Here is a 59,781-nt window from a genome sequence, read left to right as displayed (position 1 = left end):
TTTTTGAGGAGGAGGTGGATGTGCAACCACTGGAGTTTTTCTGAGGAGCGGGTGGCGCATCCTGATCGTTGCTGTTGAAAAATGATCTGGGCAGCAGAATGAAGTATTCATTCATTCATTCATTCATATTTATCAAGCGCTTAAAGTGTGCAGAGCACTGTCCTAAGCGCTTGGAATGTACAATTTGGCAACAGATGGAGAGAATCCCTGACCAGTAAGGGGCTCATAGTCGAAACGGGGAAGACAGGCAGCAAAGCAAAACAGAACAAAAGAAGTAGTCTGGCGTAGATATCATCAAGATAAATAGAATCATCACTATATACATGTCATTAACAAAATAAATAGAGCAATAAATAATAAATACAAATATACACAGGGCTGTGGGGAGGGGAAGAGAGGGCGAGAGAAAGGGGAATGGAGAGGTAGGAGGAGCAGAGCGAAAGGGGAGCTCAGTCTGGAAAGGCCTCCTGGAGGAGGTGAGCTCTCAGTAGGGCTTTGAAGAGGGCAAGAGACTTAGTTTGGCAGATGTGAGGAGGGAGGGCATTCTAGGGCAGCGGTGGGACGTGGGCCAGGTATTGACAGCGAAACAGGGGCGCACGAGGAACCGTGAGGAGGTGAAGGACAGAGGAGCGAAGTGTACTGGATGGGCTGTAGAAAGAGAGAAGGGAGGTGAAGTAGGAGGGGGCAAGGTGATGGAGAGCTTTGAAGCCAAGAGTGGGGAGTTTTTGTTTCATGCAAAGGTTGATTGGAGTTGGGAGAGGCAGGAGGCTGGGAGGTCAGCAAGGAGGCTACTGCAGGAAGGATAGGCTGAATGATTAAATTGAGGTGGTAGCAGTTAGGATGGAGAGGAAAGGGCCGATTTGAGCGACGTTGCGGAGGTGGGACCGACGGGATTTAGTGATGAATTCAATATGTGGGTTGACCGAGAGACAGGAGTCAAGGATAACTCCAAGGTTATGGGCTTGGAAGACAGGAGGGATGATGATGCCATCTACCTTGATGGAAGTCATGGGAAGGACAGGGTACGGGTGGGAAGGTAAGGAGTTCTGGAGCCAAGTGTCAGGTTCTCAGACCTGCAACCCCCTCCCGTGCAGAAATGAAGCCAACACCTGTACTAGCTGTCCAAAGGGATGGTGGCACGGGGTGGAGGTCATGGTGGTGGTATTTGTTAAGCACTTACTATGTGCCGAGCACTGTTCTAAGCACTGGGGTAGATACAGGTCCCACATGAGGCTCACAGTTAATCCCCATTTTACAGATGAGGGAACTGAGGCACAGAGAAGTTAAGTGACTTGCCCACAGTCAAGAGCTGACAAGTGGCAGAGCCAGGATTCGAACTCATGACCTCTGACTCCCAAGCCCATGCTCTTTCCACTGAGCCACACTGCTTGTATCTGTGATGGGGTTAGCTTTTGGGTACAGTTAGAGAGATGGGAGCTTCCAACCTTGGTACAGAGACTGGTTCTGGAAGCTGAGGCTCTGGCAGGGAACCGGTTCTGTAGGACTCGGCTGTGAGACGGAGAAGATCCGGTGCCCATAATTCTAGATATGGGTGAAATCTCCCTGTGTCCATCGTCTTGCCTGCAGGGTCACACTGCACATCCTCAGTCCCCAGAGAAGGGATCCTTCTCTGTCTGTCAGAGATATCTTCTCGGGGCCTAGTGTCCGGGGCACAAGGTGGGGGAACCCGGCCCCTCAGACTCATTCATTCACATTTGTCTTTGAAGGCCAGGTTCTTCAACTCCAGAAGGGTTTCAGGCAGGATCGGTGGAGAAGCTCCGATGACAGCTCACTTCCATCAGACCCAGGATCTACTGCCCCCTACCCAAAGGAGGGCTCTGCAGTGAGTCCTGTGTCTTGGAGGGGGTGGGAGGTGAAGTGGGGGGAGGAATGGGAGTGCGAGTCTGTCCTGTTGGCTCTGATACAGAAAGGAACTCCATAGGACCAACCTCAGCAGTGCATAGCTCAGGGTAGGATGACACAAGGAAGAATCTGACCTCCTATTATGCTCCAAACAGAGACGGCTCAATTCATCACCCTTACCTTAAGGACTATCCCTTTGCAGTGTAGGCACAGTTAAATCAATTCTCATAATGCCCTGTCATTGAGAGATGGAGCTGTGGGTTATGTTCCCGACACAAAGGGAAGGTTTTCCTTTTGTGTTGGTGTTTGTGTATGTATGTCAGTGGGTTTAGCTTTGGGGAAAGGAGAATAAAGATGGGGCTGCCAGTCTTGGTACAGAGGCTGACTCAAATTGAGGCTGAGGTTCGGCGTGGGGAACCTGTCCTGTTCGACCTATCTAGAGAATTAGGGGCCCAGATGGTTCTCAGTCCCGTAGTCAAGTCTGCAGGGTCAACTGAAGGGACCAGTTTGGACCTAGCGTGGCGGCTTCTGGGAGTGTTGTTTCAGGAGCAGGACAGGGTGGCATCCGTGTGTCCACCCCATTCCTCTCTGAGAAGCAGAGTTGCGCCGACTCCCGTCGAAGACCATTTCAACAGGGGTGTAGTGGGGAGGAGCAGCACTGGCGTGACTTGTAATAGAAATTAACTGGGTGTTCTGGACCTCCAGTCCCTGGAGAATGAGCCTTTACTGGGGTTTTGAGAAAGGGGCAGGTAAGTATTGATAGAGCAGAGGGCTGCAGTCAGCTTAGCTGTGGTGGTCAGTGTTTTGGGGCAGGGAGAGGGAAAAGAGTGGCCAAAAGGGGGGAAAAAACCCAACCTAGACTATCATCTCTTACCACTCATTCATTCAGTCTTTTTAATTGAGCATTTACTGTGTGCAGAGCACTGTACTAAGCAGTTGGGAAAGTACAATACAGCAATAAAGAGACAATCCCTGCTCACTAGGAGCTCACAGTCTAGAGCGGGAAGGCAGACATCCATACAAACAGACATCAATATAAAGAAATAAATTTGCAGATAGATACATAAGTGCCAAGGGGAAGGAGGAAGAGCAGAGGGAGCCAGTCAGGGAGATGCAGAAGGGAGTGGGAGATGAGGAAAAGTGGGGCTGGGAAGGCCTCCTGAAGGAGATGTTCCTTCAGTAAGGGTTTGAAGGGTGGGGGGAGAGTAATCGTCTGGCAGATTTGAGGAGGGAGGGCGTTCCAGGTCAGTGGGCCAGTGGTCAGCAGCAAGACAGGAGAGGTGGAGGGCCCAGTGAGAAGGTTAGCACCAGAAGAGTGAAGTTTCGGTCTGGGTTGGAGAAAGAGAAATGTGATGTGAGGCAGGAGGGGACGTGGTGATGGAGAGCTTTGAAGGCAGTGGTGACGAGTTTTGTTTGATATGGAGGTGGATAGGCAATCCCTGGAGATTTTTGAGGGGGTTGGGGGGGGGCTGACATGTCCTGTAGGTTTCTGTAGAAAGATGATCTGGGGAGTGGAGTTAGGTATGGATTGGAGTGGGGAGAGGCAGGAGGTTGGGAGGTCGGAAAGGAGGCTGATGCAGTAACCTAGGTGGGATAGGATGAGTGACTGCATTAATTTGGTAGCAGTTTAGGTGGAGAGGAAAGGGCAGACTTTAGTGATGCTGTGAAGGGGAGAAGTGATGCTCCTGGAGACTGAAGTGTTGGGCAACAGATAAGAACGTCAGAGGGCAGGATGGGGCAACCCGGCCGCTCAGGCTCACGAATCCATGTGTGTTTTCCAAGGCCAGTTTCCTCAACCCCAAATGGGTTTCACCCAAGACTGGTGGAGAATCTCCCGTGACAATTCAATTCTGTGCCAGCGATGCTCCAGGCTTTCTCCACCAGGCACCCGCAGGAGGTTTGGGTGGTGAGCCCAATTTTTGCCCACACCGTTACTAGCTCCATGCCTTCTCAGATCAGAGACAGAAAGAAGCCCCAAAGAGCTCAGCTAGGGATAGGATGTCCAAGGGCGTAATCTGACCTGCTATTTCTCTCCAAATAGATGGAGAAGCAGCATGGTATGGTGGAGAAGGCACGGGCCTGGGAGTCAGAAGGTCATTAGTTCTAATCCGGACTGCGCTGCTTGTCTGCTGTGGGTGGCCTTTGGCAAGTCACTTCACTTCTCTGTGTCTCGGTTTCCTCATAGGTAAAATGGGGACTAAGACTGTGAGCCCCTCATGGGACAGGGACTGTGTCCAACATGATTTGCGTGTACCCACCCCAGCGCTTAGTACAGTGCCTGGCACCCAGAAAGCACTTCACAGATACCAGATGAAATAGTTACCATTCAATTCATGGCCCTGGCTTTGAAGACCATCCCCTTGCAGTGTGGGCACACTCTAGTCAATCCCCAGACTTGGCCCACCAGTGAGAGATTAAACTGTGGACTATGTTGCCACCACGAAAGGAAGGATTTAGGGGGGAGCGGTGGGGGTGGGTGGGTCGTGTCCAGAGTGCCTGTGTGTGTACCCACTTCCTTCTTTTCTGGTCCGGTATGGGCAGGGATTGTCTCTCTTTGTTGCTGAATTGTACTTGCCAAGCACTCAGTACGGGCCTCTGCACAGTCAGTGCTCAATAAATCCGAATGAAAGAATGAATGGTGTTCTTTAGCCTCCACCCTGAGTTTTTGTAGGGAGCATAGAAAGATTTGGTTCTGGGTACTGCAGGTGGTATCACTCTCCTGTTCAGTCTGCCAATGCACTGGAACCTTCTTGCTCTTGAAGTCCAGGCCCCTCCCAAGTTGGGACTGTGGGAATCCAAAGGCACGGGTAGGGAACAGTGGAGAAGCCTGGGCATATGTGGTGGTCCTCTCAGACCTGTTGAGAAGTAACTTGATTGGGGGGGAATGTCTTTGTTTTGGAGAAACTATATTGGTTTGCATCTCCTTCCGTTTCCTTCTCAACTTGAAGGAGCACCGTCAGACTACTCACTCTGCAGAGTGCTGCTGGAGGGAATGTATGTACTAGGATCACCTCGACGATCTCATAGCTGTTGAGAAGGAATTTAACTTTACCTGTCTTCCGCCTAGCTGCAACAATTCCCCTCCCTGAATGACTCCCATGCCTATTGTTTTCACCATCTATCCTAGACTTTTAACTCCTGCCTTAAACCCCCAGTGCCCCAACTCCCTTCTTGTCACCAAGGCAACTGCCAGTGCTTAACAAGCTCTTCATGTAGGAAGTATGAGTCGATACTATCACTACTAAAAAAGGGTCCTCATTTTCCGTCATGTCTTTCTTGTCCTCTCGGCTCCGGGTGACAATGTGGACTCCCCCTCCCCCCCCCCCATTCCCCTGTGAACTATATGTCCTCTCAATTTCCCCTTTACAGCCCCCTCCTGGTTTTCCTTCTTGGGCTTTTCTTTCTTCCTCTTCCTCTGACACTTCCTGTGGGTAACCCCCATGGTTGGATCCTCTTCTATTCTCATGCTCTCCCCACTTCCTTAGTCATCAGATGGTCCCCTAGATACATACTACCTAGCCTCATTCTACTCTCCCTACGACTCAGCCCACACAGTTTACTCTTGAGGTGAGCTCCTAATCGTGCCTCTCTCTCTCTCTTTTTCTCTTATTTCTCACTCTTCTCTCGCTTACTCTTCCTTTGACCCTCTAAGTCCTCCCCAACCTTCTCAGGTGGCAGACCAGTGTCTTCCATCTTTAAGGATCTTCTGAGGTGACATCTTCTCCAGGAGGCAGTGTGTGATTCACTTTTCATCCTTCCACCCTGTTTTTCCCCCCAAACTGCCACTTCAGTGTTCTCAGCACTTCAAGAGCTGGGCATTCACTAATCCTAATCCCCTATGGCACCTTGACACTCAGAGTGCCAGTAGGAAGAAGTCTTAGAATATGATGGGTACCTATTTGCCCTGCGAAAGGCAGGGACCGTGTCTCCTTCTTATACTGTACCCTTCTAAGTACTTAGTAGTTAGCAAATTCTGTGTGTCGTGTGCAGGATGGACTAAAAGATCTGTAAGCAATCCAAGCATCATTTGGGGCTAGGATCCACCATTCCCGATGTACAAGGGTCAGGGTCAGTAGAGAAACATCTGTCTCTCCCCTGGGGTGGACACTTCCCTATCCAAGTGGCCAGAGGAGACCCAGAGAGCAAAGGTGTCCTGAGGCCTATCTGGAAGAAAGAGGAAGCTCCCCCAAGAACTTGTCTTAACTTGGTTGGCTCAGAGTAGCCACGGTAGAGACCCCTCCCCTGTGCCCCCTAAAATCATGCCTGTCATTTGGGTGTTCCTTTTTGACCAACCATTGCTTGTGTTCACAGGGGAGCTGAGATGAGGGATGGCACCCAAAGAACGGACTAGGTCGTGACAGACCACTCGCCCGCCGTTCCACCGGTCACAGCCCACTCGAGTTCTCCACGGCCACGAGGCTGTTGACTGTGCAGCGTGGACACCAACTAGTTGGCTCCCTGGGCTTCTCCAGAGACTGAGTTAAGACCAATCCCTCAACCCCAATCCAATAATGCCAATTCCTTGAGGCAAAATATTGTGTCGCCAGGGCCTTTCTGCTGCCTCCTCCAGAAAGCGATGGGTTTGTTGGAGATGTGTGTTTGCATCGTGGGGTTAACTTTGAGGTGTGAGGGTGGTGTTGATTCATTGCAGTGTATTTATTGAGCACTTACTGTGTTCAGAGCACTATACTAGGGCTTGGGAGAGTAGAGTATCCCAATAAATAGACCCATTTCATGCCCACAGTGAGCTTACAGTCTAGTGGGGGAGACAGACATTGATGTAAGTGGGAATCGGAGGGGGGACAAAGAAAGGGAGCAAGTCAGGGTGACAAGAAGGTGCTAGACCGGGGGGAGCTCCTCTTACGCAGCCTCAAGGCCGGTCCCGGATCTCGGCTCCTTATAGGGAATAGATTCCGCTGACTCGACCGTGGGCCGGAGGAGGCCCGGTGCTCTTAAATCTATAGATGGGTCAAAGCTACCTGAGTCCACAGTCCAGTCTTCAGCATCGGCCAGCACAGAACTCTGGTGCCCAGAAAAAGGAGCGCCTGGGTTTCGATGGTGGTGAAGGCCTGGGGAGAAAGAGGACCCAGCATCAAGAATGGGTCAATTTGCCATGTCAGGTTTTGTGTGTCTGTGCGTGGCCTATGACTTGTGGAGAAGAGCATTATAGGGAATCTAGGCTGAGACCAAAACAGTGTGGGGCTGCTGGAAGAGCAACAGTTGTTCATGGAAACTGCACTGTGAGTGCAACTAGTTTCCTCACCTGAAAGCAATGGAGTGATTGTTTGAGGCTCATGTGGACTACAGGGTCCTTTTGGTGTCAAGAAGAGGTAAAATGAGAACTGCAAGGAGCTTCTAAAGCCTCCACTTGACCCAAGGAGGCAGAAAAGTTTGCTCCAAAACCCTGGTTTCAGGATTTTGTGAAACTCATAATGATGATAATGACATTTGTTAAGCACTTACTATGTGCCAGGCACTATACTAAGCATGAGGGTGGCTGCAAGCAAATGGAGTTGGACACAGTCCCTGTCCCACATGGGTCTCTCAGTCTTAATCCCCATTTTACAGGTGAGGTAACGGGGGCACAGAGAAGTGAAGTGACTTGTCCAAGGTGAAGCAGCCCACAAGTGGCAGGGCCGGGCTTGATACCCAGATCCTTCTGACTCCTAGGCCTGTGCTCTCTCTAGTAGGCCATGTTGCTTCTTGACAGGTCATTAACATGCTCTTTCCCCTTCCTTTCCCCCCTCCCCTCAACCAGGTCTGTGACCCATCAGCTAGGATGCAAACAGGAGTCCGACAGCACCAACCCCCTGAAATACACAGCTCGGCGTAGGATGACTCAAGGGAGAATCTGACCGGCTATTACTCGGCAAGTAGAGGCTACTCAACAGCTCGCCCTGGCCTTGAGAACCATTCCCTTGCAGTATGGGTCCAGTTAAATCAATTCTCAGATTTCCCCCACCCTGGAAAGATGGGGCAATAGGCTCTGCTGCCACCACAAAGGGAAGGTTTGGCTTGTGTGTGTGTGTGTGTGTGTGTGTGTGTGTGTGAGAGAGAGAGAGAGAAAGAGAGAGATGGGCTTAGTTTGGGGGCTAGAATAATGAGACAGGGGCTGCCGATCTTGGTACAGAGCCTGACTCCAGAAGCTGAGGCTCTGGGCAGGAAACCCCACTTCCCCTTCCAGTTATCCCCTTAACTCCCTACTACCCTTCCTTTCCAAGATCCTAGAACGAGTTGTCTACACTCGCTGCTTAGAATTCCTTAACTCCCATTCTCTCCTGAACCCCTTCCAATCTGGCTTCCGTCCCCTTCACTGTACCGAGACTGCTCTCTCTAAGGTCACCCATGACCTCCTTCTTGCCAAATCCAATGGCTCCTACTCCATTCTAATCCTCCTTGACCCCTCAGCTGCCTTTGACACTGTCGACCATCCCCTTCTCCTCCACACCTTATCTCACCTGGGCTTCACGGACTCCGTCCTCTCCTCTAATCTCTCTGGCCGGTCATTCTCGGTCTACCTCACAGGCTCTTCCTCTCCCTCCCATCCTCTAACTGTTGGAGTTCCTCAAGGGTCAGTTCTTGGCCCTCTTCTGTTCTCCATTTACACTCACTCCCTTGGTGAACTCATTCGCTGTCACGGCTTTGACTACCATCTCTACGCAGATGACACACAGATCTACATCTCTGCCCCTGTCCTCTCCCCCTCCCTTCAGGCTCGTATCTCCTCCTGCCTCCAGGACGTCTCCACCTGGATGTCTGCCCGCCACCTAAAACTCAACATGACCAAAACTGAGCTCCTCATCTTCCCTCCCAAGCCCGGTCCTCTCCCAGACTTCCCTATCACCAGGGATGGTACGACCATCCTTCCCGTCTCTCAGGCCCGCAACCTCGGTGTCATCTTTGACTCGGCTCTGTCGTTCAGTCCACACATCCAATCCGTTACCAAGACCTGCCTGTCTCACCTTTATAATATCACCAAGATCCGCCCTTTCCTCTCCCCACAAACGGCTACCTTACTACTACAGGCTCTCATAATATCCCGGCTAGACTACTTTGTCAACCTTCTCTCCGATCTCCCTTCCTCCTCTCTCTCCCCGCTCCAGTCTATTCTTCACTCCGCTGCCTGGCTCATCTTCCTGCAGAAATGCTCTGGGCATGTCACTCCCCTTCTTAAAAACCTTCAGTGGTTGCCTATCAACCTCTGCACAAAACAAAAACTTCTCACTCTAGGCTTCAAGGCTCTCCATCACCTTGTCCCTTCCTACCTCTCCTCCCTTCTCTCTTTCTACTGCCCACCCTGCACGCTCCGCTCCTCTGCCGCCCACCTCCTCACCGTCCCTCGGTCTCGCCTGGCCCACCGTCGACCCCTGGGCCACGCCCTCCCGCGGTCCTGGAACGCTCTCCCTCCTCACCTCCGCCAAACAAATTCTCTTTCCCTCTTCAAATCCCTACTTAAAGCTCACCTCCTCCAAGAAGCCTTCCCAGACTGAGCTCCCCTTTTCCCTCTGCTCCCTCTACCCCCCGCTTCATCTCTCTGCAGCTAAACCCGCTTCTCCCCCCTTTCCCTCTGCTCCTCCCCCTCTCCCGTCCCATCCCCTCAGCACTGTAGTCATCCGCTCAACTGTATATATCTTCATCACCCTATTTATTTTGTTTAATGAGATATGCATCACCCTGATTCTATTTATTTGTTATTGTTTTAATGAGATGTTCTTCCCCTTGACTCTATTTATTGCCATCGTTCTTGTCTGTCTGTCTCCCCCGATTAGATTGTAAGCCTGTCAAAGGGCAGGGACTGTCTCTATCTGTTGCCAATTTGTACATTCCAAGCACTTAGTACAGTGCTCTGCACATAGTAAGCACTCAATAAATGCTATTGAATGAAACCGGTTCTGTTGGACATGACCGTGGGGCCGAGAAGACCGGGGGCCTTACTTCTACAGGTGGGTCAAATCTCTTTGTGCCCATATTCCTGAATGTGGGTCACCCTGCACATCCTTAGACCATGGAGAAGGGAAGAAGAAGAACAGAGACTGAGGCTCTGCACAAGGATTTGATCTTGTTTGAGTTGATTATGGGATTGAGAAAACCCAGGGCCCTTAATTCTAGAGATGGGTCAAACCCTGTTTACCCACAGTCCCGTCTGCAGGGTGAACCGATACAAGATGGGCTCCCGGAGAAGGTACTTGTCTGCGCCTGCCCATGGTGGCTTCTGGAAGTGAAGGGTCAGGGCCTGGACAGATGACATCCATGTGTCCACTCTATTTCTCTTTCAAAAGCAGAGGCATGCGGACTCCCGTCTGGGACCACGTCAACAGCGGTGAGGTGTGGTGGAACGAAGCGGACAGGCTTCACACTAAAAATGGACATGTATAGTTGTTCTGGACCTCCAGGCCCTGAAGAATGAGGCCTTGCTGGGATTCTGGGGAGGGGGCAGCTAATGATTAATAGGGCAGAGTATTATAGTCAGCTTAACTGTGGTGGTCAGTGTTTTGCGGGGGGAAAAGAGAGAGAGAGAGAGAGAGAGAATATATGAATAATGGGACTAGCTTTGGGGGAAGGATAATGAGGAGAAAGCTACCTCTCTCGGGATGGAGGCTGGTTATGGAACTAGGCCTGGGCCTCTTTGCAGGGAAGTAGTTTGTCCGACTTGCCTGTGGGACAGAGAAGATCTTGGGCCCTTAATTCTATAGTTGGGTCAAATTTCTCTGCACCCACTGTCCTGTCTTCAGGGTCGACCTGCACACCCCGAGGCCTTGGAGATGGCACCCATCTAGGCTGTCGAGAAGTGCGGGGAAGACTATCAGTGTATCTACCCCATTCTTCTCTGAAAAGCAGTTAGGAGACTGAGTCGTCACAGGTGCAGAGAGGGTACATGGAGTGCCAGCATGGTACTCAAAACTGAATTTTATCCAGTTTGGGTTGGACCTGAAGTCCCTGGAGTACAAACTCCTCGTGGACTAACAGATGAGTATTAGTAGGTTGGAGTTTTTCATTCGGCCTAGATGTGATGATTGTGTCTGTAGATCTCACCTTTTCTGGTGTAGGGGTCACTGGGAGGAGGGAGAGTGGAATATTTGCCCACAGAACCAGCTGTCTGACATTCCTACCCTTCTCTTTCCAGCTTTGAGACCGTCGATTCTCCAAGAGAAGTGAGCATGCGGCGATGTGTGGTTTTCAGCTCTGGACGGAGGGCAAGGTCAGAAAAACAAACCTTCAACATCACTAGCGCGGCTGTCCTCCGCCAAGGTAACGTAACAACGTCAGCCGGGCCCGGCGGACGAGCTGCATTGATAACTCAGTTCCCTCGGACAGACGCTCCCGGGTCACGTACCGTTTTGCCCGATGTGACCTCGGCAGGGAGTCCCCCCAAGTTGCGTGTCCGGGTGGTTCTGGAACCCGGCAGGATGTCCCACAGCCTCAAGGCCTGGCAGTGCACAGGTTGGGGTGGGAAAACTTGGACTAGCTATTACATTCTCTCCAGAGGCTGCCAGTGCATTTCCCCAGGCTTGAGGACCATTCCTCCAAAATTTGGACTGTCAGGTGTATTCTTAGCCTTGCCCTGCAATTGAGATGGAGCCACGGGCTGTACCGCTACCACATAGGGAAGTTATTGGCTGTGTGCGTGCATGAATGACGGTGGAGCGGGTTAGCCGGGTGGGGGAATAGAAGAGTGAAGAAGCAGATGCCATTGTGGAAACGGAAGCTGGTTCCGGAAATGGGGTGTGGGGCTCCATGCGGGGCACTGGTTCCGTCAGATTTGGTTGTAGGACTGAAGATCTGGGGCTTTGAACTCTATAGAGGGATCCAAGTCCCACCTTCAGAGTCACCCTACACCTACTCAGACCTCAAAGAAGGGACTCCTCTGCTACCTGTTGAACACTAGGCTGATTTGAGCAGGTGGGGAGAGAAGGAATGTCTGTTTTGGAGAAACTACATTGATTGAATCTCCTCCCATTTCCTTCTCAACTCGCAGGAGCACTCTCAAACCCCTCATGCCACAGAGGGCTGTTGTGGAGAATCCAGGCACTCGGACCCCCGCAACCATCTTTTAGCCAGTGAGAATGCATTTAAATTGGCTCTCTCTTCTGCTCAGCAACAACGCCTCCCCTCCCTCACTGATTCCCATGCCTAATTCCCCCACTCCTCATCCTCCTGAGCTACCTCACATCTGCCCGATTTCAAAATCAGTCCCTTCAAATTTTGCCTTTAATTTCCCTTCCTTTGCACTGTCTGAACACTCTCATCCACTTTTTTCCCTTTCTGATGACTATCTCCAACCAGACCTTCTGTGCCAAATTCCTTATCCAGTGTTTTTAAACATGCCCACTCTTTCCCTAGTTTTAGAGGGAAAAAAAAACAACTGTCCTCGTCCTCACGGTTGCTCACCCCCCGCCCCTCTGCCACTGTTCACAGGATAGATGAGAGCGGCATCCAAAGAATCCACTAGGTCATGACCGACCCACCGATCGATGGTTCGACCGGATGCAGACATGAGGAGGATCTTCACTGTGCAGCATGGATCCCGACTGGGTGGCTCCCTGGGCCACTCAGGAGACAGAGTTAAGAACTATCCCTTGCCCTTCAACCCAACAGTGCCATTTTGGGGGGCTAAGCTCCCTGTGTTGAAATGTCCTTGTGTTGACATTCTTGTATGTTCACCCAGCATGTTCTCAGTGCCTGGAGGAAGGGACCTTCCCGTATCTGAAAGAGATAGCTTCTGGGAGTCTATTATCCAGAACAGGACTGGGTGACATCATTGCGCCCGCTCTGTTCATCTCTGAGATGCAGAGCCTTGATGATGACTGAGTCCCATTTGGCAGGGGCTGGGAGGGGAAGAGCAGTGAGGCCTGGGACTCAAAGTTGACTTGTGCAGTCATCAGATTAGCTGTAGTGGTGACTGGTTTGGGGGGCTGAGGGAGGGGGGAACAATGTTTGCCCCGCCTCCACCCCCTCAAAAAAAAATAAACAAAAACCTAGGTTTTTTGCAGTCTCCTTCCCCTCCTCCTTTTGGTTCCAGTTAGGGCCCCGCAGCCTCTGCTTTGCAGGTTTGCCCCTACCCAGCCTTTCCCTTGCAGGTTTGGCCCCAAACCCTTCTCATTCCAGTTTGGGCCGGTCAGCCTTTGCCTTGCAGATTGGGCCCCGAACCTTTTTCGTTTCGGATTGGGCCCCACAGCCTTTGCCGTGCAGCTTCGACTCCAAACCTTTTTGGTTCCAGTTTGGGCCCCCTAGAGTTTGCCTTGTGGGTTTGGCCTGTAACCCCTTTCATTCAAGTTTTGGTCCTGCAGTCTTTGAGTGCGGCTTTATCCCCGAATCCTTTTGATTTGAGTTTGGTCCCCACAGTCTTTACCTTACAGGTTTGGTCCCCAATCCTTAAAGTTCCAGTTTAGAACCCTCAGAGTTTGCCTTGCAGTTTCCCCTGAACCCTTTTTGTTCCTGTTTGAGCCAGGGAGCTTTTGCCTTGCAGTTTAGGCTCAGAACCCTTTTCATTCCAGGTTGGGTCCCGCAGCCTTTCACTTGCAGGTTGGGCCCGGAATGCTTTTGGTAACAGTTTGGGTCCCGTAGCCTTTCCCTTGCAGGTTGGGCCCAGAATGCTTTCAGTAACAGTTTGGGTCCCGCAGACTTTGCCTTGTAAGGTTGGCCCCGAACACTTTTGGTTCCAGTTTATGCCCCATGGCCTTGGCCTTGCAGGTTTGCTCCTCCAATCTTTGCCTTGCAGCTTTGGCCCCGATCCCTTTTGGTTCCAGTTTGGGCCCCACAGCCTTTGCCTTGCAGGTTTGGCGCTGAACCTTTTTGGTTCCAGTTTGGGCCCCCTAGAGTTGACCTTGCATGTTTTGGCCCCGAAACCTTTTGGTTCCAGTTTGGGCCCCGTGGCCTTTGCCATGCAGGTTCCCCCCTCAATCTTTGCCTTGCAGGTTTGACCCCGAACCTTTATCATTCCAGTTTGGGTCCCCCACAAGTGACTTTACAGACTGGGCCCCGAACCCTTTTCGTTCCTGTTTGGGTCCCCTAGAGTTTGCTTTGCAGGTTTGGCCCTGAACCCTTTTCTTTCCAGTTGGGGCCCCACAGTCTTTTCCTTGCAGTGTTTGTCCCGAACCCTTCTCGTTCCTGTTTGGGCCAGGCAGCCTTTTCCTTGGAGGTTTGACCCTGAATCTTTTTCCTTCCAGTTTGGGCCCCACAGCCTTTGCCTTTCTGCTAAGACCCGGAACGCTTCTGGTTCCACTTTGGGCCCTGCAGCTTTTGCCTTGCAGGTTTGGCCCCGAACCGTTATGGTTACGGTTGGGCCCCATAAAGTTTTCCTTGCAGGTTTGGCCCGAACCCTTTTCTTTCATGTTTGGGCCCCACAGCTTTGTCTTGCATGTTTGACCCCCAACCCTTTCTGTTCCAGTTTGGCCCCCTCAGAGTTTGGCTTACAGGTTTGGCCCCAAACCGTTTCGCTTCAGATGGGGTCCCACAGCCTTTGCCTTACAGGTTTGGCCCTGAACCCTTTTGGTTCCAGTTTGGGCCTCCTCGAGTTTGCCTTGCAGGTTTGTCCCCGAACCCTTCTCATTCAGGTTTGGGGCCTGCAGCCTTTGCCTTGCAAGTTTGGCCCTGAACCCTTTTTGTACCAGTTTGACCCCCTAGAGATTGTCTTGCAGGTTTGGCCCTGAACCCTTTGGGTACCAGTTTGGACACCCTAGAGTTTGCCTGGCAGGTTTGGCCCCGAACACTTATCGTTCAGTTTTGGGCCCCACAGCCTTTGCCTTGCAGGTTTGGCCCCGAACCCTTTTTGTTCCAGTTTGGGCCATGCAGCCTTTGCCTTGCAGGGTTGTGCCCCCCACCTCCACCCCCTCAGCCTTTGCCTTGGAACTTTGGCCCCCAAAGTTGGGCATTCCGGGCCCAACCTGCAAGGGAAAGGCTGCGGGACCCAACCTGGAATGAAAAGGGTTCTGAGCCTAAACTGCAAGGCAAAAGCTCCCCGGCTCAAACAAAAAGGAACAAAAAGGGTTCAGGGGAAACCTGCAAGGCAAACTCTGAGAGTTCTAAACTGGAACTTGTTTGTACTTTAAATAAGGTACAGGTAGGGGAAGCCACTGAGTTTAAAGTTGTTTATGCACGTGGCTGCCCAGGGAGATTCATGAAGCGTGAAGGGAACTGGGACCAGCCCGGGACCTCCAGGATCCCAGGTGGTTCTGGATCCAACCCCCTATCCCAGGTTGCTTAGGTGCAGAGCACAGGCTGGGTCAGCGGGCATCACAGGCTGGGGTCAGTAGCCATCGCAGGTTGGTGAGCCTCACATGCTATGGTTGGTGGGTATCTCAATGGGCAGAGCAGACTGGGGTTGGCAGGCATCAAATGCTGGGGTCGGGGGGCATCACAGGATGGTCACACACAACTTTTAACCCGACTAACTTTTGAGTTGCTTTAGGACAAGAAAGAAGAGTGACCCACCATTGCCCTGGGCTTGACGTTAAATGGAATCCACGGGGGAAGCTCTCTCCTGTGGCCCACCATCAGTCACTTTTCCTCTTCTCCGACTCTCACCACAGAAAGTCCACTCCCCTCCCCAAGATGAGGGGGCGTTCTTACCCTTGCCCCTGCCCAATGTTACCCACCCAGCCCTCCTGGTTGCCCGCCTCAGGCCTCAGTGCTCCTGGCTCGTGGTGTCCCCCAGAGAAGCAGCGTGACTCAGTGGAAAGAGCCTGGGCTTGGGAGTCAGAGGTCATGGGTTCGAATCCCGGCTCTGCCACTTGTCAGCTGGGTGACTTTGGGCGAGTCACTTAACTTCTCTGTGCCTCAGTTATCTCATCTGTAAAATGGGGATTAAAACTGTGAGCCCCAAGTGGGACAACCTGATCATCCTGTATCTCCCCCAGCGCTTAGAACAGTGCTCTGCACATAGTAAGCGCTTAACAAATACCAACATTATTATTATTATTATTATTTCTGACCCTGCTGAGCTCTCCCCCATTTGCTCTGTTTCAGGAGGTGGGGCATGTTCAACAGCTGGTTTGTGACTTCCCCTGGTCCCACATGGAGAAGCTGGCTTTCCTGGTGAGTTCTGGAACTGAGGGCTGAGGGCCAGCAGCCCAGGCTACAACAGTAGCTGGGGGGCTCGCTGAGTCCATGGACCCTCTGAGCGTCCACTGGCCCACCTAGCCATCAGTCAGTGGTTTTTGTGGTGCCCTCACTCTGGGCAGAGCACTGTACCCCACCTATGGGAGAAGACAGGGGAGTAGTTAGATACAATCCCTACCCTTAACAATAATGATAATGGTATTTGTTAAGCACTTAAAATGTGCCAGGCACTCTACTAAGCGCTGGGATGGGTACCAGAAAATTGAGTTGGACACAGTCCCTGTTTCATATGGGGCTTACGGTCTCAATACCTATTTTAAAGATGAAGTAAGTGAGGCACAAAGAAGAGAAGCAACCTGCCCAAGGTGACACAGAAGACAAGTGGCAGAACCAAGATTAGAACTGCTGACCGATTCTGATTCCCAAATTTGTGCTCTATCCATTATGCCATATTTCTATATACTAGGAGTCTATAGGCTAGTGGAAGAGTTGGACATTAATAATAATGATGGTATTTGTTAAGCACTTATTACGTGCCAAGCACTGTTCTAAGTGCCAGGGTATCTACAAGGTAATCAGGTTGTCCCACATGGGGCTCACAGTCTTAATCCCCATTTTCCAGATGAGGTAACTGAGGCCCGGAGAAGTTAAGTGGCTTGCCCAAGGTCACACAGCAGACAAATGGCGGAGCTGGGATTAGAACCCACGTCCTCCGACTCCCAAGCCCGTGCTCTTTCCACTAAGCCATGCTGCTTCTCCTAAAAGTGAATGACTGTCAGGGTAAGCAAGAGAAACTAAAGCTACAGAGAGGAGTGTGGTGGGGATGGGGTGAGCCCCTGGACTCTCCCCAGGTGCTTAATACAGCGCTCTGCCTCGAGATGAAGTGCAGGGTCCCCACCCATCGGTGGATTCCAACCCCTAAAGTCGAAGTGATATTGTCACAGAGGGGTTCAGTAAGTTGCTGTTTTTGACTCTTCAAGGTGAGAAAAGGTCAGACCCAAACAAACTTCCCTAAGCTCCCGAGCTACAGCAAGAGACATGCTCACACCCACACACACTCATGTGCACACGTGAAGTCAGTTGGTTGTATTTATTGAGCACCTACTGTCTGCAGAGCACTGTACTAAGCACTTGAGAGAGCACACTACAACAATAAACAGAAACATTCCCTTCCCACAATGAGTTTATAATCTACACGGGCATGTGCATGTTCATTTTGCATGTTCATTTAATCGTATTTATTGAGCTCTTACTGTGTGCAGAGCACTGTACTAAGCATGTATGTACACCCTGTCTCTGGTCTGTCTCTCTTCCCCCTCCTTCATTCTCATGAGTGTCTACACAGCTTGTCAATGTAGGCTGCGGGGAGATGAGACCGTGAGCCCCACGTGGAACAAGGAGAGTGTCCAATCCGATTTGCTTGTATCCACCCCGGTGCTTAGTACAGTGTCTGGCCCATAGTAAGTGCTTAACAAAATACCATGATTATGATGATGATGATGATGATGAGGTCCAGGACTTGTCCTCATGGCCCCGCTGTTAAAAGTAAAGAACTCTGCAAGCCGGTCTGGGGTCCCGTGTCTCCGCTGCCTTCCATGGCCTGGCCTGGGTCTTCCCTGCATCCAGAATTGGCGTCCCACAGCAGAGACAATTTACTCATCATCTTCCTGGTAGGGCTCTCCAGGCCTTCCTGTCTGGGTCTTCATAGAATCCTGACAGTCTCTCTGGGTCCCACTCCTTGCCAGACCCCCGGTAGTCTAATGCCCCCACAGCCGTCCTAATAATCATGATATTTGTTAAGCACTTATTAGGTGCCAGGCACTGTACTAAGCGCTGAGGTGGATACAAGGAAATTGGGTTGGACCCAGTCTCTGTCCTGCATGTGGCTCAATCTTAAACCCCATTTTGCAGATGAGGGAACTGAGGCACAGAGAAGTAAAGTGACTTGCTCTAGGCCACACAGCAGATGAGTGGCAGAGCTGGAGTTAGAAGCCATGACCTTCTGACCCCCAGGCCCTTGCTCTATCCACTACACCATGCTGCTTCCCATTCTTCCTGGGGGCAGACCACCTTCATTTCCTGGGTGTCTTCCCTGACGCCGTCCGGTCCAGTCCGAATGGGGCGTGCCCACCCCTGTAGTCGACACAGGTTCCCCATTGTGGCGTCGGCCCCGGGCACGGGTTTTGGGGTGGGGGCGCCTCAGGCGGGTGGTTCCTCCCCAGCGAACCCCCCGATAGATCAAGGTCCCGACCCTCTGGCAGGGGAAGAAGTTTGAGATCAATCCAGATGGGCTGCCTTCTGCCTGCAAGCTGGTCTTCTATAGGGCTGCCCTATCCGCTCCCGTCACTTGCTCCAGCTGCTCAGTAGCAGCCACCAGCTCTTCCTACACCTCCAGCCCCTGCCAAGGAAACTGCGTTAAATTGAGGAGGCCGAAAGTAAGAGTGCAGGGGTGGGATGGGATTGATGGGGTGAGACGGGGTTGGGGGGAGGCAGGACAGTGGGGGTGGGCTCGACATGACACGAGATTCCCAGCTCCAACATTTGTCTGCTGGGAGACCCTGGGTAAGTCGCTTCCCTTCTCTGGGCCTTAGTTCCCTCATCTGGGATGAATACTGTTATTAATCCTCATTAGGATTAAGACAAACTCTGTTCCCCAACCTGATTAGTTTGTATCTACCCCTGTGCTTAGTACAGTGCCTGGCACTTAAGTCTTCTAGACTGTGAGCCTGTTGTTGGGTAGGGATTGTCTCTGTCTGTTGCTAAGTGCTTGGAAGAGCACAATAGAGATGGAAGACATGATACCTATGCTCAAGGAGGCTACAGTCTAGAAGGGGAGACAGGCAATAAAATCAGTTTACAGATATCAGTGGAAGTCGTCTGAGGGGAAGGGGATGGGATGAGTATCTAGCTGCTCAAGGGATGTGGACTTAAGTCCCTAGAGTCCCAGAAGGTGGGAAATAGGATGGGAAGAAGAAAGATTAGTCAGGGAAAGCTTACTGGAGGAGATGGGATTGTGTGGCTGAAGGTGGGGAGAGCAGCGGTCTGCCAGATGTGTAATGGAAGGAAATTCCATGCAGACGGGAGGGTGTGGAGCAAGGGGTTTGCGTCAAAAGAGATGAGAGTGAGGCAGAGTGTGTTGTCCTGAGAGGAAAAAAGTGTGCGAGTTGGGATATATAGGGTGGGGAGCCAGGCTAAGTCGAGGGGAGAGAGTTGATTGAGTGCCTTAAAACCCCAGGGTCACGAGTCTCTGCTGGACAATAACAGGGACAGGCAACCATTGATGGGTTTTGAAGAGCAGGAAGATATCATCATCATTAATGGTAGAAAACCAGCAAGGCCTAGTGGATAGAGTGCAGGCCTGGGAGTCAGAAGGACCTGGGTTCTAATTCCAGCTCCACTGTTTATCTGCTGGGTGACCTCAGGCAAGTCTCTGGGCCTCTGTTCCCTCATCTGTAAAATGGGGAGTTAGGACTATGAGCCCCCGGTAGGACTGGGACTGTGTCCAACCTGATTATCTTGTATCTACCCCAGCACTTAGTACAGTACCTGACAACATAAAAAATGGTATTTATTGAGCACTTACTCTGTGTAGAACACTATATGAAGCACTTGAGAGAGTACAAGTCTTCTCCATCCTCACCGCCAGCTCTCTCATCTCCCTTCCTACTGTAGAAGCAGCACGGCGAGGTGGATGGAGCTTGGGTCTGGGAGTCTGGAGGATCAGGGTTCTAATCACAACTCTGCCACTTGTCTACTGTGTGACCTTGCACAAGTCACTTTGCTTCTCTGGACCTCAGTTCCCTCATCTGGAAGTGGGGAATAAGACTGTGAGCTCCATGTGGGACCATGTCCAAACCGATAAGCTGCATGTACCCCCAAATTTAGTGCAGTGCCTGGTGTATAGTGTTTAACAAATACCTTTAAAAAACAAACAGGGGTCTCTGTAAGAACGGGGGAGAAGACATGAGGCAGAAGAGAAGGAGCCAACCGAGAGAGATAAGGGTTGAAAATAGCAGCAAAAGCAGTAGGGGAGAAAAGGAGCATGTTATTAAGAGGGGAGAGTGTTCGCTTTAGCAGCACAGGAAGCGGAGATGGGTTGAGAGAAGAGGGGAGAGGCTTCTCGAGGGACATCGCTGCGCAACAAGAGGATGAGGAAGCAGAGCGTTGACAGGAGCGGCGGAGGGATGTGGAGATTTGGCCAAGTTCATGCCTGATGTTTTCTATTTCGCCAAAAATATTTTGGAGAGAGTGGGTGGGGGGCTTCAGAAGAGGGTAAAAGGTTTGAAAGGGTTGGCAGTCATGTCCATGAGGATCAGCGAGGGAGTTTCTGAAGAGAATTCAGCACTGAGGTCCAGCCCGGCGGAGTGAGTGTGTGGTGGGCGAGGTCAGCCCTGGAGCTGGGTGTCGGCCAGCTGTGTCCCGCCACGTGGACGCCAGAGCTGAGGAAGCTGATGCTGGGAAGGAGGAGAGGATGTGGGGAGAGGCCAGCAGCGTTCTCCCCGGGCAGCTGGCCTCTTTTTGTAGCATGCTCCAATTTGCAAAGGATTCTGGATCCTCCATCCCCTTCTGGGAGAGGAGGGGTGAGCAGCGTGGCTGGTCCGTGGTCCCTCTCTCCATCTCGGCCCACCTCCTCACTATGCTTCCTCTGCTCTCATCCTGGGGCCTCAGGTGGAAATCCCGTCCTCAGGCTCACCTTGTCCAGCTCATACTTCCTCACCTGCTCCAAATCTGCCCTCTCTTCTGCTCAGCATCATGGCTTCTGTGCTCTCCCTTGCTCACTGCCACATCTGTTCTCACTGCCACAGCCAGTTACCCCAGAACTTTAACTCGGTCGTGAAAGCCCCAAAGTCCTGACCTCCTCCTCCCGGTGACCTCGCCAGCTACTCTCTTGACAAAATGGACTTTGTTGGCGTGAGCTCCCCAGAGCGTCTCCCTCATCTCCCCTCCCTGCCCGCCGCGTCCCCTCTCTCTCAACCTTCTCAGTCACCCCTTGACATGTCTCCCACCTGGTTGTGACATCTTCCCCCTGCACTGGTGCTGCTGACCCTCTCCCTTCTCACCATCTAAGCCTGGGGTCAGGGGACACATAACACAACTCACAACTCAGGTGCATCCCCCTCTGGCAGAGTTCAGGGAGAGAGTGGCCACCAGTTAGCCAAGTCATCTCTGGAGCCTCTATATACACATATATGTGTGTCTGTATACCTATCCATTTATCTATATATACATATATATATGTATATATATAATGGTACTTGTTAAGCACTTAGAAGCACAAATGCCAAGCACTGATCTAAGTGCCGGGGTAGATAAAAGTTAATCAGGTTGGACATAGTACCTGTCCTACCTGGATCTCACAGTCTCGGAAGGAGGGAGTAGGATTTAGTCCCCATTTTACGGATGAGCTCACTGAGGTACAGAAAAGTCAGTCAATTGTGTTTAGTGAGCGCTTACTCTGTGCAGAGCAATGAGAGTGAAATAGAACAGTATAACAGACACATTCCCTACCCACCAGAGTTTACAGTCTAGTGGGGGAGACGAACATTAATAGAAATGAAAGATATGTACATAAGTGCTGTAGGGCCTGGAGGGGGGATGAATAAAGGGAGCGAGTCAGGGTGACTCAGAAGGGAGTGGAAGAAAAGGAAAAGAGGTCTTGGGGAAGGCCTCTTGGAGGCTGTGTGCTGTACATTAGGCTTTGAAGGTTGGGGAGAGTCACATTGTTTTTTGGACATGAGAGAGGGTGTTCCAGGCCATAAGCAGGACATGGGTGAAGGTTGGCGGCAAGATAGATGAGATGGAAGTACAGTGAGAAGGCTGGCATTAGAAGAGCGAAGTGTGTGGTTTGAGTCATAGAGAGTAGCGAGGTGAGGTAGGAGGGGTAGAGAAGTGAAGTGATTTACCCAAGGTGTGGCAGGTTCAGGTCAAAGGCGGGACAAGAACCCAGGTCATTCTGACTCCCGGGCCCGTGCTTTTTCCATTAGGCCACACCGCTTCTCTGGCCTGAGTGGGGTGGGCGGCCGCACTGCCGATGGAAATATTGTTGGTGGTCTGAAGTGGGGCGAGGCTGAAGGCAGGGAAGTCAGTGAGGAGGCTGATGCAGTACTCGAGACAGGATATGATTAGTGCTTGGACCAGTGTGGTAGCAGTTGGGAAAGGAAGAGACAGAGTCTAAAGAGATGCCGTGAAGGTAAAACTGACGGGATTTGTGGCAGACTGAACCCATGAGTTGAGGATAATGCCAAGTTTGCAGGCTTGAGACAGAGGGTGAGGGTGTTGTCTACAGTGATGGGAAAGTCAGTGAGGAGGAGAGGGCTGGGGATGGGAACGTGAGTTCAGTTTGGACATGTCAGCTTTGAGGTGTCAGCAGGACATCCAGGTAGAGATGCCTGAAAGCTGGAGGAAATGCGGGTCTGCAGAGGAGGGGAGAGGGCCGGGCTGGAGAAGTGGATTTGGGAATAATCTGCGTAGAGATGACAGCTGCAGCCGTGTGAGCAAATGACTTCTCCAAGGGTTCTAGTCCAGGCTGCCACTTACCCGCTGGGTGGTCTTGGGCAAGTTACTTGAATTGTCTGTGCCTCATTTTGCTCATTTGTAAAATGGGGATTAAATATCCGTTCTCTCTCCATCTGAGGCTGTGAGCCCCGAGCGGGACAGGGACTGTGTCTGATGGGATTGTACTGTAACTACCCCCGGTGCTTAGCATACAGGAATTACTTAAAACAATGCCACAGCCATTAGTACTGACTAGTCGTGCAGGGTGAGGGTGTTTGTCGGCAGTCCTGCACAGCCTCCGCTCTGTCTCCAAACCTGCAGTTCCCTTGGAGCCTCCTCCGACCCGAATCTCCCCACAGAGAAGAAACACTACCAGGAGTGGTACATCAGCGACACGCCGGACAGGGACCGGTCCTCCCCGGGCAGCGTCGACAGCGGAGGGGCCGAGGGCGGTGGGCGGACGAGGAGGAGGAGAAGCAGGAGCCCCCCGCAGCTGGACTCGTGTAGAGGCTCTGCGGGCAGTCGCCGGTCCTCCGGGAGCAAGGTGGGCTCAGGGCAGCGGGCGTCCGGCGAGATGAGCGTGGACGGGCCCAGCTCCAGCAGCAACGGTGACGCCCTGGGGAGAGACGACAGGGTCCCCGACGGCCACAGTGAGTGGGTCGGGGCACCGTTGGGAAGGGGCTGCCGGCGGTGGCAAACCCCCCAGCCTGCCTCCCCACCTGACCCTTTCCTCTCCGCTGCAGAGTTGGGGCCGGTGTCGGATAAGCCTGGGGACACCGTCTGGGGATACCCCTGGGACTGGGGCCAGCGGGACGGGTCAGCTGATGGGCTATCTGTGGACAGCCCTGCCTTTGGCTATCTGAACAACTGTGGTGGTGAGGAGGGTCCGGGCCCAGGGGGTGGAGTCGGGCATCGGGGATCTGGGGTGGGGAGAGAGACGGGCAAGCAGACTTCCCGCCCAGATCTAATGTGAAAGGCTTCAGGGGAGGGTGGATTCGTTGTGCAGCATGATAGAGTGAAAAGAGCACAGACCTGGGAGTTAGAAGGTCATGGGTTCTAATCCCCACCCTGCCACTCGTCTGCTCCGTGACCTAGGGCAAGTCACTTCACTTCTCTGGGACTCAGTTACCTCATCTGGAAAATGGGGATTGAGACTGTGAGCCTAATGTGAGACAGGGACTTTGTCCAACCTCATTTGATAACAATAATAATAATAATAATAATGATAATAACGTTGGTATTTGTTATTTGGTATTTGCCAAGCACTGTTCTAAGCTCTGGGGTAGATATAGGGTAATCAGGTTGTCCCACATGAGGCTCACAGTCTTAATCCCCATTTTACAGATGTGGTAACTGAGGCACCGCGAAATTAAGTGACTTGCCCAAAGTCACACAGCTGAGAGGTGGTGGAACCGGGATTAGAACCCATGACCTCTGAATCCTAAGCCCGTACTTTTTCCACTGAGCCATGCTGCTTCTCTGCGTTTGCTTGTACCCACCACAGCGCTTAGTACAGTGCCTGGCACATAGTAAGTGCTTAACAAATACCAAATACCTGCCCCCTCTGCTTTCATTCATCCCACTAGCTGCACAGGGACAGCTTCAGGGGAAAGTGGCCCAGTTGGTGAACTAGGCAGGGGCCAGTTGTACTCGGCTAGACTACTGTGTCAGCCTTCTCTCTGACCTCCCTTCCTCCTCTCTCGCCCCGCTCCGGTCTATTCTTCACTCCGCTGCCCGGCTCATCTTCCTGCAGAAACGATCTGGGCATGTCACTCCCCTTCTTAAACAACTCCAGTGGTTGCCTATCGACCTCCGCTCCGAACAAAAACTCCTCACTCTAGGCTTCAAGGCTCTCCATCACCTTGCCCCTTCCTACCTCTCCTCCCTTCTCTCTTTCTACCGCCCACCCCGCACGCTCCGCTCCTCTGCCGCCCACCTCCTCGCCGTCCCTCGGTCTCGCCTATCCCGCCGTCGACCCCTGGGTCACGTCTTCCCGCGGTCCTGGAACGCCCTCCCTCCTCACCTCCGCCAAACTGATTCTCTTTCCCTCTTCAAAACCTTACTTAAAAATCACCTCCTCCAAGAGGCCTTCCCAGACTGAGCTCCTCTTCCCCCTCTACTCCCTCTGCCATCCCCCCTTTACCTCTCCGCACTAGTGGGTCACAGGGTCGCAAGGAAGAGCCAGAGCAGGCCCTGCGTCGCAGATGCAGGTCCTGCCCTGAGGTGGGTAGAAGAAGGCCCTGCCCCACATGGACTAGGGCAGATGCAGGCCCCAGACTGAGGTGGGTGGACTCTGGCCCTGCCCCTCGCAGAAGTGGGCAGTTGCAGACCTCGCTTGAAGTGCGTGGTCACAGGCCCCACCCCAAGTGAAGTCCGGTGGACACAGGTCCGGCCTGCAGGAGTTCCCGGTCTGGATGGCACAGACCAGCCGTGTCCCGCAGAGGTCATTATGGACCCTCCGCCTCCAGCCGCCGTCAGTTTAGTGCTCCGTCCCGTTGCCCTAGACCGGAGCTTGGTCACAAGCCCTGGGTGAGGGTCTTCTGTGCAGGTATGTTCTTGTGCTCTCATATCAAAGCAAACAATCAATCCATGGTAGTATCGAGCACTCACTGTTTGCAGAGCACTGAACTAAGCACATTTTTATGGTATTTCTTAAGCACTTACTACGTCCCAGGCACCGTACTAAGCGCTGGAGTAGATACAAGCTACCCGGGATGGGCCCAGTCCATGACCCCATGGGCCTTGCGGTCTTAATCCCCATTTTACAGTAGAGGTAACTGAGGCACAGAGAAGTGAAGTGAATTGCCCAAAGTCACTCAGCAGACTAGTGGCAGCGGTGGGATTAGAACCCAGGTCCTTCTGGCACCCAGTCCTGTGCTTGATCCACTAGGTCATGCTGCTTATTGAGCATTTATTCTGTGCAGAGCACTGTACTAAATCCTTGGGACAATATAATATAACAGAGTTGGTAGTCACGATTCCTGTCTACATTTTCTGCTTTCTAGATGGGAAGACAAACATTAAAATAAATGAATAAATCATTTATGGATATGTACATAGTGGATAGAGCATGGGTCTGGGAGTCAGGTCATGGATTCTAATCCTGGCTACTCCAACTTGTCTACTTTGTGACCTGGGGTAAGTCACTTCACTTCTTGAGGCCTCAGTTTCTGCATCTGTAAAATGGGGATAGAGACTGTGAGCCCCACATAGGACGGGGACTATATCCAACCTGTTTTGCTTATATCCGCCCCAGCACTTAGCAAACTGCTTGACATATAGTAAGTGCTTAACAAATACTGTATTATTATTATTAAGTGTGGTAAGGCTGAGGATGAATAATATTAATAGTAATAGAAATAATTTAAATTTGTTCAGCCCTTACTCTGTTCCACGAACTGTACTAAGCACTGGGATAGATCCAAGATAATCAGGTCCCATGTAGGGCTCACATTTTAAGTAGGAAGTCTAAGTAGTCTAAGCTGAGGGTGGGTGCCCAAAGGGTATAGATCCAACAAGGCAGGGAGCACGTGGCCACCTAAAATTCCTGGCTTAGTGGCACTTGGACCAGCCCACTGGCCTCTCTCTTCGTGCCAGCCTCCGGCTCACTTGGGGGCATCTGAGTGCCAGACACACGGACTCTTTCTGAGACTGGAGAAGTCAGGAGTGCCCAGCCCCCACCGTGCTCCTTGCAGTCTCCTGCCCCATTCTGGCCTCTGTGGGCCTCCATTCCAGCCAGCCCCATCCCTGGAGGGTGTACTGGAGACATCCTCCCTTCCTCACCTCAGTTGCACTGGCAGCCTGCTCTCTCACCTCCCGTCCCCTAACAGTGAGCAAGGTTGGATCTTGCTTCAGGGGTAGCTGGGAGCAGCAGGGGTCCAGAGGGAGGACATGGGGCTTCCCCCGGCCCCCCTCCCAGCCTCCTGTCTCTCTCCACTCCAGTCCACACTTCACTCTGCTCTCTGGATCATTTTCCTACAAAAATGTTCAGGCCATATTTCCCCTCTCCTCAAAAACTACAGTGTTTGCCCATCCACCTCCAAATCAAACAAAAACTCTCCTCACCAATAGTTTTAAAGCACTCTGTCTCCTCGCCCCCTTCTACTTCACCTCACTACTCTCCTACTACAACCAGCACACACACTTCGCTCCTCTAATGCTAACCTCACTGTGCCTCGATCTCGTTTATCTCGCTGCCGACCCCTCACCCACATCCTGCCTCTGGCCTGGAATGCCCTCCTTTCTCAAATCTGACAGACAATGACTCTCCCCACTTTTGAAGTCTTATTGAAAGCACATCTCCTTCAAGAGACCTTCCCTGATTAAGCCCCTTTCCTCTTTTCCCACTGCCTTCTGTGTTGCCCTGACTTGCTCCCTTTATTCATCCCCCATCCCACAGCACTTATGTACTTATCTGTCATTTATTTTATGTTAATGTCAGCCTTCCCCTCTAAATGGTAAGCTCCTTGTGGGCAGGGAATGTGTCTGTTAATTGTTATAGTGTACTCTCCCAAGGACTTGGTACAGTGCTCTGTGCACAGCAAGCGCTCAATAAATTTATTTGAGTGAATGAATTAATTATCAATGGCCAAAAGGCTAGCCGGCCTCCCCGTCCCCCTCTCCCCACTGCATTCTGACCTCCACGCCATGAAAGGAGGAAGGGAAGGGGACTCTGTAGGGCCGAAGCATGGACGTGGATGGAGCAGGTGCCTGATCCTGGGGTGGGAGGATGGAGGGACACTGCCCGGGCAAGTGCCCAGGTCGATGCCCGGGTTAGCCCATTCTTGAAACTGGTATTCCCCTTTTCTGACCCCATCTCCCTGCAGGCCCACTGCAGGACACCATCGCTGTGGTTCAGATCACGCTGCTGAAAACCACGGGACAGAGTGCAGATGCTCTCCATCAGGTAGGATGGCCCGCCCGGGCGGGTGGGCTTCAGAGCGGCCCTGCCGGGAACCGGGCAGATACAGTTGGCATCACGCCTAGCATAGCCTAGTGATGACCTACCCATCACTAGGAGAAGCAGTGTGCCCTAGTGGATAGAGCACAGGCCTGGGAGTTAGAGGGACCTGGGATCTAATCCTGGCTCTGCCACTTGTCTGCTGGGTGACCTTGGGGAAATCATTTTACTTCTCTGGGCTTCAGTTCCCTCATCTGTAAAATGGGGATTAAGACTGTGAGGCCCACATGGGATAACTTGATTACCTTATATTTACCCCAGTGCTTAGAACAGTGCTTGACACATAGTAAGCACTTAACAAATACCATTATTATTATTATCATAGTTACGATTATCATTATTACTTTCATTATTATAACCACTACCTTGCCGAGGTCTGCCCAGGACCAGAACTCAGAGCCTTTTTCCGAGGGGGAGATTCCAGGCCCTCCTCTCACTCCAGACATCTTGGGTTCCCCTCCTAGCCCCCTCTAAACAAAGGTGGCACTCCTGAGCTGGCCCAGAGGACAGTTTGGTGCCAGAGCCGGAGGCATCCTGGGCCTCTGTGAAGGGGGCAGGGGATGGATTAGATTGCTGGAAACCAGGTTGTTTGAGCCCTGATGTTTGGTCACCCATGCCAGCCAACCTGTCTAGATGCAGATGGCAGCGCAGTCTGCAGGGCAGGGGCAGGGAATAGGATGGGACAGAGCGGAAAAGCCGCTGACCGGAGGCTGGGGCGGTGAGCTGGTCAATCCTACTGGAAGCCTGTCCTCAGAGGACCCCAGAGCTGATGGACGGGCTGGGCTGGGGGACGCTGCTGTCCAGAGGGCCGGCCTTACTCGACTTCTGCTCCATCCTGCCCCCCTGCAGATCACCGCGGGAGGAAGCCGGGCCTGCCGGGACTCCCACAGCCGCAGTTTGGATGACGTCCGTCTTGGCCAGTGCCAGGGCCAACTCTCGCCCCCGGGCCCCACCCTGGCCTCCCCCGCCTTCCACAGCTACACCTTCGGCTATGTCCCAGAGGGCAAAGCGCTGGCCTCCAGCCCTGCCCACCAGCTGGCGGGGGGTGGGACCCAGGGGGACCTGTACAGGAGTAGGTCTGGCCAATGCATATCCCTGAGCCTCCTGGGGGATGACGGAATTTGCCGTGTAGGCAGGGAGGTGCTGGGGCCACCTCCTACTCTGTGCTGGCGTCCCTCTCCCTTCTTCCTCTCTGCCCCATGGGGATCCCACCAGGGCCCGGACGGACCCTACCCCATCTCCGGCCCGGTCACCCGCCTCCAGTCACTTTGGTGTGTGACATGGCCGGCGGGCCATTCCAGGGAGTTTGGTGGCCGGCAGGTTCATGTTTGGGTGTCACCTGTCACATCTGAGTGGGATGGAAGGACCCCATTATCCCAGACGCGCTTGACTGCTGCCTGAGTTTCTGCATCTTCTGCTGGGATAACCAGCCGGTTTCCGGCTGCTGAGCTGGATATGGGGAAGAATCCCAGAAATCCCTTCCAGCTGCACCTTTCGGGAAGGTGGTGTGGTGTGTTGGGGTGATGATGCGGGTTGTGGGGGGGCAGATTGGTGCTCGATATTGACCTCTCCCCTGCCTCTCCATCAAGAACTCTAGGCCCATCCTGCCTTTTTTGGAGGGGGGTGGAGTTGCCCTTTTTATGTGACATGCCCAGTTCTGCCATTCTGGAACAGGGTGTCATAGGGTCCCATTCCTAGCAGTATATCTTCAGAATCTGGGGCTCGGGGGGCCAGCTGAGATGCCCCCTCGGACCTGAGAGCAGAGTGGTCTCCGGGGAGACACCAGAGTCCCTTCTGGGCAGAGGAATTGGCTCTACTACCCTCCTTCTTCCAGGCTATTGACTTCTCCTCCCTCTTGGGACCCAGTGTTCCCTTTCCCAGTTGTTCCTAGGGCTGCCCAGGTATGGGGTTCCTGGTCTTGAACATTGCTGGCGGGCCAGTGTGGGGGGAGTACCCCCTTGCTTTCCTCCCCACCCCAGGATGACGCCCTGGCCCACTAGGGCTGCCGAGAAAGCCAGCATAGTATGGGTGGGCTGTGCTCTAGGGGTCTGGTGTTGCAGAGAGGGATGAGGAGGGAGGCTTCAGTCACCATCCCCATGTGATTCCCAGGACACCTTGGATGCAGAGGGGGAAGGGATGGACTCTGTCCTTGTGGACCCCTGCCGCTCCCTGCCCCAAGCAACCGACTTTCTGCTCGCGAGGGTGCCTGAGTCCCACTCTAGAAAGTCTTGGCTCCTGCCCATAGTTACAAGCCCACACCTCATCCTCAATGCCCAGAGACGGGCAGGGGCAACGCTGCCCAGTCCTTTCCCCCTTTGCCCACTCCCTTGGCCATTTTCTATGGAATTATTTGAGCACCTCCTCCTCCCCCGAGAAGAGCCCACGGACCCCGAGCAGACCACCTTGCTTGCCAAAATGGCCACCAGCCCCCAGACCACCCTCACAGTCTTCCTGGATCAGGCCGGTAGGGTGGAGGGGCCAGCTGCCACCCTGATATTTGATCTCCCATCCCCTTGGGAAATGGTGGTCCAGGCTGGGGCCTCAGCGGTCCACGGTCTCTCCCTCAACCTCCAGTCGAAAGGTCACGTGCAGAGCCTGAAGCTACTGGTGACAGCTTCGGTCAAACCTTGGCTTTGGCTGAAAGCTAGTGAAAGCCATCCCTCCCCCAGGCCAGCCGGCTCTCTTAACGGAGTGGTCTCGGGTGCTTGCTTGTGGAAAGGAGGAGAAGGGCTCCGGCCAGGTAAGGCCGTGACACCTGGGACCTTTTAGCTTCTGACATTTGCCTCGGCCCACGGGGCCGGCGACACCGCGAGTTGTAAGTGCCATCCGGTTTCCCCAGGCTCCCTTCTCCGGCCACAGACTGAGGAGGAACTGGGCTCTGGTACTGGCAGGCCCAGAGGGGCCTAGGATGACTGCCCCCCCCACCCCCCACCCCAGAAGACCAACGAGCTGCTTTGGGGCTAAGGTGGGCCCTGGGATGGCTTGGTGGGGATTTCATTCCTAAAAGAGCAGTTGGGAGCAGGAAAAAATCTTTGCTGCTACCTTTCTTTTGAAGGGTCCCACTTTCAGGGCCGGGGCAATCCCAGATGTCTGGTGAAATGGTCTCTGTGCTGGACACAAAGACTCCATCTCATGGACTGTGGGGGTTTGGTTGGGGGTGGGAGGGGTCTTGTGGGGCTGTGTCTCCTCCCCCTCAGGCCAGCACCGGACCCAGTCAGACTGTGCAGCAGGCTTGTCTCTGCCGGACAAGACTGCCGAACTACTCTATCTTTGCCCGAATCAACCTCCTCTTCAAGTTGGAAAGTATAAAGACCGCATCGCTGTAAAACCATTATCATACCTACCTTTGAATCTCTGCAGGTTGATCAGGGGTGTACATGCTGAATTTTGTGCCGAGAGGTTCCTCTTTTTCCTAGAACATATCGGTTTGGAGGAACAGGCCAACAACAGGCCGCGGGGTTCCCTGGTGTCATTTCCCCTCTGAAGGACGTTCCTTTCTGTGAAAGGCAAGCTGGGAAAGGATCTGCGTGCCAATAAAGAAGCTGCAAACAGCCTTTTTAGTCTGGTGATTCGTTTGCTGAACGTGGTGATAATAACTGTGGTATTTGTTCAACGCTTACTATGTGCCAGGCACTGTACTGAGCACTGAGGTGGATACAAGCAAATTGGGTTTGACACAGTCCCTGTCCCACATGGGGCTCTCAGTCTCAACCCCCATTTTACAGATGAGGGAACTGAGGCCCAATGAAGTGACTTGTCCAAAGTCACACAGCAGACAAGTGGCAGAGCCGGAATTAGAACCCGTGACCTTCTGACTCCCAGGCATGTGCTCTATCCACTAGGCCGTGCCGTTTCTACGGTAGGAAGGGGGATGAGACAGCTGGAGGTGGGGATGGAGAAGCCACAGAGGTCACTGGTGGGATACCAGAGGTAAGAGACAGGGCTGGCCTGCCTGGTTATCTGATGCTTTCGTCTTGGTCTCCCCAAAGGTTCAGTTGCTGAAAACATTGGGTCCAAGACCGGCTTGATTGGGATGAAAACAAGAACAGTAGCAGCCTCCACAAGACCTGGGAAGGTCATAGCAGCTTCTGCTGGAGCCGTCACTGTGACTGCGGTGGTGACTGGGCTCTTAGCCACCGAGAGCCAGAAATTCTGCTCCTCTTGCTGAGGTACCCTCCCGATCTGGGGCCTCATCTTTTAGGTGGCCTCAGTGTTTTGTTTCGTCTCTCCTTACATGTCTGTCATAAGTTCCCTCTCTCTGTTTCTATTTTTAGATAGTGAGTCCCCTGTGGGACAGGAACAGGGCTTAATTCCCACTTGTGTATTCTTTCCCAGCATTTGGTAGAGTGCTCTGCACTCAGTAAGCATTTAATAGCATTCCTCCTGGGACTCTAAGTGATGAGACTGTGGCAGAGGAGGATAAAATCAGGAGCCAGAGCACTTCCGAAACCACAGAAAATGTACAAGCTGAGAGGTGGGGAGAGGCCATGGGCGGTGAAAAGCTCACAACAGTTGGGCGGAGGAGGAGACGAGGAATGGCTGCCTCGGTGACTCCCGCCAGAGCTCTGATGGTGTCAACCCTGGGCCGGGATCCGACCAAGCCGCATCTCCCTGCCCCTCACACGATCAGCTGATTGTATTTAGTGAGCGTTTGCTGTAGGCAGAGCACTGTGATAGTAATAATTATGCTATTGGTTTAGTGCTTGGTTATGCTATGTGTCAAGCACTGTACTAAGCACTAGGGTGGATGCAAGTTCATTGGGTTGGACACAGTCTCTGTCTCATGTGGGGTTCACAATCTCAAGAGGGAGAGCGAGAGCTGAGGGTGGGGGGGTGCAGGGAGAGCACGGTGGGTCACTCTGACCGGCCCGTCCACCTGCGGATCCCCTCCAGAGCTGGAGGAGGTCCAGGCCCTGAGTCCCATAGCTTCAGTTGGTCACCCCTCCCCTCAACCCTGACCTGGAGGGACCCAGGCGCCCCCCGCGAGAAGCCAGGCGCCGAGCATGTGGCCGCCATCTTCAGCCATCTGCTTATTCCTCACGTTGTTGATGCTTTCTCTGTCAAGTCCTGATTATTATCCTGATGCTTGTTATGAGCTTTTTATATGTCCAGCACTATTCTAAGCACTGGGGTAGTTAATCTCGTTGGACACTCTCCCTGTCCTGCACTGGACTTGGTCTAAGTGATGATGATAATAACAACGATAAAGGTATTTGTTAAGCACTATGTGCAAAGCATTCTGCTAAGCGCTGGGGAAGAGAGAAAATGATCAGATAAGATGATCAGATAAGAGAGCAGCTTGGCCTGGTGGCAAGAGCACGGACTTGGGAGTCAGAGGTTGTGGGTTCCAATCCCGGCTCTGCCACTTCTCTGCTGTGTGACCTTGGGCAAGTCAATTAATCTCTCTGTTCCTCAGTTACCTCATCTGTAAAATGGGGATTAAGACTGTGAGCCGCATGTGGGGCAACCTGATGACCTTGTATCTACCCCAGTGCTTAGAACAGTGCTTGGCACATAGTAAGTGCTTAACAAATACTATAATTATAATTATTATGATTATCATCTGATAATTCCAACCCAATTATCTTGTACCCACCCCAGCACTTAGAAGAGTGCCTGGTACACAGTAAGCGCTTGAGAAATACCGTATTTATTATTATTATTGCTAGATGAGAAGTAGAGCACAGGTCTGGGGCTCAGGTCTGGGAGTCAGAAGGATCTGGATTCTAATCTCTGCCTCTTGTCTGCTGTGTTACTCTGGGTGAGTCACTTCATTTCTCTAGGTCTCAGTTACCTCCTCTGTAAAATAGGGATTAAGATTGTGAGCCCCATGCAGGACAGGTACATGCGGGACAACCTGATAAGCTTGTATCTACCCCAGTGCCTGGCACATAGTAAGCACTTCACAAATACCATTAAAGAATATGGTTCCTGTCACACACGGAACTCATGCTTAACTTCTCTGTGCCTCAGTTACCTCCTTTGTAAAATGGGAATGAAGCCTGTGAGCCCCACATGGGACAACCTGATCTATCCCAGCACTTTGAACAGTGCTTGGCACCTAGTAAGCGCTTAAATGCCATTACTATTATTATTATTATTATTAAAGGGGAGGGAGAAGAGGAATTTTGTCCCCATTTTCCAGATGAGGAAATTGACACAGAGATGGTAAGTGACTTGCCCACTGGCATAGCAGACAAGTGGCAGGGTCAGGATTAGAATCGGGCCTCCTGACTCCCAATCCCGGCTCTCGCCATAGAGCACACTAAGTCAGGTATGAAGTTCTGGGGGAAGGGAGGAGGACAGTGGCTCAGATGTCCCTGGGTGGCCTCTCCCCCCGGGGGCTCACACTGTCTAGCGGAGGGTGGGCAGAGGATGCGACGGGAATGAGTCACTGGGCAGTCACAGCCTCCACAGCCCTGCAGGGAGGGTCTGTGTTATTATGCCTAGGCATGGAGAAGCAGTGTGGTTTAGCGGAAAGAGTCCGGGGTTGGGAGACAGAGGGCATAGGTTCTAGTCCCGCTTCTGCCACTTGTCAACTGTGTGACTTTGGACAAGTCACTTTACTTCTCTGGGCCTCAGTTCCCTCATCTGTAAAATGGGGATGAAGTCTGTGAGCCCTACGTGGGACACCCTAATTACCTTGCACTACCCCAGCGCTTAAAACAGTGCTTTGCACATAGTAAGCGCTTAACAAATGTCATCATTATTATTATGGGTAAGTTGTGTGGCGGCGATTGCAGGCTCCGGACTGCCCCGCGGGTGACCCCGGCCGCTCCGAGCCAGCAGCAGCGCTGTGGCTGCGGGCGGGACCTGCTCAATGTGTGTGTGCTTACCTGCAGCTGCTCGCTGACTTGCGGAAATCACTCTGCCACCGCTTGGGTCACGACACCGGGGCCTCAGGGAGGGAACACGGCACTCAAGGCCAGGCCCAGAGCCTCAGGGGGAGACCCAGCGAGCAGGCCTGGGGCCTCAGACGGCAAAACCCACGTCCTTTCCTTTTGTCCTGTGTTAGGCTGCTTGGGGTTTATTTACAGCAGGTCACCTTTTTCAGAGTGCAGCCGGTGAACAGTTATCGCAGCTGGGTCCGGGGGCGAGGGGACCGGGGAGAACCTTCATTTCCTTCCCATTCGTGAGGTCCCCGTCCTGGGCACGTTTTGGATCCACTTGTCCGCAGGCAGCCCAGCGTGGTGAAAAGTCAGTGGTTGCGTAAGGAGGACCGGACAGGGCTGCTCGCCAGCTGTTCCAAATGCTGTTGGCAGGTTCTCTACTCCAGGGCATCATTACTGCCTTCTCCAGTTTCTGCCCCTCGGTGGGAGGTTGGAACGGGCAATGAGCAAATGTCCAGTAATGCAACGTCCATCCCTGGGGCAGGGGGAGTATGCATCCCCTAGGCTGAATCACCAGTGTGACAGTGGCTAATGATAATAATAATAATTACGGTATTTTTCAGCACTTGCTATGTGCCAGGCTCTTCTCTAAGCACTAGGGTAGATGATGGGGTTGGACACAGTCTGTGTCTCACATGGGGCTCACATTCTTAATCCCCATTTTAATCTTAATAATAATGGTACTTATTAAGCTCCCCTCTCAGGGTGGCACCTGGAGAGTGTCCAGTACTCTACCAGTCTCGACTCTGGGAGGGAGAGTCGAGCAGAGGCTTGTCCGTTCCATTCCATTCCTAGCTTGGGCAGTGATCAGCGTGTGGAAAATGATCTGCTACAAGACCAAACTCCCCTGTGCTGGGTGGTAGCAGCGTGGGAGAGAGTCGAGGGCGGAGACTCAAGTTTACTGCGCGGAAGGAAGCAATGACAAACCGCTTCCAGATTTTCACCAAGAAAACTCTGGGGATACACTAACAGAGCGAATGCCGATGGAGGCAGGATGCTCTGGGACAGATGAGGCCACGGTGTCGCGAAGGCTAGGAGACCACTCGACAACATAAGACAAAACTTCTCCGATAGGAGGGAGAACAAGTAATTCCAGTTTTCCAGTTGAGGAAATGGAAGCCCAGAGAAGTGAAGTGACTTTCCCAGGTCACCCAGCAAGCAATCGGCGGAGCCAAGACTTGAACCCAGCTCCTTCTGAGTCCCAGACCCGAGCTCTGTCCACTAAGCCATGCTGCTTCTCTTTATTGGAGGCAAGCTTACCTTCCCTCTCCCCTACTGTCTCCCACACCCCAAAGAGAGAGGGATGATGGCAAGAGGGGCATTTCACCCAGATTTCAGAGAATTTCAATCCTGTGCCAATGTCTTCAGTGGTCTCGGGGAGGGATAGAAGGACCTGAACCAGCAAATAATTCCACTAACTGAGGTCAAAAAATTCAATTACCTGGACTTGGAAGGTAAGAAGTTTTTTTCTGCCCTTTGTTGTGAAGAAATTGCTAGGGTAGACCTGATCTAAAAGCCTCGCATGTTAGATTCCCCAACACATTCCCCATTTATCTTGTACCTCATCACTGGCCTTAGTATCTGCAATTTGTGGTTAGGTTGCTATTTCTTCCAAGTGGCTAAACTAATTCCATAAAAAGTAGCTTTTGTTCAGCTGGGAGCATTTGGTCCAGGAGCCAGCTAAAAGAGCTAAGGGCTCCTAGCATTCAACTGAAACCAATTCAGGAATTTCCAAAAAGATAATCTATCTTTCCGTGGTCAGTCACAGCTCAAGTCCATGAACATGCCTTGCCTGTCACTAATCAGTCTGTCAGTCAATGGTATTTATGGTCTGCTGTGTGACCTTGGGCAAGTCTCTTAGCTTCTCTGTGCTTCTGTTTCCTCATCTGTAAAATGTGGATTCACATTCACATTCAATCCCTGTTCTCCCTTCTACCTAAGCTGTGTGCCCTGTGTGGACTGTGTCCAACCTGATCCTCCTGTATCTGCCCCAGAGCTTGGCACACAGTGATTTCAACACCAGGCCTTTCATCGTTGTAACTGTTTAGAGCTTTGTGTGTACCCTAGTTGAAAGCACAGACTAGCCAGGTTTCGTAGGGAATTAGCTCCGTATGGGCAGGGAATATGTTCATTTATTGTTGCATTGTATTCTCCCAAGTGCTTAGTACAGTGCTCTGCACTCACTAAACACTCAGTAAATATAATTGAATGAATGAATGGATGTTTAGCACTAGTCCCCACTCCCGGGTTTTCCCTCCCAGTCACACCCCAACCCTGCTGGGACCACCTAGACGCAGTGTGGCCCAGTGGATAGAGCCCGGGCCTAGGAGTCGGAAGGACCCGGGTTCTAATTCCAGCTCCACCGGTCATCTACTTGGAGATCTTGGCTAAGTCACTTCACTCCTCTAGGCCTCAGTTACCTGATCTGGAAAATGAGGATTAAGACTGAGCCCCATGTGGGACAGATACCGTGTCCAACCTGATTAGCTTGTATCTCCCCACAGTGCTTAGAATAATGCTTGGTACAGAGTAAGTGTTTTACAAATGCCATCATTGCCATCGTTATCAGTATGTGTGTCCTCTGGCAGACAGCAGCAGTTGTGCGACCTTTATCCCGGTAACAGTGGGTGTCCTCCAGCCACCATTTTCTGTCTGGAGCCTGAGACCCCTTGCAGGCCACTGGGCGACATCACTGGGGCTCCCTTAGGGATGGTAGATGCCCCTGAGCTCCCGTCCCCTCTAGTCTCAGTCCACCCACCCTCTCACCCTCTCCCCTCAGCCAAGATCCCCAGGTCTTGCCCATTTTATGGCCTTCGGTCCAGTTCTCGGCCAGTCTGTCCCCTGACAAATACCGATAATGCACTGGACACCGTTTACACCCGTTTTTAATTTTCAAATCCCAGGGTCCAGAAGAGGGTCCCCAATTGTAAGGGACGAGACAGGGGAAGTGGAAGGGGTCTGAAACTTGGGCATAGTCCACCTCCATGTCCCTGCTTGCCCAGGTCTCCAGGAGTTGCCAATTAAGAATGAAAGGAACCCAGATGGCAACTTGCTGGCTCATTAGCCCTTAGAGGGCAGAGATTGTATCTGTTCACTCTCGTGGGCTCTTCCAGTTTTCTTAATACAATGCTTAATACACAGTAAGTGCTTAGTAAATAACAATAATAATAATAATGTTGGTATTTGTTAAGCACTTACTATTTGCCAAGCACTGTTCTAAGCACTGGGGTAGATACAGAGTAATCAGGTTGTCCCACGTGAGGCTCACAGTCTTAATCCCCATTTTACAGATGAGGTAACTGAGGCACCGAGAAGTTAAGTGACTTGCCCACAGTCACACAGCTGACAGGTGGTGGAGTAGGGATTTGAACCCGTGACCCCTGACTCCCAAGCCCGTGCTCTTTCCCCTGAGCTACGCTGCTTCTCTAAATACTGTTGACTGACTGACTGTTGGAGTGAAACCTGTCTCTTATATTAATAATAATAATAATAATAGTTGTGGTATTTGTTAAGCATTTATTATGTGCCAAGTACTGTTCCAAGCACTGGGGTAGATACAAGCTAATGAGGCTGGACACAGAGTCTGTCCCATCTGGAGCTCAGAGTCTCAATCACCATTTTACAGATGAGGTACCTGAGGTACAGAGAAGTGAAGTGACTTGCCCAAGGTCACACAGCAGAGATGTGGCCCCTTGTTCCATCCTCTGCACCCTAAAACTGGAAACCTGTTCTAATATAAGTTCATTCATTCATTCAGTCGTATTTATTGAGCGCTTACTGTGTGCTGAGCACTCTACTAAGCACTTGGAGTGTACAGTTTGGCAACAGAGACAATCCCTGTCCACCAAAGGGCTCACAGTCTAAAAGGAGGAGACAGACAACAAGACAAAACAAGTAGTCAGGCATCAATACCATCAAGATAAATAGAAGCATAGATATATACCCATCATTAAGAAAATGAATAGAGTAATAAATACTATATACAAATATGCACAAGTGCTGTGGAGAGGGGAAGGGGGAAGAGCAGAGGGGAGGGAGTAGGGGGAATGGGGAGGGGAGGAGGAGCAGAGGGAAAGGGAGGGCTCAGTCAAGGATGGCCTCCTGGAGGAGGTGAGCTCTCAGTAGGGCCTGAAAGTCCTGAAGTCCTCAGTAAGTCCTGAGGGGCCTTGCGTGGCATGTCCCAACCCCAGGCATTCTGGGAGGGGACACCCGAGAACCCCACGCCAGACCTGCTGTGTCACCTCGGGTGAGTCCCAGGCCCGAGAAAAGGTGGCCAGTAGAATGGCCGTTTGCCCGATCTGACCCTTCACCTAATCCAATTCTCGGCCAATACAGTACGGGTCAGTATCCAACACCTTCCTGCCCACCATTTGTATTTTCCATGCCCAGCCTCCTCCGCTCACGTACTCCCACTACCGAGTTCCACGGCTCGGAAGCCGTGCCTGCGCTTCCAGGGAGAAAGAACCAAGGATCGGGAGGACTTCCGAGAAGCAGCGTGACCTTCTGGAAAGAGCCCGGGACAAGGAGTCAAAGGACCTGAGTTCCAATCCCGGCTCCGCCAAACGCCAGCTTGGACAAGTGGCTGTGTACTTCTCTGGGCCTCAGTTCTCCTGCTTAGACTGTGAGCCTCATAAGGGACAGGGATTGGGTCTGACCTAATTCACATGTATCTGACTGAGTGCTGAGAATGGTGTTGAACACATAGGAAGCGCTTAACAGATGGCATTAAAAAAGTGTTGCGTGAGACTTGCGACATCCCAGGAACCAGTGCTTAGTACAGGGCTGGGCACATAGCAAGTGCTTACCAAATACCATTATTATTATCTGTCCAAGATCTGCAAGGGAAATCAGTGGCCACCCAGTGACTGTCCTTAAAGCTGACTCACCCTTCCTTCCTGTCTCTGCCCCCGCTTCTCTCCAGCCCCCATGCCTGTGTTTTCCCTCCACTCTCCCCAGGCTCCTGCAGGAAAAGCCCCCCAAAGCTGGCCTCCTCTACCAACTTCTTACACCAACAGTCCTTCCCCGGGAAGCTGAGTGGGACAGGAGCAGTGCAGCCTAGTGAAAAGGGCCCAGGCCTGGGAGTCAGAGGACCTGGGTTCCAACCCTGGGTCTGCTCCCCATCTGCTGCGTGACCATGGACGAGTGGCTTCACTTCTCTGGGCCTCAGTCACCTCATCTGTATCAAGGGGGGTCAAGAGTGTGAGCCCCATGTGGGGCAGGGACAGTACCCAACCCCACTATCTGGTATCCACCGTGGTGCCCAGCATGGTGCCTGGTACTTAGGAAGTGCTTAACAAATACCATTGAACAGGAAACAAAAAAGAAAAAGGAGAGGCAGAGTGGAGGAAACAGTGGGGCCTGAGACTGGAGATGTCTCAGTGAAGAGTTAGATTTCATTGATTGATTCGTTCATTCACTCATCCATTTTTATTTATTGAGTATCCTCCCGGGTGCAAAGCATTGTACTAAGCTCTGGAAAAGTACTAGACGAGAATTAGACCTGATCCTCAAGGGGTTTGTGAATGGGTTGCAGGTGTCTCTAATTCAGGTTGTTTTTCCAGATCCCTTTAATGATGAGCAGCTGCAAATCCCCTTCTCCTTAATAACCTTCTGCCTCTTCCTTCCTTGATCCTAAGCAATCCAGTCTCTCCATTAGGTGCTTTTCACTGGGGCAGGTGTCACTGCTTCTTTAAAGCCCCAGAGGCTGCTGGCCATTTTGCTACCTCATATAGGGTCTGAGGGGCTTTTTCCTCTAGGCTGTGGCAAGGAGAGGGAGTAGGTTCTTCTCAGTTTTGAGAGAGCAGTATTTGTGATATTCCCTTGCTTAGGTTTTCTTTTGTTGAGGTTTGTTAGTTTGTGCCTATGCAACTGGTAGTGCTGTGGGGTTTTGTGGAGGGAGGTTGGTGCTTTGGGGGGGCAACTTAAGGCTGGGCTTATTGGTGAAGGAGTGGGTTGTGGGGGGAATTGGTTTTAGATGGGTGACTCAGAAACTATGTGGCTGCTGCTGTGATAGGTTTAAATAATCATAATAATTGTTATGGTGTTAAGCACTTATTACAGGCCATGCTCTGTTCTGAGTGTTGGGGTAGATACAAGTTAATCAAGTTGTTCTGTGAGGGGAATCACAATCTTAATCCCCAGTTTATAGATGAGGTAAGTGAGGCCCAGCAAAGTGAAGTGATCTATCTAAGGTCACACAGTAGACAGGCAGAGGAGTTAGGATTAGAATCCACATCCTCTGACTCCAGAGCTTGTGTTCCTACCATTAGGCTGTGTGGTTTATGGGTGGGCTTCAGGTTTGGTTATCAGGTGGTTTTACTGATTACGGTGACTGAAGGGGTTGGGATGGGGTGGCCTTATTCATTCAATTGTATTTAGGGGGTGTTTACTGTGTGCAGAGCACAGTAGTAAGCACTTGGAAAGTACCATTGAGCGATTAAAGGGAGATAATTCCCATCTACCCCAGATTTACGCTCTGGAAAGGGTGAGACAACCATCAAGACAGTTAAACAGTCATCAAGGGTTTGAAGTTGAGGAGGGGGGAGGGGAGACCCTAGTCTGGGGGTGATTGAAAGAGTGGTGGTGACTGTGGGGGAGGGGATTGTAGTTGGGAGTTATATTTTATTTCTCCAAGTACTTACTATAGTACTATGCCCACGGGAAGTTCTCCATCAATATGATGGAGTTTGGGTGTGCACTGACCACTTATTCAATCATCTTCATTAAGTGCTTATTGTGTGCCAGGCACTGTACTAAGTGCTGGGAAAGAACAGGGCAGCAAGAAGATGAGACAGTCCCCTCCCACAAGGGGCTTATAGCCTGGGGGGGGGGGTGGGGGGGAAGATTTGGGTTGATAATCTAGGGTTGTGACCCCCTAAGTGGAACAATCTGTTTAACTTGTATCTACTCCAGCATTTAGAACAGTGCTTGGCACAAAGTGCTTAAATAGTTTAATAATTATTATTATTACTACATATCCAAGAGAATGTGGAGAAAGTTGGAGTTGGTATGTGGAGTTGGCTCCACGGCTGGATAGGCAATGTTGACTGCATCAATGAAGCGTATGCTGCGAAGAGGGCTGAGAGTGGTGTGGGGAATGTGTTCGATACCGCTGAGTTGTACATGTTGCCGACGTGGTGGCGATGTTATCTGTTGAGCGCTTACTATGTGTGAAGCACTCGAGTGTGGTAAGTATCCAGTATATCTCTGGAGCGGAGGAAGTGGAGGGGTTGCGATGCTATGAAGTGTACTCTGGGGGTGGTGGGGACGATTGGTGCTCTGGGGCTGGAGACGAGGGCTTAGGGTTGGGGCAAAAACGATGGGGTGCATGGACATGCATGCTCACTGTCTCTGTGTGTGTCTCTGGGTGTATCTCTGTCATTGTGCCCTTCTTCTTGGGCTTTTGCCAGCTCCCAGTCAGCTAGTGTTTCCCACTCGACCATAAAGTCACCAAGGCCAGTGACTTTCCACGTTCTCAACACTGCACCCTGTGTCTGGAAGGTGCTAGAAGGTGAGGGGCTGTTTTTGAAACGTTCATGCCCCTTGTCAGCCCCAGGTGAGCACACATCCAGTCATCATGTGCTCCCCCCCGCCGCCGCTTCCCTGCGCCTTGGTCCCCCCTCCACTGCCTTGCGTGCGCCTTGGTCCCCCCGCCCCGCCTTGGGGCTCCCCCCCCCTCGCCTTGCGTGCGCCTTGGGGCTCCCCCCCCCGCCTTGCGTGCGCCTTGGGGCTCCCCCCTCCCCGCCTTGCGTGCGCCTTGGGGCTCCCCCCTCCCCGCCTTGCGTGCGCCTTGGGGCTCCCCCCTCCCCGCCTTGCGTGCGCCTTGGGGCTCCCCCCTCCCCGCCTTGCGTGCGCCTTGGGGCTCCTCCTCCCCCCCGCCTTGCGTGCGCCTTGGGGCTCCCCCTCCCCCCCGCCTTGCGTGCGCCTTGGGGCTCCCCCTCCCCCCCGCCTTGCGTGCGCCTTGGGGCTCCCCCCCCCCCCCGCCTTGCGTGCGCCTTGGGGCTCCCCCCCCCCCCGCCTTGCGTGCGCCTTGGGGCTCCCCCCCCTCCCCGCCTTGCGTGCGCCTTGGGGCTCCCCCCCCTCCCCGCCTTGCGTGCGCCTTGGGGCTCCCCCCCCTCCCCGCCTTGCGTGCGCCTTGGGGCTCCCCCCCTCCCCGCCTTGCGTGCGCCTTGGGGCTCCCCCCCCTCCCCGCCTTGCGTGCGCCTTGGGGCTGCCCCCCCTCCCCGCCTTGCGTGCGCCTTGGGGCTCCCCCCCCCCCGCCTTGCGTGCGCCTTGGGGCTCCCCCTCCCCCCCGCCTTGCGTGCGCCTTGGGCCTCCCCCTCCTTGCGTGCGCCTTGGGGCTCCCCCTCCCCCCCGCCTTGCGTGCGCCTTGGGGCTCCCCCTCCCCCCCGCCTTGCGTGCGCCTTGGGGCTCCCCCTCCCCCCCGCCTTGCGTGCGCCTTGGGGCTCCCCCCTCCCCCCCGCCTTGCGTGCGCCTTGGGCCTCCTCCTCCCCCTCCTTGCGTGCGCCTTGGGCTGGGCCTCCTCCCCCCCCGCCTTGCGTGCGCCTTGGGCCTCCCCCCTCCCCCCCGCCTTGCGTGCGCCTTGGGGCTCCCCCCTCCCCCGCCTTGCGTGCGCCTTGGGGCTCCCCCCTCCCCCGCCTTGCGTGCGCCTTGGGGCCCCCGCCTTGTGTGCGTCTTGTGCTCTCTTCCCCTCCCTTGCGTGTGCCTTTTGCCCTCCTTCCCTCCCTTGTGTGCGTCTTTTTCAGTGGATTTAGCACTTTGGATCAGTCCCTGAAGCATCAGTATGGGAGTATCAGTGTGAGACCCCCGGGGCAGGATCCAAAACCCGTCGCATCGCCGGGAGAATGGTGGGACGACGGTATCATTTGTGTGCGTCTCATGGGATCTAAAACTGGAAGCCCCTCGAGCGGGATTGCGCCGACCTCAGTTGGCTGGCCAGGGACTTTCCTTTTCGAGCTTCTCGATCACTGTACCCCATGCTACGAGTCTCTTCTTCAACTCCCGTTCTAGCTCCCCAAAAGCCCAGGAATGAGTTGGGGTGCCGTAGCCCTACCCGTGTGCAATAGGCTATGAGTTTGCGGTGGAGAGGGAATGCATCTGTTACACTGTACTGTCCTGAGCGCTTACTGCAGTGCTCTGTGCTCGACGACTATGACACAGTGCGGTTGTAGTGGCAGAAAGAGTCACCAACAGCAATCATTGAGTACTTAATAGGGCCTGAACCCTGGGAGACTGAGTTGGAGCCTATTTTGCGGAAGAATTCCCGATGACTTCTCTCGCTGCTCGTCTTGGCACCTAATGAAATGGGTGTAATTTATTTCCATTAATGTCTGTCTTCCCCCTCTACAGGACAGTACAAGTGTAGAAGTGGGCAGAGAATATGTCGATTGTGATATCGTGCTCTGCTCGATGTAAGTGCCGGATAAATACGACCGACTGAAATAGGCCTCTAACCCCCATCCTGTTCGTCATATGGTATTCTGTCAAAGAGCCTTCATTAATCCCTTTTGCTGTCTTAGTGCACTACTGCTGCGCTTCACCGTCTGTACTGACTTAAGATGTGTTTTATGTACTCGTACTGCCCTTTCAAGCTTACCTGGGGTTCAGGGTGCACAGCTTCATGTACTGACCCTGCATATGCCATTGCACCAGTGTGTAACTCGATTTTAATGTCTTGGCACATAGACCGACAGCTTCTGGAGAGCAGGCGCCGTGTGTGCTCCGACGTGTTGAACTCTTTAAAGCATCTGTACCTTGTTCCAGAGTCAGTGCTTCCCACCTCTAGACTGTTAACTTGTTGTTGGCAGGGCCCTTGCCTGTCGTTCTATTGTACTCTCCCAAGGTATATAGCAAGCACAGTGCTCTGCACGTGGAGGTCAAATACAATCAACTGGCTGACTTAGGTTGTAAGCTCCCAGTGGGCAGAGGCTGTGTCACCCCTGCAAAGAGGGTGCTTAATGGGTTATGGTCTTTCTCAAGGCTGACCAAATTTGGGGGTCAGCTTCCCCAGTGGGACTCTACCATTGCAGTGGAGGCGAAGTGGGGGTGAAGACCCACACCGGTACTGGTAAGTGTTGAGGGACTTGGCTGCGTGAGGAGAAAAGGCAGAAATCCGGTTCTTTTAGCCCCCCACCCCCTGGAGAAGTTTCTTGGGCAATCCTGCTTAGAGGTAAGACTCTGGGGAACTGGGTATGTGGGTGTGGGGGGGGGGAAGGGCTCCACAGGGGCAAGACTGGAGCCGTGGGAAACCCAGACTGCCTGGGGTGTCTAAGCCACCCAGGGTCTCCCCTGCAGGACCTCTGCGTGGCAGCTGCTCTGTCCTATGTTGGTGCCTCTCTGTCTTGCGGGGGGGGTTTCTCTTGTGCTCGCTTCTCTGTCGCTCTCATTCCTCGCTCGCTTTCTCTCTCTCCTTTTTTTTTCATTTCTCTCTCTCTCTCTCTCGTGCTTTCTCTCTCGCGCGCGTTCTCTCTCTCTCGTGTGCTCTCTCTCGCGTGCATGTGTTCTCTTTCACGCACGCTCTTTTTTTCTCTCTCTCTCTCGCTCTCTCTCTCGCTCTTTTTCTCTCTCACATTCTCTCTCGCTCTTTCGCTCGCTCTCGCTCTTTCGCTCTTGCTCGCTCTTTCTCTCTCTCTTTGTCACACTCGCTGTCTCGCTCGCTCTTTCTCTCTTGCTTGCTCTTTATCTCTCTCTTTCTCTCTCTCTTTCTCTGTCCCCCCCCCCCCCCGACTCAAGTGGGGGGGGAGGCGAGTGCCCTGAGACCTGATCAGGTGTATCCTTAGGACCAAGGAAGAAGCCTGAGCCCCAGATGCATCATGGGAGAAGCAGCCTCCCCGAGAACATCTTGGTGCGGACAGGAGGAGGTGTTGTACCCCAAACCCCGGACTCTTGGAGCTGTGTTTGGGACAAATGGGAGGAATCAAGGGTAGGTATTGAGCATTACACTAAGTGCTTGAGGCAGTATAGTGAAGGGATCCTTACCCCCCCCAACACACACACACACACACCCACATACATACCCATGATCCACTGTGTCCCTACAGTTCACAAATGGGAGCATTGCCCAAGTCCCACGTGGCATGGTAGTGACCCCTGACTAGGCTCCGACCCAACCTCCAACTTCCTGTTCCTTGGCTGGAGGCCTGGGCTCCTTAGGGGAGACCCATTCAGCCTCCTCTTCTCTTCTGTCTCTCGCTCTGTCCTCCCCCGTCCATTTCCCAACTGCGACTGTTTGGTGTTCTTCCCACGGGTAGCCTGTGGCACACCTTTTCAGCCTACCAATGGTCACATCCATCCCCAGGAAGCCACAGCCCGGACCTGCACCGGACCTGCACCGGACCATCTGCCCCCGTGCAGAGTGGAGGACAAACCGGCTCCTCATGGGATGCCATGGACATTGCGCCGGCCCCGCTATTTGGGAGTCGCCTGGCACCAGCCTGCTGCCACCGGGCCACTTTCCCACCCCCCCCTTCGCCTCCTACCCCACCTTCCCCCTCAGCCCCTAACTGTATCCCCTCCCTCCAGACAATGCCATTTCCTTTGGTGGTCAAGGGTCAAACGTTGCATCATGGGTGCCACACGAATCTCTGGCAATTCCTAGACGTGATGGATGTGCGTGTGTCTCTGGTGTGAGAACGAGGGCCGGGACCAGAGCAGGGTGAGAGGGGCCACCCCTCTTTGGAGGGGGAGATGGGTTCTGGAAAGAGGGGTCTAGAGTTCTGGACAGGTATTCCGAGGACGGACTTCAAGACCAGGTGTGAAGTCGCCTGGGGCCCTTAATTCTATAGTCAGTGTGGCTTCCTCCAGGTCTGGTCCACTGGGAGTTATCTGCCCAGCTCTGGCTTCAAGAGTACAGACTCGCTTTCCCGGCCGAGGGGGGTGCCCCTGGGGGAGCGGGGTACAGGGACAGCAGTAGTTAAGGGTATGTGGGTCTATCTGTATGTGTGTGTGTGACTGCCATGTGTCATCCATCCCTCCTGGAGGAGCCAAATGGCGGGGGGGGCAGGGGGAATAGGAGCAAATTCTAGAGTGGGAAGATGCAAAATGATTTTCCCCACTGCCGCACGGGAGGAAATGGCACAGTCTGGCCCCCTCCTCCCCTCCCTTTCCCCTTGCCTGCCTGGGCTCTATAAGGCCAAATGTATCTGGAATAAAATGTCTAGCTTCTGCATCACTCCTTAGTCACCTTGAGCCAGTGGCAGGTGGCTCTGCCCCATAGGAGGGTTATAAGTTGAGGGTACCAGCTGTGTTCTCAGAGCAGGAGCCATGCCACCAGTTTCTGACTTACAGACTGACATCATCGCACCCTCACTCCTCTCTCCCCACTACTAGATCTCATTCCTTCAGTCTCACCAAGGCAGGGTAAAGGGGTTAGAAGCTTGAGAGTTCAAGAGGTGGTAATGATCCCCTTTTTCTCCTCCTTTCTCCCTCTTGCCAGCCTGCTGGGCTGTAGAGGAATGGCCCACAAGAGTGTGGCTTCCTCTGATGGGATAATCTCAGATTTATCCCTTCCCCTGTCAAATTTGTCAGGCTGGGCTAGGGTGGGAGGGCAGGACCCTCTAGGCCCAAGAACCAGGGAGAGGACAGCACAGTGTTGGGTTGGGCAGGGGCTTAGACTGGAGGTTATCCCTGATTGCACCATCCACTGAATGAGTCAGTCAGTTGTACTTAAGTGAGTTGGTGTGTGACCTTATGGGTGTTTCTCAACCTCCCTGGATCTCTGCTTTCCCATCCCTGTCTTTCTAATAATAATCACAATAACTGTTGTTAAGCACTTACAAAGTTTTAGAGTACCTGTCACTTATATTCATGCCTGTCTTGCTGCTCTAGTCTGTAAGCTCTTTGGGAGCAGTGAATGTGACTACTATGGTTGATTGTAATAATAATTGGGGTATGTGCAAAGTGCTTACCAGCTGTCAGGCCGTGCCCCAGGCCCGGGGCTAGGTCCGAGACAAATTGGACATGGTCCCTAGCCCACACAGGGCCCACAGTCTACATCACTCTTTTCCCAAGCAGGCAATTAAGGCAACTATAGAAGATAAGTGCCAAGGCCACTTGGCAGAGCAGGGATGAATTAATTGTGGCCTTTGTTAAAATACCCCCCCTCCCCCCCACCCCCGCCAGGTGCCAGGCAGTGTTCTGAGCGGGGTGGGGGGTGGAAAATTAAGAATCAGGTTGGATACATTCCCCGGGCTGGGCACACACCCATGTAAATACACTCATTTTATTTTAGTGTCCACCTCCCCCACTAGCATGTAAGACTCTTGAGACTAGGGATTGTGTCTACCCGCTTTCTTGCACTCTTCCAAGAGCTTAGTAAAGGGGTCTGTGTAAAATAAACTCTCGATTATCCATTCAATCCTATTCAGTGATCCCTTACTGGGGCTAGAGCAGTGTACTCAGCACTCGGAAAGTACAGTACTGCAATAAAGAGACAATCCCTTCCCACAACGAGCTCACCTTCTAGAGGTGGGGTGAGAGGTGTCAGTACAAATAGATAAGTATCTGTCATTTTAAGTGCCCTGGGCCAGGGAGATGGGGGAAGAGTAAAGGGAGCAAGTCAGGGTGATGCAGATGTGAGTGGAAGATAAGGAAAAGGGGGCTTAATCTGATAAACCCTCTTGGAGGAGATGTGCTTTCAGTAAGGCTTTGAAGGGAGGTGGTTGGGGGGCGGGAGGGCAAGAGAAGAGGAAGTGTCTGGCAGATTAGAGGAGGAAGGGCATTCCAGAGGAAGGACATGAGCAAAGGGTTAGTGGCAAGACAGGTGAGATGGAGACACAGTGAGAAGGTTAGCACTGGAGGAGCGAAGTGAGCGGGCTGCATTGTAGAAGAGAGAAGCAAGGTGAGAGAGGAGAGGGCAAGGGAATGGAGTGTTTTAAAGCCCATGGGGAGGAGTTTTTGAGATGGAGGTGAATAGGCAACCACTGGAGATTTTTGAGGAGGGGCTTGAGGGATCCTGAACATTTCTTTAGAAAGATATCTGGGGCAGCGGAGCAAAGTATGGACTGAAGTGGGGAGAGGCAGGAGATCAGAATGGAGGCTATTGGAGTAGCCTAGATGAATTTCCCATGTGCCCTCTAGAGGAGTGTCCAGTCTGCCAGGCCAAACCATCCTTCTCTAGTTAAGGTCGGGGTAGAAGAGAGGAAATGGAAATCTGTTGAGAAACCAGTTGGCTCTCACCCCCTCCTGCATAATAATAATAATAATAAGCGCGGTGGCGTAAAGAAGCAGCATGGCTTAGGGGAAAGAGCTAGGGTTGAGGAGCTGGAGAATGTGGGTTCTAATCCCTGCTTTTCTACTTGCCTGCTGTGTGAATTCAGGCAAGCCACTTAACTTCTCTGTGCCTCAGTTACCTCAATTGTAAAAGGGGGATTAAGACTGTAAGCCCCATGTGGGACATGGACTAGGTCCCACTTGATTATCTTGTTATCTATCCCAGAACTTATTACAGTCCCTGGCACATAATAAAATACTTAACAAATACCATAAAAAAGAAGGCAGAACAGGTATTGAATACCTATCCTACAGATTAAAAAAATTGAGGCACAGAGTGGCTTAGTCACTTAACCCAAGTTTGCACAGCAGGCGAGTGGGAGAAGCAGGATTAGAACCCAGCTCTTCTGACTCCCAGATCACCCCTCTCTCCACTAGTTGGCCTGGCTTTCCACTATCTCTGACAGGAATGGCCTCTCTCAGGTGAATTTTCAGCTTTCTGCATTCCAAGGGGGATGGAACTGGGCCTCAGAGCTCCTTTTCCCAGCAGGCTTAATTTCTGGAGAGGATTCTAGTGGCTTTCTAGTGGGGCCTGGATCTTCCACTCCCCCCCGCCCCCCCCCCGTGCCCCATTCCCCACCGGTGCCCCTCCCAGCCACTAGTCTGTCCCACACCTCTGTGAGAATTGGCCAGGGAAGCCAGGCTGTGGTGAAAATGGGGGGGAATCTTTCCAGCTCTGGGTTTCTGGCTGGACACTAGACTGTAAGCTCCTTGTGGGTGGAGAATGGGTCTGTTCATTGTTGTGCTCTCCCAAGGGCTTAGTACAGTGTTTTGCATGCAATAGACAATAAATACGATTAAATAAATGATTGTGTGAATAAAAATTGTGGGCAGAAAACCTGTCCACTGAGTCTTATTATATTGTATTCTCCCAAGCACTTAGTACAGTGCTCTGCACAGAGTAAACACTCAGTAAATACAAGTGATTGAGGAAGACCTTCCAAGAATAACTCAATCAAAGAGTACTCAGGAGGGAGACTGAGGTATTAAATCCATGCCAGGGTCGAGAGCCCCTCAGGGTTGCACCTGGAGAGCTTCCAGTACCCTACCAGTCTCGGCTATGGGAGGGAGAGTCAAACAGAGGCCTACCCATTGCATTCCTAGTTCGGGCAGTGGCTAGCGAGTGGCAGGCAATCTGTTACAAGTGAAAACTCCCCCATGCTGGGCAGCAGCTGCAAGGGAGAGAGTCGAGGGTGGAGACTCAAGTTGACTGTGTGGAAGGGGGCAACGGTAAACCACTACTGTATTTTTACCAAGAAAACGCTAGGGAGACTCTAATAAGAACGATTGCAGATGGAAGTGGAGCATTCCGGGAGACAGATGTGTCCATGGCGTCGCTTTGGGTCGGAGAGGACTTGTCGGCATTAGACAAGACCAAGGTCTTCAAGGGCAGACCTGCTGCTTCCAGGCAAGGGTTAAGTGAATGGGATGTCTCACAGGTGCTACCGCTCTGAAGCTCCTCCCACTAGATTGCCTGCAGTACTCTCAGCTGGGTGACTGAGGGCTCAGCAAGTCGTAACACTGTTTTCTCTGAGGGAAGCTGAGCAGGTAAGTGGAGACCACTGCCTTTAACACAGTTTCTTGTGGTCAAACCCCATTCTCCTCCTCAACCCTCCAGGGTGGATCACCCCTAGACAGGAACCTGAAAATTTGGCTTGTTTTTCTCAGGCAGCATCACCTACTGCATCATCTATCTTGCCTTAGAATCGAGGGTGGGATCGTTCTGTTTTGACTTATATCTAAGACAGTTTTTTTCCCAAGTTGTGGAAAGATGAATCCAAGGGCATCTCACCCAGGTCACAAAATCCTGAGGAAAAAAGGCATTGTTAGACGCTTTGGTAAACACAGAGTTGTGTTTCTAAGTGTCTCTCTGTGCAGTGACACAACTGTTGAAGAGCAGTCAGTTGTAAAGGGAATCGTGAGGCCAGGGCCATTGAGTTGTAAGGTTGAAGGGGGTCTATTGTTGCATGTCCAAGTGTAGTTAAAGTGAGGAGATGGAGGAAATGAAGTGACTCTGTGAAGTTTTGGAAATGTTAACTCCTCTGTGTTTCCTCATGTGGCGGGCAGCCGTGCCGGGCGGTGGTGTACTAACACGGTGGGTTCCCCCGGGAGGAAACAAACTGGATGTGATGTGACGTCTGTTTCAAATACTGGAACCCCCCACCTTAGTCCATGGAACGCCTAGAGCAGTGTGGTTTAGCGGGTAGAGCGCAGTCCTGGCATTCCGAAGGACCTGGCTCTCATCCTGGCTCCACCGTGGGTCTGCTGAGTGGCATGAGTGGAGCAAATCACTTGGCTTCTCTGGGCTTCATTTACCTCTTCTCTAAAACAGCAGTTAAGACCGTGAACCCCACGTGGGACGGGGACTGTGACAGATCTGGTTAACTTGTGTCTACCCCAGCGCTGAATACAGTGCCTGGTGTGTATTAAGTGCTTAACAGATACCAGTTTATTTTCTTAAAAACAAAGCTGAGTCTAAGGGCCACGTTCCTCATGAGGTCGACTTAGGATACTGCCCACATTCCTCCAAGCAGCCTTCCCTGACTAGGCCCTCCTTTTCTCATGTCCCTCTCCCTTCTGCGTCACCCTGTCTTGCTTCCTTCATGGTTCACCCCCTTCCAGTCCCACAGCACTTAACGTCCATATCTTTAATGGAGGTATTTATTTTCCTGTCTGTCTCCGCTCTAGACTCTAAGCTCTCTGTTAGGTAGGGAATGTGTCAGTTTATTGTTATACTGTACTCTCCCTAGTCCTTAGTCCAGTGCTCTGCACACAGTGATCCCTCACCACATATCATATATAATGTGGCTCAGTGGAAAAAGCCCAGGCTTGGGAGTCAGAGGTCATGGGTTCAAATCCCAGCTCTGCCACTTGTCAGCTGTGTGACTGTGGGCAAGTCACTTAACTTCTCTGTGCCTCAGTTACCTCATTTGTAAAAATGGGGATCAAGACTGTGAGCCTTATGTGGGACAACCTGATTACCCTGTATCTACCCCAGTGCTTAGAACAGTGCTCTGCACCTAGTAAAGCGCTTAACAAATACCAACATTATTATACGACTGAACGAACGAATGAATACCTCTGTGAAGCTGAACCTGTGCGCTCATCCAGTGAATTCTCCCTGCTGGCCACACCCCCAAATCAGAGTGTTCTTCCGGATGGGTGCCCTTTGGATACTGCTTAAGGGCCCCTAGCAGACATGGAACAGCTGCTCTGTCGGTCCTGTCAAAGGAATTTATTCAGCTCTTACTGTGCTGCAGAGCAGTGTACTAAGGCCTTGGGGCAGTACAACAAAATGAGCAGACATGTTACTTGCCCTTAAAGAGCTTGCATTCTAGAGGGGAATCTACTATTACTACTTTTGGGAACTACTGTCCCACAGTAGTTCATTTCTGCTCCCCTGGATTTCATAATAAAGTTGGTATTTGTTAAGTGCTTACTATGTACCAAGCACTGTTCTAAGCGCTGGAGTAGATACAAAGTAATTGGGTTGTCCTACATGGGGCTCACAGTCTTCATCCCCATTTTACTGATGAGGTTACTGAGGCACAGAGAAGTTAAATGACTTGCCCAAGGTCACACAGCTAAGTGGCAGCAGCATTCAAACCCAGGATCTCTGACTCCCAAGCCCGTGCTCTTTCCACTAAGCCACGCTGCTTCTCTAGCCACGCTGAGAGTAGAGCCTCCTTTTGTCTTTCAGAGGTGGAGAACACAGCTGCTTATTTCAGGGGAGTGAAGCCCTACATACACTTTCCTTTTCTTTTTTTGGTACTTGCTAAGCTATTTCTGTGTACCAGGCACTGTACTAAGCCTTGGGGTAGACACGAGCTATTCACATTGGGCCAAGTCCTTGTCCCACATGGGGCTCACAGTCTCAATCCCCATTTTACAGATGAAGTAACAGAGGCACAGAGAAGTGAAGTGACTCACCTGAAGTCACACAGCAGGCAAGTGTTGGAGCCAAGATTAGAATCTAAGTCCTTCTGACTCCCAGGCCTGGGCGCTCTCCTCTAGGCCACGCTGCTTCCACTGCAGGCATCGAGATGAAGGGAACGGAACTGGAGGCCCACCCGCTCAGCGGGTGTGTCCAATTGGGCGGGGGGCTCCTCGGGTGAACCCCGTCATGGTTCTGCTCCTCTCTTCCACACCTTCTGGAACGGGGAATTCACTGCAGATGTCCCACATCTGCTCCTTTGGTCAACCATATTCATCAGTGGTACTTACTGAGCACTTACTGTGTGCCAAGCACTGTAACAATAATAATAATTATGGTATTTAAGGGCTTACTATGTGTTCGGTGCTGTACTAAGCTCCGGGGTTGGGCACAGTCGTCCCACAAGGGGCTCACAGTTTCGATCCCCATTTTACAGATGAGCTAAGTGAGTCACAGCCAAGGGAAGTGACCTGCCCAAGGTCTCACAGCAGACAAGTCACAGAGCTGGGCTTGGGAGAGTGCAATGCGACCGAGTCGGCAGATCCGTTCCCGGCCTGCAACGAGCTAGGATCAGGTGCGGGAAACGGAAGGGACGGTGACGAGCCCTCGGTGGGTTGAAGAATGCAGTTTTAGATGTCCAGGCTAGATGGGAGTGCGATGGGAGTGTGAGATGCAGCACGGCCTAGTGAATAGAGCACGGGCCCGGGCATCAGAAGGCCCTAGGTGCTAATCCCGGCTCTGCTGCTCGTCTGCTGGAGAAGCAGCGTGGCTCAGTGGATAGAGCCTGGGCTTGGGAGTCAGAGGTCATGGGTTCGAATCCCAGCTCTGCCACTTGTCAGCTGGGTGACTGTGGGCAAGTCACTTAACTTCTCTGTGCCTCAGTTACCTCATCTGTAAAATGGGGATTAACTGTGAGCCTCACGTGGAACAACCTGATTACCCTGTATCTACCCCAGCGCTTAGAACAGTGTTCTGCACATAGTAAGCACTTAACAAATACCAACATTATTATTATTAACAAATACCAACATTATTATTATTGTTATTATCTCGGGCAAAGCACTTAACTTCTCTGTGCATCGGTTACCTCATCCGTATAATGGGGATTAAAACTGTAAGCCCTATGGGGGACAGGAACTATTTCCAACCCAATTTACCTTGTATTTATCCCAGCAATCAGTAAAGGGCCCGGCACATAATAAGCACTTAACAAATACCACAATTGTCATCATTACAGTCATCTCGTCGTTTGATCCACGGGAGGGTGGAAGACATGTTGTTGGGGCCAGATGACCAGGGGGCAGATCGGACCGTCTCTCTTCCTCTCTACAGAGGCCACTCGACGCATCTCCCCAGCTGGCAGACTCTGTTCCTGCGGCGTGGACACAGTAAGGTTCATTCATTCATTCATTCATTCATTCATTCATTCATTCAATAGTATTTATTGAGCGCTTACTATGTGCAGAGCACTGTACTAAGCGCTTGGAATGAACAAGTCGGCAACAGATAGAGACAGTCCCTGCCATTTGACGGGCTTACAGTCTAATCGGGGGAGACGGACAGACAAGAACAATGGCAATAAATAGAGTCAAGGGGAAGAACATCTCGTAAAAACAATGGCAACTGAATAGAATCAAGGCGATGTACATTTCATTAACAAAATAAATAGGGTAATGAAAATATATACAGTTGAGCGGGCGAGTACAGTGCTGAGGGGATGGGAAGGGAGAGGGGGAGGAGCAGAGGGAAATGGGGGGATAAGAGGTTTAAGCTGCGCAGAGGTGAAGGGGGGGTGGTAGAGGGAGTAGAGGGAGAAGAGAAGTCTGGGAACGCCTCTTGGAGGAGGTGAGTTTTAAGTAGGGTTTTGAAGAGGGAAAGAGAATCAGTTTGGCGGAGGTGAGGAGGGAGGGCGTTCCAGGACCGCAGGAGGACGTGGCCCAGGGGTCGACGGCGGGTTAGGCGAGGCCGAGGGACGGTGAGGAGGTGGGTGGCAGAGGAGCGGAGCGTGCGGGGAGGGCGGTAGAAAGAGAGAAGGGAGGAGAGGTAGGAAGGGGCAAGGTAACGTAGAGCCTTGAAGCCTAGAGTGAGGAGTTTTTGTCTGGAGCGGAGGTCGATAGGCAACCACTGGAGTTGTTTAAGAAGGGGAGTGACATGCCCAGATCGTTTCTGCAGGAAGATGAGCCGGGCAGCGGAGTGAAGAATAGACCAGAGCAGGGCGAGAGAGGAGGAAGGGAGGTCAGAGAGAAGGCTGACACAGTAGTCTAGCCGGGATATAACGAGAGCCCGTAGCAGTAAGGTAGCCGTTTGGGTGGAGAGAAAAGGGCGGATCTTGGCGATATGGTAAAGGTGAAACCGGCAGGTCTCGGTAACGGATAGGATGTGTGGGGTGAATGAGAGAGATGAGTCAAGGATGACACCGAGATTGCGGGCCCGAGAGACGGGAAGGATGGTCGTGCCATCCACGGTGATAGGGAAGTCTGGGAGAGGACCGGGTTTGGGAGGGAAGATGAGGAGCTCAGTCTTGCTCGTGTTGAGTTTTAGGTGGCGGGCCGACATCCAGGTGGAGACATCCCGGAGGCAGGAGGAGATGCGAGCCTGAAGGGAGGGGGCGAGGACGGGGCGAAGATGTAGATCTGCGTGTCATCTGCGTAGAGATGGTAGTCAAAGCCGTGAGAGCGAATGCGTTCTCCAAGGGAGTGAGTGTAAATGAAGAACAGAAGAGGGCCAAGAACTGACCCTTGAGGAACTCCAACAGTTAAAGCATGGGAGGGGAAGGAGGCGCCAGCGAAGGAGACCGAGAATGACTGGCCAGAGAGGTAAGAGGAGAACCGGGAGAGGACAGAGTCCGTGAAGCCCAGGTGAGATAAGGTATGGAGGAGGAGGGGATGGGCGACAGTGTCAAAGGCAGCAGAGAGGTCAAGGACGATTAGAATGGAGTAGGAGCCATTGGATTTGGCAAGAAGGAGGTCATGGATGACCTTAGAGAGAGCAGTCTCGGTAGAGTGGAGGGGACGGAAGCCAGATTGGAGGGGGTCTAGGAGAGAATGGGAGTTAAGGAATTCTAAGCATCGATTGTAGACGACTCGTTCTAGGATTTTGGAAAGGAAGGGTAGTAGGGAGATAGGGCGATAACTGGAGGGGGAAGTGGGATCAAGAGCGGGTTTTTTTAGGATGGGGGAGTTGTGGGCATGTTTGAAGGCAGAGGGGAGGGAGCCATTGGAGATTGAGTGTTAAAAATAGAAGTTAAGGAAGGGAGGAGGGCAGGGTTGATGGTTTTAATAAGGTGAGAGGGAATGGGGTCCGAGGCGCAGGTGGAGGGGGTGGCACTTGCGAGGAGGGAGGAGATCTCCTCTGAGGATACTGCAGGGAAGGATGGGAAAGTAGGGGAGAGGGTTGGTGCGGGGGAGGGGAGAGGCGGAGGGGTGACTTTGGGGAGCTCGACCTGATTGTGTTGATTTTCGTGAGGAAATAGGTGGCCAGATCATTGGGGGTCAGAGATGGGGGAGGGGGAGGAACAGGGGGCCTAAGGAGAGAGTTAAAGGTCCGGAACAATCGGCGGGGTCCGTCCCCAGATTCATCCTGCTGTCGACGGATGGAGCCAGAGGCTGCACTGCCATGCGAAAGAGAAGGTGGTGTCTGGGTCTATTTTGCGTACTTGATGGGGTTACCCTGAGGAGAAGAAGAGTGAGGAGGGGGGGAATCCCTTTCTTGGGAAGGAGGCTGATTCTGGAAACAGGGGCCGGGGCTCTGGGCGGGGAACTGGTTCCGTCTGAATTGACCCTGTCACCGAGGAGGTGACCATAGTTCTGTAGAGCGATCAAACCTCTTTGCGCTCAAAGCCCTGTGTGCAGATCCTCAGTCTTGGGAAAAGAGACCTTTCCATGACTGACGGTGGTTTCCTCTTGGGAAGAGTGTCGCAGGGGCGGGCAGGGAGAGAAGAGGTGCAGAGTGAGGAGTAAAGCAGAGACTGTGACTGTGTCCACTCCATCCCCCTTTCTGAGAGGCAGGACCATGGGGTCTTTATTATGAAGCAATCAGCAGAGGGGTTGATTGGGGAATGCAGGGAGCAGAGAAGAAAGGCATTGTATGGGAAACAGATCCCTGTCCAGTCTGCAGCCTTGCTGGGTATCTCGGGCCCCAGGAGTACTGACAATTGTGAGAGTCTCTGGGGGACCACTGTTAAGTGTGGGGCGGAATGTAGCAGTTTAGCAGTCAGGTTTTGCCTGTACACACGTCCTTCCTGAGGAAACCAGTTTGGGGGAGTTTGCCCGGGGTGGAGTGCAATAAAGAAGAAACTGCATTGTCTGCAAATCTTTCTTTCTTTCTTTCTCTTTTCTTCCTTCCTCTTCTTCTTCTTCCCAGCTCTGAGATCACTGGTTTTCCTCGATGACTACGGGAGAGACTCAGTGGTTGTTCAAGGCACCTCCATGATCTGAAGTCCCATTGTCATGCAGAGAGGGCACCGGTCGTATTTTCAGATCTGGGGGCGGGGAGCGGGTAGGGAAGACCCCTGACCCCACGGAGAGATGGAACTATGCTACCACTCCAGTGGGAAGGGTTTTCGTGTAGGTGTGTGCATTCACATGAACAGTAGGGTTAAGTCTTGGGGGGAGAAGGGTTAGGTGGGGGCTGCCGTTCTGTGTTCACAGGTCGGTTCTGGAAAAAAGAGGTCTGGACTTTGTGCAGGTTGCTGCCTTTGTCATGACTGTGGGACCGAGAAGAAGCAGGGCCGTTAATTCTACGGATGGGTCACACCTTCCTGCAGCCAGTGTGCCATCAGCAAGGTCACCCTGCAAACCCCCAGCCCCCGGAGAAGGGACTGGACTGGGCCTGTTGGTGGTGGCTTCCGCGAGGTCGGACTAGTGTTGGGAGGAAGTAAGACAAGGGTGGCATAGGAAGGCCCACGCCATTCTTCTCTGAGAAGCAGAGCTGTGCAAATTCCTATCCAAGTCCAGATCAGCAGAGGTGTGGGTGGGGAGGAGCAGATCAGGGTTTTGTACTGAAAATTGGCTTGGATAGTTGTGCTGGACTTGCAGTCTTTGAAGAATGAGCCCTTCCTGATCTAACAGGGCTGGGATTCTGAGGTGAGGGAAGCCGAGTATTAACAGGGCAGAGTGTAACACTCTCTTGAGCTGTGGTGGTCTGTCTGTACACTTAAACTCACCTGAGAATAGCATCAGTGTTTGGGGTGAGGTGGGGTAGTGGCAGGGGGGAAGTGCTTCCAAAAAACCAACAAGAACAATAACAACAAAAAGGTGGTCTGTAATCTCCCTCTGGTTCTCCAGCTTAGAGACCATTGAGTCTGCTGGAGACTGAGGAGTTTAGCCACAGAGGGCAGGATAGAGTAGCCAGGACACTGAATTGTTCACTAATCCTCATGTGTATTTTCAGGCCAGGTTCCACTACTCCCGATAATATTCAGCCATGACTGGCGGGGAAGCTCCAGGAACACCTCGCTTCCATCAGACCCATGTTCCAGACTCTACTGTTCTCTACTCAGGGGAGGGCTTGGTGATGAGTCACAGATCTCTCCCTGCACTGGATCTGTGTCCCGTTGGGTCAGATGTAGACAGGAGTCCCACAGCACCAACACCCTGCAGCACAAACACGGAAAAGGAGGACTCAAGTGAGAACCGGACCAGCTATTACTCTCCAAACAGTGGCTGATTAACCCCTCTCCCTGGTCTTGAGGACCATCCCATTGCAGTGTGGATACAGTTAAATCAATTCTCACATTTCCTCCACCCTGGAGATCTAGAACTGGGAGACATGTGCGTGGCTCAGTGGAAAGAGCATGGGCTTTGGAGTCAGAGGTGTCATGAGTTCGAATCCCAGCTCTGCCACTTGTCAGCTGTGTGACTGTGGGCAAGTCACTTAACTTCTCTGTGCCTCAGTTACCTCAACTGTAAAATGGGGATTAAGACTGTGAGCCCCATGTGGGACCACCTGATTCCCCTGTGTCTACCCCAGCGCTTAGAACAGTGCTCTGCACATAGTAAGCGCTTAACAAATACCAACATTATTATTATTATTACATGTGGCCACTGTAAAAGGAAGGTTTTATATATATATATATATGTACATATGTGTGTGTGTGTGAGAGAGAGAAAGAGAGATGGGGTTAGCTTTTGGGCTAGGATAGTGAGGCAACATTGCCATTCTTGGTATGGAGGCTGGTTCTGGAAACCGAGGCTCTGTTCAAGGAACTGGTTCTGTTGGACTCACCTGCAGGACTGAAAAGACCTGGGGCCCTTAATTCTATAGATGGGTCATATCTTCCCATACCCACCGTCCCGTCTGCGGGTTCACCCCGCACATCCTCAGACCCTGGAGGAGGGACCCTTTTGGGTCTGACAGTTCTGGCTACGTGTCCACTCCAAGCGGAGCGATGCGGACTCCCGTCCGAGACCAAGTCAGCAGGGGTGTGGGTTTAGTACCGGTGAGGCTTAATACCAGCAGTTGAGTTGTGCTGCACCTCCAGTCTCTGGAGAATGAGCTCCTCTTGGAGTAACAGAACTGAGGTTCTGATGAGGGGGACGCTGAGTATCGATAGGACAGGGTGTTGTGGTCAGATTATCTTGGGTAGTCTGTCTCTACACCTCACCTCTCCTGATGATAGGTTCAGTTTTTGGTGGGAGAGAGGCAAAATGGTGTCTTCAAAAAAACCTAGGCTATCTTCAATCTCCTGCCCCTCCCTCTCCAGCTATGAGTTGTCTGAGCCAGTCATAGACCGAAGTGTTTGTCCACAGAGGTGGACTTCGGAGGGCAGTGTGGGGGAACCTGGTTTTTCAGGCTCACTAATCCACGTGCGTCTTTTAAGGCTAGATTCCATAAATCCAGCTGGGTTTCAATCAGGACTGGTGGAGAAGGCTCCATCAGACCCAAGCACTACTACATTCTACCCAGAGGAAGGTTCTGCAGTGAGTCCTGTGTCTTGGTGTTTTGGAGAGGAGGGAGAAGGGAACCACGAGTTTGTCCGTTCGGCTCAGGCCTAGAAAGGAACCCATAGCACCGATCTTAGCAGTGCACAGTTTGGGGTAGGATGATTGAGGGGTTTATCTGACTGACGGTTACACTCCAAACAGAGGCCACTCAATGCATCACCCAGGCCTTGAGTATCATCCCCTTGCAGTGTGAGCACAGTTGAATCAACTGACAGAATTGCCTTGCCATTGAGAGATAGAGCTGTGGGCTACTTTGGCACTATTAAGGGAAGGTTTTGTTTTTGTGTTTATGTGTGTTTGTGTGTGTGGCTGGGTGTGGGGGAGAAGGAGACTGAGAATCTGTCCTGTAGCCTCAGACACAGAAATGAT

At 52.4% G+C, this 59,781-nt stretch overlaps 1 protein-coding gene and 2 long non-coding RNA genes across 3 annotated transcripts; all 3 read left to right on the top strand.

The window, feature by feature from the left end:
• The first annotated feature begins 10,995 nt into the window (after nt 1-10,995).
• LOC114808963 lies at nt 10,996-30,928 on the top strand. The gene is made up of 7 exons (XM_039911066.1): nt 10,996-11,112; nt 11,840-11,921; nt 12,280-12,425; nt 15,829-15,897; nt 22,738-23,066; nt 27,243-27,322; nt 28,226-30,928. Exons 3-7 carry the CDS (start codon nt 12,382-12,384, stop codon nt 28,775-28,777), a joined length of 1,074 nt encoding a protein of 357 aa, XP_039767000.1. The 5' UTR covers nt 10,996-11,112; nt 11,840-11,921; nt 12,280-12,381; the 3' UTR covers nt 28,778-30,928.
• Nucleotides 30,929-39,481: 8,553 nt separating this feature from the next.
• Nucleotides 39,482-41,781, top strand: LOC114808966. The gene is made up of 3 exons (XR_003756711.1): nt 39,482-40,110; nt 41,249-41,453; nt 41,676-41,781. It is a non-coding gene; the product is annotated as an uncharacterized LOC114808966 (long non-coding RNA).
• Nucleotides 41,782-44,124: 2,343 nt separating this feature from the next.
• On the top strand, nt 44,125-46,435 carry LOC103166907. The gene is made up of 3 exons (XR_003756709.1): nt 44,125-44,434; nt 45,045-45,187; nt 45,563-46,435. It is a non-coding gene; the product is annotated as an uncharacterized LOC103166907 (long non-coding RNA).
• Nucleotides 46,436-59,781: the final 13,346 nt, after the last annotated feature.

This window comes from Ornithorhynchus anatinus, unplaced genomic scaffold (genome assembly GCF_004115215.2).
Source record: "Ornithorhynchus anatinus isolate Pmale09 unplaced genomic scaffold, mOrnAna1.pri.v4 scaffold_79_arrow_ctg1, whole genome shotgun sequence".
NCBI classification, from domain to species: domain Eukaryota; kingdom Metazoa; phylum Chordata; class Mammalia; order Monotremata; family Ornithorhynchidae; genus Ornithorhynchus; species Ornithorhynchus anatinus.
Note: the sequence above shows the minus strand (reverse complement) of the source record. Positions and strands in the feature narration are given on the sequence as shown.

Coding starts and splice junctions, on each gene's coding strand:
- LOC114808963 (XM_039911066.1), top strand. CDS start 12,382: ATGGATCCCGACTGGGTGGCTCCCTGGGCCACTCAGGAGACAGA. Junction 12,426..15,828: donor TGGGCCACTCAGGAGACAGA/GTTAAGAACTAT, acceptor GCTCTGTTTCAG/GAGGTGGGGCATGTTCAACA. Junction 27,323..28,225: donor GTGCAGATGCTCTCCATCAG/GTAGGATGGCCC, acceptor GCCCCCCTGCAG/ATCACCGCGGGAGGAAGCCG.